Genomic DNA, 60,948 nt, shown 5'->3' on the forward strand with positions numbered 1-60,948 from the left:
CCACAAATTGTATGATATATGATGAGCTCGGGAAGGTTTGACTTGCTTTGCTTTACTTGTTGAAAACAGAATGCCGCAATTTTGGAGTAGTATATCATATTAAACTTCATAGAATGTATAACTTAATAAAAGCTTGTATGACAAAGGTATATACATATTATCTTGGATGATTAAAATCTAGGATATATTAACAAGTCTGGCATATCGAACCTTTGTTTAAACCCAACTGTGTTACTTCATTGAGTATTTCTCAGTTATTTGTTATAAATCTTATGTACGGTTCACTACCTGAACATTGCACAATTATTGTAGTTTTTGATTACTAAGCGTTTGTCCAAATAAAACTCATGCATAGTTATGAGATATGAATGACATAATTTAAATCAACGCTGTTGTAACCCCATTGTATTGTAAAATACGAATGCTGTAATATTCCACATATACATAGAGTAGATAATATAACCTACTCAACTGACGATGTGCAATGTCCGATGACGTCACCACATAGTAAAATTGCACAGACCAACCAACCAATCTACCTACCTACCAACTAACCAACCAGATGTTTTAAATGGGATATCAACACAAACACGTAGTGTCTGTGATGATTTAATGTTGCACGAAAGACACAAGTAGTCATCCAATTAACATTTCACAGCGAATAGAATTCAGTATTTCAAACCTTTGTAGTAACAAATATTCTTTGTAGTAACAAATATTCTCGATATCCATACTTATTCTTTTTATTAAAACTACTAAATATTTAGACTTACGGATTATACTTCGCGCACATGCGTTGCATTGCTTATCAACAAAATAACATTAACATAATTGTTATTTGCTGCCACGTGATATGAAATCACTGTTCCTGTCAATCTCACATACGGGTGTTATATTGGCAAAATTACATTGTTTAAAAGAAAATTAGTACTAAAACCACCACATGTTTTAATTCGTCTTGCACAATTAGTTATAACTAGTTACTGTCTTACTGTTACAACTATTGACAATTTTACAGAAACGTGACGAGGAATTGGGAACATCAAGCAGATATATTATTTACATTTGCAGATTTAATCATGTAATTACTGTTACTATTCCATTGTCACAGTTACAAGTTTATAAGTAGATACACAGACCCACACTACGCGGAATCATTAGATCTCGGGATACATTTCGTGAAACGTGGTTATATAATATTATTACTATCTACTTTATTTTTACAAACCATTCTTAGTTGCGTTATTGGGCGTGTATACGACAATCTAAAGGTTCAACCACAGCTTTGCACAAATGTTTCTATAACCTGCGGAACAATATCGAACTTATTCGGATTACCATCACTGCTCCACTAATTATATATTATACTGCCTTCACTTTTTGTTTTTTTTATTTATTTTGATTGGTGCTATTTCAATGAATAACCAAGTTAGTATTACATTGGCAGATATGCTTTCTCATGCTACATTGATATACGCTGATGTAGGGTCATCAAAACTACAGTATGATGCAGATGTCATCAAAGTGACGACTTGCATGTCTAGAGTATAAAACAGCCTGATGACATCTTGGGAAATGCTGGCGAGCTGAGAAATTGAGGTTTGAATTTGGTAATGTAGAACCCGCAAAACAGATGCTAGCGGTACTATGAAATGGGGGTAGGGGAAACATAAATCCTAATATAATTCCCTCTAATTACTCTATCTTAAAACCCTGTATACCATTGTAAAGCTATATTAATAGCTTTTCAGACTCTGTAAGTTATATGTTCATAGGTCTGAAGCAAAGGTCACTAGAGGTCAAATGATCACGTGACCAATGGTATCACACATATTGTCACCGTTTAGCATATTCATGGTTCACTTAATTGATATTAATCAAACTATGCTTAGGAAAATACCATTTTATTTAGATAATTACAGTTTCTGTTTGACCATAGGAGTCATGTTGACAAATCAACATGTGGATAGAAACATTCTTATTCTTCTTGAAAAGTGTTTGTACTTTCTATACATGTGCAATAGCTTTGCACACAATTTTGCTTTTTTCTCCCTAACACACACACACACGTTGGAAATGCCACTTTCTAATGGTTTTGTTGTTTCTTTCAGAACAGGAAGATTACAAATCAAGACAGCCTAAAGTAATTAATCGAGATTTCAGCAGATTTCAGTCTTGCGAACACCTCGAAGAAACGAAAATGTGAAATATTTGACAGTGGTACATGCATATTCTGTTCACAAGGCTTCTCTCCCAAAAATGCTGCACGAAACCCAGAACTGTCCAAAATTGCTTCCTTATTTGCAGCATGTCATGAACGTCAAGATGACATTGGCTGTAAACTACTTGCATTTGAGAAAGAAATTTCCCCTGGGGAAATAAGTATCCAGTATCACAGGAACTGTAGAGCAACATACTGCAGTCGTGTACACATCAAACGAGTGGTAAGTAAGCGTAGTTGTAGCAGTACTAGTAGTGTAGATGCTGGTGGTGGGAATGCTTTGCTTGATGTTAGTGCAACATTAACCCGGTCTAGAATATCAACATCTGCATTTGACTGGAAAAACAACTGCTTTATCTGTGGGGGAAATTGCAATCCAAAACACAGATACGGCTGGTCCATGGTAGAGGCTTCTATCGAAAATGTGCCTGACACAGAGAATATGTACACAAAAATGTTAGCTGCTGCTAAACGAAGAAGTGATCAGACCATGTTGACACGACTTTATGGTGTTGCAAACGGGGATCTCGTAGCTGTTGAAGCATGGTACCATAGACAAAAGGGGTGCTACCCGAGCTACATAAGTGATAGACACATTGCAGCACATCGAAAGGAAGCAGCCACTGAAAATGCATATCAAACTGCACTGAAGGCCCTTATTAATGAATTTTGACCCGCCATCATAAACGAAAAACAAATCTTCACCCTTTCAACACTACGATCTCGCTTTCAAGAGCTTGCAACTGAAGCTGGTGTTGAGAACCCTGAGAAGTACAGGTCTTTTCGTTTGAAACGGCAGCTGATGCAAGAATGCCCTGACATTGCATTTGTTCCTCAACCTGGCATGTCAGACCTTGTATGCTCAAGTGAAATCTCAGTGGGTGATGCTCTGTGTAAATTAAGTGACTTGGTGAAAACACTAAAGGGCACATCTGAAGAGATGGAGCAGCTAGATGATACAGAGTCACCTGAGGATGAAACTGATGAAGCTGTCATTGTACATAAAGCTGTCGGTATCCTACGCCAACGCTTAAGAAAATCAACAGCTCTGCCACAGAATTACTTCTCTCCTGATGACATGACAATGGCCTCATTGAAAGACTTTGTGGACCCTCTTCTCTACAAGGCTATAGGGTGGCTAACAAACAAAGACCTGTTTTCCCAGGCAGCGGATATTGCTGATAATGACCAGATCCAGTGTTTGAACATTGCATGTGATATAACCACTTTGGCCACTTCACAAATGTCACCAAAGCATCTGGGGCTGGCCATCCACCTTCATCATGAATTTGGGAGCAGGAAGCTTGTGGAACACATGTTTTCATTGGGCTATTCAGTATCCTATTCAGAACTACGTCGCTTCCTTACATCAGCAGCGCTTCAGGTTAGCGCAACACAGACAGCACAGCATGGCTCATTCGTTCCACCCCAAGTATTGTCCAAGGAAAGTGGTGGCAAAATGGTCATCGGTGTGGGAGACAACTGGGATCACAACGAGCGTACAGTGGATGGCAAGCGAACTACTCACGCCATGACAAGCATCCTAGTGACCCAGACAGTGCAGGGTGACATTCATTTCCCTCCCATTCCACGTGCTCCTGATAGATGTCTAGATGTATCTCTTGTGCAAGGTAGTGTATAAATCCTATTAGTGCTTGATTTAATTAATGCTGGCTCACTAAACATTGCTTATAGAAGTATGCATGTGTATCATTAGATCCACTTGCCTAAATGACTTACTAGTTTAGGTTTGGAGATGTATTGAAGTGTTCACTTATTTGCATGTGTGATGAGTTTAAAATTTGTAAACCATAGATTATCACAATGCCATGCAGCATTGGAAAGAAGCATATTCATACCTATTTATAGGCTGTTTAATATATATTTACACGTATATGATTTCAGGTGGTGACCTCTCCTGGATTCTTCCATATAGAAAACCAATGAAACGACCAGAACCTGTCCTTCAGCCAGCTCCAACCTCAGAAGAGCTTAAAGAACTTTCAAGTATCAGAGATGTTGCAGATGCCCGTACAACTGAACTGATATACAATATGGCCAGATCTGGCATATTCCACAATACACAAGAGACAGTTATTCCTCCCTGGAGACAATATCATGTGAAACTGTCCAGTGATCAAGCACAGAGTGTGTCTATTGTTGCATTCAACCCTATCCTTATGGCTCCGCCAAATGATCCTGCAACTATCTACACTACTCTGGTGCGACTACAGGAGGCATCTTCGACACTTGGCCACTCACACATCCCAGTATGTTTTGACATGGGTATACTAACCAAAGCGCTGGAGATTGTTTGGTCACATCACAATGAGCTGCCCGGTGTCATTCCTGTTGATGGTGGGATGCACTTGCTAATGTCCATGTTCTCAGGGATCGGATTTCTCTATGGTGATGCTGGCCTCAAGCAACTTCTACATGACTCTGGGGTGTTTGCTGCAGGGTCATCACAACAAATTCTCTCAGGCAAAGACTTTGACAGAGGAGTGTATGCCATGAAACTTGTTGACGAAGTACTGCATTATAGGTTTCTGCTACAGTTCCATCAGTGGTGTGAGGAAAAGGAGCTACACTTACCTGAGCAATTCAACAACTTACTTGGCGATCTGTGTGCCTCTATCAATGAACCAGGTCCCTCCGACACAGCGACAGATATTCTTACACGACTTCAAGAGTGTACTGATGCACAACTTCTTCCATTGATGCAACAGTATAGGGATGAAGGGCGTGAACTCTCACCCACATTCAGATTCTGGGACGACTTTCTCTGTAATGTCATGGTGCCCTTCAAAATCTTCCTTGCTGCGACAAGAGAGGCAAAGTGGTCTGTGTATCAAGCAGCCAAAGTGCAGCTTCTCCCTCTTCTCTTTGCCAGCAACCGCACAAATTATGCAAGATATTTGCCAGTAATGCTGCTGATGATGTTGCGAATTCCTGATGATGTGAAAGCTGAATTTAATGAGGGAACCTTTGTTCCAAAGTTGACTGATGGAAGGTTCAACCGAGTTTGGCTGGATTACACCCTAGAAGCGACAGAAAACAAAGCCCTAAAAGGCACAGGGGGAATCATCGGCCTGACACTGAAAGGCTCAGCACTAGCCCGGTGGTTTCTTGCCAGACCCACAACTGGAATATATTCCTGTCATTTCACCCAGATGATCAGTCATAATCGAGAGTCTGCACAAGGAGGCCATACAACCAATGCAGAGATCCAACGCTGGAATACAGATGTCACAAAGATGAAGAGTATGTTTGATGGAACCTTTGCAGACCCATTCAATCTGAGAGAGCCACCTCCTAACCTCATAAACTTTGCAACTGGCTGTGTTGCTTCTGCACAGGTTGAACAATGTTTGACAACAGCACTTCAAAAAGGAGCGGCCCTTGCATCCCGATTCATAAGCGAGAGATTGGTACCTGCAAAAGGCCAGGATGCACCTCAAAAAAGCTTATACGATGCATTACCCAGATCAAACATTAAGACTATGTCTGACATGAACAAGTCTATCAGAGTTCGTGCAAAGAATGTGTCAATTTTGGGAGAAGTGATGTACCTAAGGCTACTGGCAGTGAATGCTGTAAAACGAGTACCTCTCAAGAGAGTGATGGCTTTCGAAAACGCCTCAGTTCCATTGAGTTTATTCTCAGATGATGGTACACCTTTGTCTTGTGCAAAGTCTGATTTCTTGCACAAACTTGAAGACCTCCTGCCCGGTGATGAGAGCACTGTGGGTCATTGTGATGCCATTATCTTCGATGGACATGCCATCATTCAGATGCTTCCTCCGTCTTCTACTTCGCCAAATGTCACCTTCAGGGATATGGCAGCTGACTTCATGCAATACATTATCCAGAAAAGCAACAAACATGGCAGCACTTCCATTCACATTGCATTTGACAGATACGATAAGGACAGCATCAAAAACCAGACTAGAGAGAAAAGTACGGCATCAACCCAAGGGCATGAATATCATGTAAGTTTGGACATGCAGATACCAAAAGTATGGCGTGCATTTCTCAGCAGAGGACAAAACAAAGCTCAGCTTGCCAGGTGTTATAGTGACTACATGACTGATCATGGGGGTCATATTCTTGGGGAGAACCAGGTACTGTATATCAGTAGGGGTCAGATCGATGGGGCTCTACAAATAGATAGTCAGCAATCCCTGCCCTGTCCATCACTGGCATCACCACAGGAAGAAGCTGACACACGGATTGTGCTTCATGTTTTACTCGCAGCCAATGAAGGTGCAGAGCAGATTGTTGTCCACAGCCCAGACACAGATGTCCTTGTTTTGCTTGTGCATCATCGGCCAGCTATTCATGCCAGAACAATATTCTTCCTCACTGGTCGTGAAGGTAAACACGTCACACTTACTAGATATATCCCTGTGCATACCATATTTGAACAGCTCAACCAAGAGCAGCGCAATATTCTCCTTGCTGTATACTGCCTTACTGGGTGTGACACTGTGCATTCCATGGACACGGAAAACGCACAGCCTTCAGAATTATGATGCAGAAAGCGAATCTGTTCCAGCCACTTACCAATCTTGGGGAAGAATTGCAGATATCCAGACAGCAGAGAGCTGCTTGTACTGCATTTGTAGGTGCTTTGTATGGCCAGGCCGGATGTGTCTCGCTCGATACTTTGCGATGTGAAAAAGCAGCAAAGCGGATTGCACCTAAGAAACTTCCCCCAACTGAAAACAGCTTCCAACAGCATATTCTACGCACTACATATCAATTGATGATATGAAGGCAAGCAGATGTCACCATCCCTGATATCCCAGAACCAACAGAGTATGGATACTTTAGGGAAGCTGACAATTCCTTACAGCCATGCATGATGGATCATGAATGATTTGTTGTGTACATGCAAAGACAATTCTTGCCACACAAACTGTACATGTCTCGACAACAACCAGCCATGTACAGCGGCATGCTTCTGCGAAGCACAACTTCGTTTAGAGGGCAACGAAGGTGAATGCACCAACCCTCTAACAATAGCAGCACTATATATCGATGACAGTGACACAGATACTGATGGAGATAACTAATTACACACAGAGCAGATTTTGATGATTGCCATTATTCCTCTAACGTTTATTTTGAATGGGCCGGGATACACATGTCTGTATCCAAAAACACTCCTCTCACACAAATGATTTAATACCTGGTATTATACAATCACGAGATAAGTTACTCTAACAGTCAATACCATATTGTAAAATATTAGTAGTTTCTCAGTCTATTAGATTACTTTCTGCTGCAGGGTGTCATCAACCAAACAGTTGCAATACTGATGTAATCATGATAAGAAAACATGTTTAGATTGATATCAAAATACATTCTTTCATGTAGCACATATCTTACACATGCATTGATATCTGCAATAAATTCTTCAGGTAAATTTCTGCTGAAGCTAAACTTTTGGATTAATTTATGTATGTATGTATGTATGTATGCATGAATGGGAATCATATAAAAATCATATCATTGAAGAGTGTGTGCATATACACATGACCGATTCATAAATGTATACTATAATATATAGCAAATTATGACCTTTTCAAATGATATTAATTATTTATAAACATATTTCTGGCGATTATCACTACAACTGCCATCATCTAAGCATAAAGTATAACCATATTTCTGAACCATGATATGCCTAGAGACAATAAAAGCCAATTATCAGTGCACAAACAACAGTATGTTCCTGAAAATGCATTTAATACATTTGTCATGTGACCTTTTGACCTCAAGTGACCTTTGTCTCTGGCCTCTGACCAAATATCTTACATGGCTTAAAAGACCATTGCACTAGCTTTAAAACGGGGTATAGGTTTTTAAAATAGGGTAATTAGCAGAAAATATATGTGGGTTTACGTTTCCCCTACCCCATTTTATAATACCGCTAGCGTCTGTTTTGGCGGTTCTACATTACCAAATTCAAACCTCAATTTCTCAGCTCGCCAGCATTTCCTAAAATGTCCTCAGACTGTTTCATACTCTAGACATATTAACCTTCCAATTTATGCATGAGTACAAATGTGGCACTTTGGGTGCCACCAACTCCCAAAATAATGGCCTTTTTAGGCCCTTGCTGCAGCACTATTAAGGTAAAAATGGTAAGTATCGTTAAACTAATATTGATATTTTACGTTATGCGTCTATTATGCTGTTTTGAATTATAATTATATGTTTTATAATGTTTTATTTTAGTGCTGCCATAGATCCTTCAAAAGATGAGAAACAATAAAATAACCAGATACTGTCCACTACACCACATCACCATACTGTGTCAATGTGGTGGGTCTGTACAGTATTCTTGCATATCGTGAAATGAAATGTTGTTTGCCATTACGTTAGTGATGTGCTGGGGTTAAAATAATGTAATACAATCTAGATATCATCAGCGGGCACATGTTCGAGTAGTGTAGAGACAATTCTGTTCAAACACCATCAACAGTTTGTGAAATCTGTCACAATCTATTTACACGTAACCTGACTACTTCAATTAATTACTTGTTAAGCAATATGGATGTAAACAAGTCATATTATTTGACTTTTAACATATTCACATCTGTTTTCTTGGTCCATTTAAATCGCTCTAAAAACAACTGTGAAAACAGAACATGCTATTCAAGCATCATGTGGCATACAAATTGCGATTGTTAAATCGATTTACGCTATCGTATTTTTTTTTACTGAGAAAAGGTATCGTTTTGATAATAAATAAATTAGGCTATAGTTCACACAACTTACTTGATATTATTTTTTTGAGTTCGATGACAAATTCTATTAGGGGTACATTTCTAATAAAATTGTACAGTATACTGGATCATTAAAATCTAACCATAGAAACACTATTGTCACATACATTAAGCGCTACTGATAGAGCCTCCTGTCTTGTGAATGAATTGCTATAGTAGAATTATACAGAGAACCAAACTAATAAATCATTCTTTGTAATTATTTAATTCCACTAATATCTCATCATTTATTTCAACTTTGAAAATTACATAGGGAACATATGACTGAAACTGGAAAGGATACTAGCCAAGAATAAAATCGATTATGTAAACAACGTAAAAATAAAGGGTAATCTGGAATTTGAATAATAAGTTATAGCTAAGCAGTTTCTATTCTGATTATTCACCGATCGTTTTCATTCAATTCAAGACTTTCTCCACCCTTTTATGAATATATTTATTGACAGTTGAAATAATTTGTTGTACGAATGTTTTTATCTATTTTTTTTCATTTATAGTATTCAAGGTTTCAGTTACACTGGCTTAGTCTAAGTCTGTTTTTTTCTGTTATTTAATAAAGTTCATAGTTTTTCCTCGTTGTAGCAATGTGTTGCCAAGCTAAAACTTCAAAAAACTTCTCCATGGGGATGGCGGCGGCAAGACTCTGAAATTGTGGTGCCCAAGCGAGTCCTAGATGCCATGCATCCTCATTACTATAAATAATAAGCTAATTGACATAATAAATATAAGAGTTTAGAACTTGATTGCCTCAAAATCTTGTATAGTTATGAGTACTATCTATTGGGATTTGCCATGGGGCTCTGAACGGCGACGTGGGACTCACTCGGATAAGTAATTCCCCTCTCATTGTAGGGTTTTGCTAGCTTTCCAAATGCTCGTGCATTGCTTGCTAGTGTACATCAAATCAGTGTTCTTATTATTTCTAGTATGATTAGAATAAATAGGTGTATGATGACCAATTAAGGCATTTTAAGGAAGGCATTACTGTTGCGGGCTTCTGGATCTTGGCAACTCATAGTGATGTGACTTTGATGAAGATCGATCAGGGCTGTACATACAAAATTTACTAGCAATGTGTCAAGAAACTCTGAAAGATTACATATTGCGACAGAATCACCGGATACTGCTTGCTCCAAATGTAAGGGCATACAAGGTCACTTGCAAACAACATGCGTTCAAAGACAAAGATAATAAAATAAAGTACAGTGTAGAATCTGAGGTGGGTGGATGGTATACAAATTAATCGGCCAAAGCATGTGATAGAATATGACACTGTTTAGGTGCCCATGGTGTCATCTGGTCAAAGAAATGATTCACAATAAATGACTGAATCGTCAATCCACCATCCTCAGGAAAGACTTGCTGAAACACGTGCACCTAGTGAAACAGCACATGGTACCACATTATTACTCTCAAGGGCTTCACTTGCTGTGATCACACTGATGTCCGTGGATGTGTAGGGTGATGTCACTGTTGGTTGTGATGAAGGAAGACATAAGATTCTTTCTTCTGCCATAGAAATGTGTGCATTGTGCATACACTTATTTTTCTTGAAATTACCTGAGAGGTCAAACCAGACTCATTTGAACTTGATTTCAAGAAAAGCTTGTAGAAATACACCTATTTGAACAATTCTGTCTACTTCAGGCAGTGAAATAATGAAAACCTTTCGAAATGTAGTCAAGCAATGGTTATAGATGACAAGATTATGGGTTGGCATTGTTATTTTGGTGGAAAAGCCGTATAACAAGCCAGTTTAAAACAATGTAAATCTTTAACAGAAGGCATGAATTGCTGACTCAAACTTGATGACATACTCGGGATCAGTTGGTATTTGGATGACGCTAGGGTACATACATAGATACAAAGTAATCCTGGCATTAGTATTTGGCATTAGGCTAACTAGTTTTGAAGTCACTTCCCAAAGGCAGATACAAGCTTAGTACTCCCTGAGCGTCAGGATTACAAAGCTCTATTAACCAACATTTGCAGACACCACATGCCACACAATTATCAGTATTGACATAGCCCCTACAACAAGTCATATGGAATGGACATAGGCCTGAATGCTAGAATCACAATAATGTTGGGTAGGAACTGTCATAGAAGCCAGGATGCCTCGTCGATCGTTTGATGAAGTTTCCTGAATCCAAATGTTGTTATAGTCACAATTTGCATCAAGCAGATTTTTCAATGTTTAAATCATTAAATCTGATGTCCCTTTTGAATAAACTAAGGCCTAACATTCATCCTTATTTCTGTGTAAGTAAATGAATATTTTTAGAAGACAGAATGCAGATTTTGAGAGCCAGAGACATGCAAAGTAAAGTAAATAGTGTAAATTTACCGTTTTTATTTGCAACTCTACATCATTGTCATCACCATGTTCTTCATCATCACCATGTTCGTCACCATCACTGTGGACATCACCAAGGTCTTCAATATCACCGTGGTAATCACCATGTTTATCACCATCACCGTGGTAATCATCATGTTCGTCACCATCACTGTAGTCATCACCATGTTCGTCACCATCACTGTAGTCATCACCATTTTCTTCACTATCACCATGGTCAGCACCATGTTCGTCACCGTCACTGTGAACATCAACTGTACCTCGCCCATCAGCATCTGACTTTCTCTTGACCTTTTGTTGTTAGAAAACAGAAAATTCAAATCGTAGTTATTGCATCTATATTTTCTATTGCGCAGTGCATATTTTATTGTGCAGATGTACGGTTGAAACATGGTCAAAGAAGATTCTAGTGTTATTTGGTGTCTCTGACCATGGTCATGTTAAACGGAATCAACCGTGGTCACCATTTCGCCTGGGTTGCTCGTCAATTTTGCCCATCTGTCCGTTGATGAATTTGTCTTCCTATCATAAGTGTTTTTCATTTAACTTTACACCTGCCAAGTGACAACCCTCACTAATTTGATAATTTATATTAATATATAATTGAATCCAGGTCAAGTTTGCGTAACATAGTTTTCGTTAAGGGTGAAGGTATGTTACACAAATTCAATATAACTGTACCATGCCTACCGCTTTACTAACCCAAAGCATAGCAAACATCTCTACATTAAGTCATAGGATGTAGGATGTTATTTCTATTTTATTGTAATTTAATTCAATTAAAAAGCAATTCTATGTTGAAATGCAATTTGAGTTTAAATAATGTCCAATTAAATCGCAATCTTATATACAGTCTCGTTTTAATCTGAATATAAAGCAACTATATTAAAAGTTAGTCCAAAATGAGTCGCTACAACGCAAGCAAAACCACAGTCAACTGGCACACGAGTCATAATAAAATAAATGCGATATTTACTTTCTCAGGGTATTTGAAACCAAAATTGTCATCGAACTGTAAGGCCGTCTCTGATTAGCTGCTGACTTGGAATGGCAATTTTTTGTTTCACCTACTCGAAGAAAGCGTTCTTTGCATAATAAGGTATTTGTATGCAGAGGATTTTTCTACACAAAAACGACAAATTCGGTCAAATTATGTTAGCGGTTGGCTTAGTATTACAGCCAACGGATCGTTTGGCAATGAAAGATTGGTATTTTTTCTGATTTGTAGGAATTTGAAAAACCAGGTGATTGTGGGAAAGACATGTATGTTTGTTACATCATTATGTCAAGAACCAATAATCACATTTTAATAAAACTTGGAAAATAAATAATAACTGCCTAACAATTTGCAAAAACACACTGTTTTTTTCCAATTCAAAATGGCGTCAAAAAGCACCTAACCGCTGAAGATATTTTTTTTCATTTAGAAATGCATAAATTATTGAATTATTGTTTTTTTTTTCATTTAGAAATGCATAAATTATTAAATTATTGTTCCCCTGACGCAAATAGGTAAACGCTTCAAACTCCCATCCGAACATCATTTTTGGCTAAGCTTTTTACAATGGATTTTCGCAAGATTCTCCATGATAGAGTTTTATCTATTATCACTCCAAGCGACTTTTCGAAATTATTTAACAATTATTAACTAGAAAGTCTTCCCAACATTATATAACCTTGATGGGATCCAACATGCATAGATTTTTATTCAGATGTGTTGATTGACATATAATTGCAATTAATCCAACGTAACATTGCCCAAACATCACCATTAATACATTGTGCCACTACAATGATACTTGGTCCAAACGATAACAGAATTTGATCATCAGCTTACATATCATAGAAATGTGAGAATATATTTTCTGTTAAATTAGCTACATCTCGAATTAGCAAAATTACATAATAGCTAAATTAGCTAAAATAACATGCAAACTAAAAGACAGGTTTTACAATATGTCACCAGTCTACAATTTGAGACATGGCATAATATGTCTGCCATAAGAACTTATAGTATACTGGAAAAATTGCCACTGTCCACTAGAATACAACCATTATTTACTCTTTTATACCAATTATAGCTTCCACCTTAAGTATTACAAACAAAATTTGATAAAAACAGATAATTATAAAAATTAGCTAATTAAATATAACTGACTATTATTAAAATATATTCGGTCATTCAACTGCACAACTACTATGAATGTACCACATTTCAACCCATTGGGACAAACCTTTGTGATTCAAAATAAACAAGTTGTTAATTAGAAGCTGTCAATGTATATTTATCTACAGAAACAACAACCGTGTTTCAAGTTTAAATGCATTTGTACAAAGAGTAAACACAGTAAACATGCTAAAATTAATTATTATGCTCATGATTTTTGCTATTTGTATTTCAATCTAGCCATTAGATCTTGAGATGGAGTATGATTTACCAGACACATAACCGTAGAGATGGATGGATGGACATACATACATTGGTAGGACATTACCTCCTGTTTGTGCTTTAAGGTAGCAGGATAGTTTTTTTGCATGAAAAATGTAAACACCTATAATCGGAATAAATTTTACAAGAAACCATACAATCTATATATGTTTGGAAAGCTCTTGACTTGTATTTTCCTATTATTAATATTTTGTGAACATTGTGTTTGTTTTAGCGTCACGTGACTCTGAAAATCAGGGGGGCTGATAATTTAACTAACGTGAATAAAATTTCAATTATCATCTCTACAGTCATTCATGCCATCAAAAACTTTACACTGTTTTGAAGCAAAGGTCATGAAGTTTAAATCCGTATTTCTATTTTTTGCATTAATTTTTTTTTCTTTCCGAAAATCACAAATTTCAAGCACGTTTTTTGGTGTTAAAGTTAGAGTATACCGGTGGTTTGCGCGAGGTTTGTGAAAAAACGTAATAGAATTTTGCAAATATGTAAATACGGATATGAAGCCAACATATCCAAGAGTAAGAAAAGCTAAACGGCAACATCGTAGCTGAAACTGAAACGCCATTTAAAATTAGGTCAACGATAATTGCCAGAAACCGAACACCGAGAAATCGGCACTTTTATGATTTCAAACTTCAATCAACGTTAACCCCCGTTTTAGCAGCAAAATTTACATGGGCTAATTGTAAATGAAATGCTTTGAAAGTTGTTTTCGAGAAAAATCATGAACCGACATTTATATCTGTGAAAAACTTTGTTTTTTGGCCGTTTTCTTTCACGCTATGGAGTTTTTTGACGGTCTGTGCTGATAACGAACGGTGACGTCATTCATTAAAGCTTGGATTATGCAAAGTGGGCGGTTCTGTTTGCGAGTAACAAACAATACAGACACTACACTTGGCAGTTGAAGTGTTTGCAAATACAGTGTATTTATTTTTGGGCCGTTGTGTTTGTAAACTTATTAGTTCAAGCATGCCACGAGTTTCGGAGTCTCATAGAGGCAGCTCGTACATACTGGCGAAAGGGCGGACCCGTTACTGGTTGAGGTAACCCCTAATAGCTTGACAGTTTCACCAGAGCGCGCCGTCCCTTTCCAATCGCTCGCATTCCAATGGCAGCTTTTCTATTTATTTCGAAAACTGCTCCCTTTTTTCGGGATGATGGAAGCTAGGCTGGCTCAGTTTCGATCGAATACAATCATCTTTGCGTGCAAAGAAATTCAAACTGACTGCCTAGACCGTGACGCCTGCACTCCACTATTGAGATATTGCCTACTTTGCAAAATTGACAAATCTCTTTTTCTAGGGCGCCATTCAACAGTGACATGTCAACGAGTCGATACTCTCCGTCTTCAAACGATCGGCCGTGACATTCACTCTCACTTTCTTCTTCTACGTCGGAAGTAAGAATATTTTCCTGCGAGATACAAACATCTCTCGAACTTTTTGAACAGGAATATCACCCGCTATATCGAAGTCTGATTCATCGGACTCTCAGTGTCACGGTAAAACTGTCTTCGTCCACTTCATGGCTGACACTGGTTTCGACGGGGAAATCCGTTCTGTACGACCCAGCATCGTCTCTTTCAACATCTTTTTGACAGGAGTGATCATTTTGTTGACGTTTTTCTTCTTTCTTCCTCGCTTTCTTTTTCTTGGAAATTTTCGCGTGCTTACTATCTCGTCCATAATTAGTGAATGACAACTAAACTAAAGAATTACTGATAACCCTCTCCTTCTTTGCATATTTTGCACATTAATGAAGGAAGCTGCCCTGTTTTTTAATTGGTGTGAATAGAATAATTGTAAAATGTGACCCAGTGATGTATGCCGGCATGTAGCGTTTCCTGTGCTATTAAAAATCAAATCCCGCAAAACAGAGTTTTACCGTCGCATTAACCTCGGGTCTTATACTTGTAGATGAATCTCTTCAAAATTTAATTGTAACCGGACTCACTGTTATCATCTATAAAAACTACCTAGATTTTAGATGATACTTTTATTTTTTACCCAAGTCGTACGAAAAAGTCAACCCTTACCTTGCGTGAAACACTGCCCAATTCCGATGTCAAGACGTCGGCCCGGGGGGGGGGGGGATCTCGTCAATTTAACTAGCTACTATTTCGTTGCCGTGCATTTTGTTCGCATGAGTACATTAGATAAAACAACCAAGTATTTATCAGACAGATTTATTACATGTAACATAATTTCCGAATTTAGAAAAACCTAAGCATGCAAGTATGCCTACTTGGTGAAAACTCCTCTGAAAAATTGATTATATAAACCAGGTCCCAGCATATTCTTATCATTGATCAACCTTTACATGTAGTTTGTGGCCTGTTATCAGAATTTTCATGCAATGCATAGCCACCACAGATGGCTGTATTTTATTGTTTGCAACCATATTTTGTAAAAGGGAGCCCCCTCCCAATGTAACTGCATTAACCCCGTGGACACCTTTCAATGACAAAGCCAAGAACAAATATTACAGAAATCTATTGCAAGTTTGTATTCTGTTAATATATAATTACATTGAAGTTGTATATTCATGTACTTTGTTGTTTATTCAAAATTTGTTGTTTCAAAAGCGATTGTTTTGTCTTTGCTGTACTTCCTGTCTAGAAAGGCAGCAGTGCACACATATTATCAGCTGTGTGTAAACTACAAACAGATATCTTATCAGTTGTTTGTAAATAGCAAATAAAGAAAGTGGCCCAACTTAAAACTATTTACCCTCAGTTCAGTTATGTTTGTAAACCATGCATATTAATGAGATGCACTAGTTGGGTGTACACTGGATAAACAAAAACTTAGCCATTTGTTTGCACACAAGAAAAAAATCAGTTTACTTGTACAAGATATTTTTTTTTCAATAAAATAAATACACCAATGTATGTAGCATGCCTTAGGGAGGTATTAGTGTGATTTTCAAAAAAATTGAAAAGTGCCCAAAAAACTATTCTGCTACCTTAAGCTAATACAAAACTATAGACAAACCATATTATTTATTTACCTTTTTGTGTTTCGTCAGCTTCTCTCCATCATCATGGTCAACGGCAGCACCTTCATCAAAATCAGATTTGGCCTTCTCTGACTTTTTCTCGTCACTGATTTTTTTCTCCATGCTTTGAACTCTGTGTTTTTGTTCATCAAGGTTTGGCAGCCTGGATTGCAATTGTTCGATTTGATTTTCTTTCTTCTGTACTGTGACATCCAACTCTTTTACCTTGGAAGTAAGTGACGAATTTTCGATCTTTAGACTATCTACTAGCTTGGACATCTTTTCCTCGTACTTCATCCGTTCTGTTAGACGCTCCTTCATCTGTAGCACCGCTTCAGTTCCCTCGCTTAACTGGTTTTGTAGTTGGGCACATTTCTCGTTTGTTGACTTCAGTAGCACTCTGCCTACCTCCATGATGTACTCAGCTACGTCCATGTATGATTCAGGTATATCATACAATTCTTGTGGAGATATCTTCCTGAGCGACTTACGTTTCGTATTTCTGCATGCTAGTCGTCCTGCCACAATCTGTTTGATATCCAGAATAGGTGGTACAACAATCTATAAAGACCTGAGTAGAAACATGACATTGAGTGTACATCTACAAATGAGAGTGTAGGCATTCAGTTTATTGGAATCACATAGCACTATATACCATTGCCACTGGCGAAGACGTTATGTTTATATAAATTTGTCGATTTCCATGCATTGTGTAGAAGGCGTAAAGTGCAAATCAATTTGATTCCGGCAGAGATCTAAACCCAGTTTCCATGAAAACGGATATATTACGGTTTTGAATGTAAAGAAATTAGCAAATGATAGAAATACTTATCAATGTATAAACGAATAAACCTCACTTTAGAATCTAATATAATTGGTTTGTTATTGCTGTTGTTGTTCAAAGATTGTCGTACATTAAATGATTGAACATACTTTCCACGTGTAAAATAAAATAACAGTGCAGTATTGCAAAATGGTCAATATTAAATAGGTCAAAAGCAATTCAAATTCAACAAAATCTAGTCATGCTGTGTTGAAGTTTGGTAACTACGTGGTGGAGATGATATTAAATACTTCCGCAAAATCGCGTGAAGCCCAGTTTTAAATGGATATGTGTTGATATATCGAAAAGGCGTGTGCATTTATCTCATGTAGAAAAGTTCACTAATAACACATTAAAATAAAATCATAGACATTGTTTAGGTTATGCCAAATATTTGCGTCGATGGTTCCGTCACCGTTTGATTTACTAATAATAAAAGTATTCAAATTATTACTGCGAATAAAGCACATTTTATTTTACCAATTGATGTAATTAAATTCTACAAGACTCAATTCCTTAATATAAGTTAGTTTAGTTGAAAGCACAAATTGAAAGTTGAACCTAGTTTCATGATTGTGTGCTGCGTCTTCTGTGTTTTGTAGGCAGTAAACAATCTTCATTGTTATATATAGGAAATAGCGGTTTGATTTTCTGATTTTTTCCGTTGTAAGGTAATATATTTGGAGAATGGAAGGAAGTCATTATACTTTACAAACAAAAAAGTTAATTGAATCAACATAACATATTAGTAATTGGTGCAAAAATTCCCATCATTTGCATTATTATTTAACATGTGGTGTGCTCACGTCCACAATAAATATTGTGTATCTCTTTAGATGACACCATATCTCAGTAAACTTGTACATGATTCACACAGTTAAAGGGGAGCGCTCAATTCCATGGATTGCACTGCTTGCTTATGTGCTACAATGTGAGCGGCTTGGTTCGAATTAGCATACTAATTGCGGTGGCCAACTTGCCTCTATTTATAATATCGGTTACCCTTTAAACTTTAATATTCAGGATCTGTTGCGAAAGATGTTGGGTGGTATAGAGGTTCAAATCACTATCTTGCATATATTTGTGTTTTTATATGTTGTAAACCAACATTATCCTTACCATTGTCGTCACATGGAAACACTCTGCCTTGATCTTCTCTGATATGGGATTGGTATGTGCTTTCAATATGGAAAATCTTTTTGACACCAAGTAGGTCAAACATCTCCGCTTTCTCTGGGATAGCTGATGACATCATGTCAGCATCACAGTTATCCATGGCAACCAGACCGACCGTCCCGTTGATCTCCGTCTGTTTCCAGTATTCAGATGTAACATCGCCGAATTGTTGAAACATGGAAAGAAGCTGATCAGTCGTTGTATATGTTATGTCAAGTTGTATAGCCAGTACGTTCCGTTGCTTGTCTGTACAAAGGCAAATAAATTGTTATGGCTGTTACAATGATTGTTACAAATACGAGCGATTTTCTCTACAAGCAATTGTCTCTCTAACAACAAGAAACGTGAGCTGCCATATATGACAAGCCGATTTTCTGATCAATTGGTGAAACAGTTAAATCACAGTGTCATATCGATGACAAAAGTCATTCTAAACAATGTTAGTAGTATATTCTGTTTTGATTGAATAAAAATGAACATCGCACTATGTGCTTCTGGAATGTACTAGACCCTTAGATATACCAATTTTCGGATCTGAGATCGAATAATGCGATCAAACCATTGACGCAACACATTGTGCTTGTAAAATTGAAAAGCCAAATTCAATAACAATAAAGCCATTGCATTCGTACTAAAACATTTTAAATCGTTTTAGTTTATTCAATATGACAGTAACAGACACGTGACCACACCACTACCCTATATGCCGTTAATCGTACAACGAAAACGCACATACCCCAACAATTAAAGGTTGCCGCCATATTACTAAAATAGTAGATTAAGGTTAGTGGTTCTACAGAAAATGTTTTAAGTGTTTTTCCCCTTGGATCCACCATGGAGCCAAACATCATGACTGTTACAGTCTCTATTCCTGAACAATCGTATATATATCATTCAGAATGCCAAGATTCCAGTATGAGAATGGCGTACTTCTGTACTTTTTAGATTACCAAGACCATCAGTATGAAAAATATTTGGTTTGGTTAAATCATATTTTGATTCTCATATTTCATTTACGAGTATTGCTGAATATCATGCACCCAATCACTTCCACAATTCACATTCAAAGTATAAATTCAAGGATTTGGCGTGAACAGTGTAAACTGCTATCATTTATAAATAATTTTAATTATTACGGAATTGTACAAAACTGTTATTAAATCTACAATTTTTCAAAAATGACACCCCTCTGCGTATAATGGCACTAATAACGCCAAAGAGATGCAATACAAATAACGCCGAAAGAGTTAGTCCTTTCATCTACGGCATTTATAATCTTAAATAAATGTTGTAATTGTAAGAACAGTCGTCATCGTCAAATCGCGTTCGGAAATAGCACTGTGTACTTCACGCCAATTTGTAACTGTCATAACGTATGGTCGTATATATAAACGATCTTTTACGCTTTTACTTATTACTCATGTTCCACTCGTATTATACAATCAAGATTATTAAACAGGCGAACCAAATCACACTGAAATACATGAAAAGATCATTTGAGCGATCGCTGCCATCGTTGTAGATGCAAACTTGTAGTGACTAGTTATTCGATACATATTACTGTGCTTACTTTCTAAATCACCCAAGGCTTTATTGAAATGTGTAGGCTGAAAAGAAACACATATAGTAATTAGATAAATTTAAATAAAACCTCTAAATTAGCATAAGACACATGTATAAATGATTAACAAAACAGTTTTACCTCAACCGTTTGATATGATGCAATCTTCACTTCATTCCCACTGACTGGCTCAGATAGATACGTCAATTCAGGAATTAATTCGACTACGGGGCTTTGTGGATGTGTCATCGATATGAGATTTAAATAGCCCAGTGATTTCATCATAGGATCCAATGGTTGAATATTACGGGTCATCTTAGCATCGGCAAAGATCGTTGTTTCGTTGTCGACTTCTGAAGAGTTAACAACAACACAAAAGTTATGATTTATTATCTTTTCCCACAATGGTTTTGATATATTGTTAATAATTTGAGCAATAATTATATACGATTACAGGTATATACAGTTGCATACCTCTGAAATATTTCTCAGCCTTCTCCATAACAGACGGATCAACCTTAGCTACTATTCATAAGGTGATTCCAGAATCTGCTACCAAGGCCTTCATCTCATCTGCTTAGCAAGTTTCTTTTCATTGGCAATTTTCAGAATTTTGGCTAAATACATGGTATTGGTCTTCGAAATCGTATTTGTTTTCATCAGTTCAGTGATTAAATCTGTGGGATCCTCGAAGGATTGTAGTTTGCTCTCTGGTATTTTATCGCGTGAAAGACGTTTCAGAGCTCGGAAGACACCTGTACAGATTGAAAAATGATGTAGAAATAAAATAATTATAGTGATGAAATGTCTCTCAAAATTAAGCATTTTGACCTGATTCATGATAATTAAGGAACAAAACAGATTATAATACAAATCTGCTTGAATTTAATGCTGCAATGTTTGGAATTATCAGTACAGTGTTGAAAATATCGTAACCACGATTACATCGATACGTAAAGTATAAAGTGTACTAAGACGTATTTATTAAGCGTAACTTAACAAATCATGGAGAAAGTTGGGAAGACAACATTAAATTTTATATAATAAGTCGTCCGACTTTGGTCGGCTCTAAAATGAAGAGATATGCACACTCTTAAAAACTACTAAAATAACATATGTAGCGAGGAGCGTTGCACCACGCCTCCTGTTTTGATATTTAAGTGCAAAAATGTAAACACTACTCAACTTACGGTCGTTTATTTGTTCTCCTATCTCTTCAATGAATTCATAAAATGGATTTACGTCATCTTCATCCGATGTTGACGCCATCTTTAATGTCTATATCGTAATGACTATGAGATAATGGAATTGTAAACCTGAAAATTACCAATAGGACATAACTGGCATTTGAGAACGTAATGTATATATAAATATTAATTTTCAGCAAAAATTATTTAGTTAATTTGTGTAGCATGTGAGTACATAATGCCACAAAAAATCATAACATTTTATACAAACACACTGACGAAAACTGAAAAAAAGTTCTCAACAATAGTTTTAGAATGTTTGATAAGAATTGAGGCTGTTGTCCTTGAAATAACTGGTCTAGGGAAGTCGGTGAACGACACCTCTGTATGCCAACAATATCGATAAAGTTCAAAGGTTATTTTTCGTATGTTTGTTATGATCGGAGGATACCCGACGCTGCATGTCTGTTTTATTTTCTACACTAAAATGTTTAAAATACTGAAAGAACTTTTACAGATGAGATAAATTTATGTTCGAGTGGAACTCGGTGGTAACCCCTGTGACCCCCCCCCCCTGACTACATGTGCGAGTGTCATACTGTGAACACAATCGATACTTCATTATGTCAACTGGTGTACAATTTATTTCCGTATTCGTCGTTATAATGGCGGTACATTAGAACGATATAATTTAGCACAACAGGATCGAGTAAAAAATAACATGGCATTACTACATGTTTGACTGCTTGTTAAATACTCACCGTATGATCAACAAAATGACTGACTTCACTCGTAAATATAATATTCAGTACCGGACAGAAAACTACACTCTTCTACTGCCGAGACACAAACAGACCTTCTACTGCCGAGGCAATAGAGTCAACTGTAATGGGTTCAGGGTTCGCACTCTGTGTATAGTAACCTATTAAGCACTAACTACAAACTTTCACGCTTGCATTGCACGTCATAAAACAGCATTTTTCACCCCAAATGACAATATTTTTAGTCACTAAACCATAAAGTAACAAAACAGCTTGCAGGAAAAAGGTTAAAGTTCAAGCATGTCGAAATCCAAAAAGTTTAGAGCACAATCAGCGAACTTATATGTGTTGAGTCCGGTCAAACCCTAGTGGCAGCCATGTTTGTTATTTCCCGTTCGGGAACTTATGTTTTGACCTTTGTGCGTCCGTGCGAGCGTCCTGTACCTGTATATTAGACATGCCTGGACTAATCACAATCAAACTTCACACAAACATCATACATAATATTATACATATGCACATCAATTTGTTTCACGATCTGATTCAAGATGGCCGAATGGCGGCCATTTTTGTACTGAAAAATCATCAAAATTAAGCATTTCTCGGTTGGTTATAGATTTCGCTCAAACTTGGTACATACGTTGGACATTATGGGATCCTGATGCATGTTATTTATTTTTTTCAGAAAAGATTCAAAATGACCGACTGGCAGCCATTTTGCTTTAATGAATACAGTTCTAGTGTCATATCTCTGCCATGCTTCGACTGATTATGTTGAAAATTTATATATATTCATATATAAATATATAAATGTATGTATACATCATGACATAGATATATTGGTTTGACTATCTGATTCAAAATGGCAACCGTGCTAAAAAATAATCAAAAATCAAGCATTTCAGATATTCCAGAACTGGATCTTGGCGTTTATGGGTGGATTTTGTTCACACTTGGTACATATACTTTAGACATACTTTATACTTTTATAGTTTGAAAATCTTTTAAACGTTTATGTTTCTGTTGTAGGCACTTATGAATTCTGTGGTGCATAGGAGATATTTTGACTGACTTATGATAGTGCCACTTTAGACCGGTTAGATATTGCTCCATTAACCGAGCGTGACTGATTGGTGCACGAAGATGTCACCTACCGGGCCTATGCGGTTAGGGGTAGACAAATAGCAAATATGTATTTCCTTCACTTAGTTTTGTGCTATTTATTTCTATGATTTTTTTTTAATTTACAACGTGTGTGATATTTCCCTCAAGAGGCGTACACATTGTTTTCTGTAATTATTCCTTGCAGGAGTTTTTACTGATACTGATAACAGTAACTAATATTGCTTATTGCCGTCAAATTCTAGAGTTTTGTCGCAAAAACGGAGTTGTGTCGTGGAATGAAAGTTTTGCCGTCAAATTATGGGACTTTACCATCAAGTTGCAGAGTTTTGCCATGAAACAACAGTTCTGCCGTCTAATTGTGGAGCCTAATTGCGCAGCTTTGCCGTCAAATTGTGGAGCTTTACCGCGAGGTAAGTGAGTTTAGCTCACACCTATATCATACAAATACACATACCTTATCGGTTTAACCGTGGTATATTTCACAAATATATCAGCATGTGTTAGTACGCAGTCACAATGTCGGAGCTATTCAGTAGTGAATTTGGTTTGCCTGAGTTAAAAATATTTTCATTTAAAAGTGGTAGTTATGGTAACACAATCCCATAGTGCCATTGGTATTAACTGTAGTTCATAGTGTAATCAATTTTATCAACGCTTTCGGTCGGCCATATTTCGAAACTCTACAAGTATGGTTTGATAATGGAACATCTTCACCATTTTGACTGTCTCTCTTTACACGTAAGGAAACAAAACCTTTAGTTATATGACTAGAGTAGTGGCCACTATATCATCAGGCTTTTTAATTGAGAAAAACAAGTGCAGGGGTACATTTATAGTTACGACGTCCCTGACAATTGAAATTACAACGTTGGTATAACTTAGATGTACATACTGTGTAATCAAGTAACTCCAGCTATAATATATCACGTTGTAAATGACAACACTGACGTGTACATGTTTGCTTTGTAAACAGCACAGGGTTATCAATTATGTCAATGTATTGCAATGTCAGTCAATGTGAATACAGTTTGTTTCATTCTATTCTGATCATGAAAATTAAGATTAACTGAATGAAAGATCATCGTCTTCAAATTTGTTGTTATCACATGCAAATTATTCCCAGGTTATTGTTTGATTTGGTGTCAGTAAAATATTTTCCACTCAGGCGAATCAAATTCACACGTTACCAGCTCTGATATTGTGATTGCGTACTAACACATGCTGATATAATGGTGAAATTTACCACGGTTAAACTGATAGTGTATGTATTTGTATGATATAGGTGTGAGCATACGGACGCAGGATGATGTATTTATTGACCTTGCAGCATTGAACGAAGTAGTAGGCACGAAGGCAGTATGGTGATCGTATCGACCGACACGTAGTATATATAACATGATTATACAGAAAGATCGAACTAAAATGTAAAGTGAGAAAAACAAATTAAAAAATTTTTCTACAATACCCCTCCCAGTTTTTTTCTGATGACAAACCTCTAAATATGGAGTATGAAAGTCTTCGGGAGTTTCTCAAAACCAACTCATTTAAAAGTGGTAGTTATGGTAACACAATCCCATAGTGCCATTGGGCCATAGATATGAGTAGTATAGATTTCATATTGTAATCAATTTCACCAACGCTTTGTTGGACGTATTTGAAACCCAACGATAAGTATGGTCTAATAATGGAACATCGCCGCCATTTTGAATGCTCCTTTTTACATGTACGGATACAAAACCTTTAGTTATATGACCAGAGTAGTGGCCACTATATCAGCAGGCTCTTAACTTAAATTAAAAAAACAGTACTGATTACATTTATATTTACGACGTCTCTGGCCATTGACATTACAACCTTGATATAATTTAATGTACCTGCAATCAAGTAACTGATATATCTCGTTGTAAATGACACTGTCACGTGGTTATCAACCAGGACAAATGCGTTGAAATTCTAACTTCAGTCACTGAATCAAGTTTGTTCACTGTTCTGAACATGAAAATTAAAGTTATCTCGATGAAATATCCTCATATCCAGATTTGTTCTTTTTACGCGCAGAATATTCCTGTCAATAAAATATTTCCACTTCGAGAGAATCAAATTCACAGCTGAATAGATCTCATATTGCGTTGCTCTACACACTAAAACATAATGATATAGTAGTAAAATATACTGTGGTTAAACTGATTTTGTGTGTATATGTATGGTATCGGTGTAAGCATACAAACGCAGGAGAAGTTTATGGAGCTTGCAACAGAGCACATGTTGACAACCATTTCGCTTTTCTGAAAAGTATCATTGAATTTTCATGACTCATTCTGGCGTTAATAGCAATTTGTGATTAAGACTTTTGTAATAATAAAAATGCCAGCTTTAGGGGGAATCACAACCCTTCATATATTTCGCCCCTTTGACCATGAATCATTATGGACACACATCTGCCACTGCCCAACCATCAAATGTATGAAGTAGAATGTTTAAGTTTGTATTGACCACTAACACAGTGAAACAAATTGTGAGTCATTATTGAAGTTAGTTAAATATATTTCAATTTTAGTTGATTATATTTAAATTGAATTCTTAATGTTTTATTAAAGAAAGTTGGTTATCACATTATAGAATCATTATATTCTTATAAATAATTCATTGGAAAAAAGGTGTATATTGCTTAAATGAACATGCAACAATTTGCATTTAATTTAATATTTAATCATTTCGGTGAATGGTCAAATGTTTGAAATCTCCTCATTTTGAGAACTATTTAACAGATCTGGCTACTTGACCCTTTACAAAGCGTTTGTTGATTGGTCGGTGACATGTTATAACAATTGAAGATTGGGGTTTATGTAGACCATACGTGTCAACCACAAATCTGGTAAAATTCCTGTGAATCTCGAATCCTCACTACCAGGCCCTTTTCCATATTACATACGTGTCTGTCGTTAGCTCACGCATCTATTGACAGACGAACCACAAGGAGTGAACAGGCCTGTTGAAGTGCCCGGGTGTAACGACGAATTCATACTTGCAGTGTTGATTCAAATGATTTAGACCATACTTTTTTTTCCGAAGATCATACCACAATACCGTATAGCAATATAACATCTATTCACCATGGTTGTATTTTGTATTATTGACATATTGTATCCATCTTACTATAATCATTCATTTTTTCACGGTTAAAATCAATTTGGCGTATTAGGTATTTTGTTAGTAGTATGTCTGTAGCCTTAAAATAAAACAAAAGAGATATCATCTGTACTTTTGATCCATTACGTAGTTGACATCACAACAGTGGTAAAATTTAGATGTATATTCCACAAAATCAATTAATGTCTCATCTCTCAACTCATCTCTGCATTTGACCACATCTTCAATGGTTCGGCATGGTCTACACTTTGACAATGCTACATAATATACACCGATATACGACGCCTGTATGTACCAATACCTTGTCTTGTTTGTATTCTCTCAGCTATAGTCTTTTTGACCAGCATTTGGAAATTACTCAATTCCGAATTTGAAAGATCTGAACACGACCTCGTATAAAGTACCTGTCCTGTATTTCACTGTATAAAAGTCGGTCGTTGAAAACAAGTCCTATGATTTAAATTTTAATCTACGAACGGCATTACCAATAAGTCCATTACCGGAAATAAAGCACCGTTTTCTGAGGTCGTAATTCATATTTCATTCTCAATTAATTAGAGATCTTCTGAGCTTCCAAGGCAACTTTAAATCCATTCCAAAATGACACAAATAACGCCAACACGTTGTCATGTACGTTTACGTCTGGTAATGTTCTTAATAATACAGAGACTAGAGGGATCAAATACAACGTCCAAACTGATTTTATCTGTCCGATATTGTGTGGCAGAAATACAGTGTTGGCATATTGAGGAAGTGTCATGATGATGATTATTACATATGTACTGCAGTTTATTTTGATTCGTCCCTGAAATCAAAATCGGTATTTCAACAACCCATATGCAAATGAGGTCTGAGAGCAAATAAAGTAGTCCCTTCAGAAGTACCGTTTTTCGAAATAAACAATATTTAGAAGTACGATATTTTCCCCTCAGGGTACATGAATATACTTGCCGAGCGAAATGATATTTGAACAACAGTAATGGTAATTTTAGGCAGTCACTTATTTGAGTAAAACTAATTTGCATATCACCCATGCAATAATGTTTTCGGTATTTTCACGGTCGATGTGCAAATGTTCGTCTGCTATTTTTATCCGGTTCAAACCGTTCAGCAACATTTTTGGCATGTCAAGTGTACATCACATAAAATACTACGATTGAGAGAACTTAATGTATGTTGATCACCTGGAAATTGAGTTATATAAACTTTGAAGGGCTCTCAAAAGACCCACCCGAAGTAAAATCAGCGATTACTATAGAGCCGCAACCGTCGAACATCGAGATACCAGGAGGTTCCTGCTGGCGACGTTGCGGCGTTGCTCAGTTCCAAATAAAGATTACCCATCCCAAATGAGCAACATTTTAACCGGTAACCAAGACTCATCAATCCACGACCAGCAAGCAATGTCACAAAAGAAGTTGTAGCTTGCAGCTCAGCGACGACCGCTGTCGACGAAAGTCACCCCGTCTGTGGAGTACCACAGTTGCACGGCTTGTTTGCCAATGCACAATTCTGTGGAGGAACATATTAATGGGCAATGGGGTTCCCCGACCTAAATTACATTCCGATTTGTTGCACGTTCTTTCTTTAATATGAAATAATCAAATATGGAACATATGTAACAATAACAGAACCCCACACCCTCCCCGTGGCTTTCGTTGCGTATGGAAGTTATTTTCACTCGAGATGCGGTGTATTCTGCTGTACTTTCACTCGCTTCGCTCGTGAAAGTACGGCCGAAGAATACACCGCATCACTCGAATATATTAGTAAATTAGCTACCCTTTCACATCCTTTTCTAGTATACATATTTCATTATACCCCGTAAACAAAAGGCCGGGCAAAAATATTAACCATATTCATGGGAGAGGGTAGTTTCATTTCTGCTATTGTTAAGCCTAAACAAGTGGTATTTTAAAACTTTTTTTCAAATGAAGTTTTCCCGTGACCACGCTGAATATTTAAAGATGGCAATTCATACCCATAAAAACATAACGTACCTGGTCAAAATATTTACACCTATTTACACGTTTTTACTTTCAAGTTTGTGTCTCCTACTTACATTCAAGTTGCCGTCAGGCTCAGTCAGTGACATCGTGCGTGATTACACCTTGGGACAAACTTGGAGTAGGTTTAGTGATTCTGAAGATAACAAGGTTTAAAGTAGATATAAGGTAGATTATCTCACTATGCTATTGATAATTTGGCATGGGATGTGATTATTGTTTTTAAGGTTCCGAGCATTTTCCAATGCCCCCCGTCCCCAGGGGCGGTTGTTTTGAGTTATATTATTTTATACGATGTCGTGTTTATTTATTTGAATTATTAGAATTGTTACTTTCCTGACCGGTTTAAATTCCTTCTTGTCACAGGCTCGTTATCGACCTTGCTATGGTGTCTGCATTGCGTAATTTCATATTGGGTGTTTTGGGTTAAAAATTGACCAGACTTCGTGACCTCGTGACACATAGCAACACATAGCTAGTCCGTATTATCTACGATCAAAACACATAGGTAACAGGGTTTCAGGGGCGGATCTAGGATTTTGAAATAGGGGGGCCGATAAGTTGGCCTAAGGCCAAGTTCGCGAGCGCCGATGGCGCGAAGCCCTGTTGGTTGTTAAAAATAGGGGGGCAACGGCCCCTTCGGCCCCCATCTAAATCCGCCAATGGCTTTCATAGCATATCCTATTTGCGATAATGCGGACATATAACCTTTTCTCAACAACGAAATTCTTACAGAAATGTTGACGAGACTCGCTGAAAAGTACGTGCACATGTCTTGAGTCTCTTAAAACATATATTTATAGATAGTTTGGCAGATTTTAAGTAAACTCCCCATACGCAAACTCTTGAATATAAGGACATTTTGGTATTAGCCTCATAACTTTATTGCATATCGTACTCCATATCTAGAGAGAGCTCGCGTACTCAAGCTCTCGTAATTGGTTAATGTGAAGCACGATTATACAGTGAAGGATTGATTATTAGAATCTATAGACAGGGGCAACGGCATCCTTAAACCGACCGATCTAAAATGGAAGTCAGGAAAACAAAGTAATAATTTTTCTACAATACACCCTCCCAGTTTCTGTGATGACCAACCCTTAAACATGGAGTACTTAGTGGTAGTTATGGTAACATATCATATATAGAGAGTTCATAGTGTAATTGACACCAGATTTCATCAACGCCTATATGACCAAAGCAGTGGCCACTATATCAGCAGGCTCTTACATTGTGAAAAAAATAAACAGTACAGGTTACATTTATATTTACGACGATGGCAATTGACATTACAACGTTGGTATAATTTAAATTTACATATTGTGTAATCAGGTAACTCCAACTTATATGTATCACGTTGTAAATGACAACACTGCCGTGTACATGTTTGCTTTGTAAACAGCACAGGGTTATCAATTATGTCAATGTATTGCAATGTCAGTCAATGTGAGTAAAGTTTGTTTCACTCTGTTCTGATCGTGCAAATTAAGATTAACTAAATGAAATGTGTCTCCAAATTTGTTTTTATCACAAGCAGAATTTTCCCTAGTTTATTATTTGAGGTGTCGATAACACGTTTTCGATTCAGGCGAATCAAATTCCTACTTGAAGTATATCAGTGATATATACCGAGGTTATTGTTTGCTTTGGTGTCAATAAAACAAATTCAACTCAGACGAATCGATTTAACGGCTGACTCCAATATTGATATTGTGTCCAAAAACATGCTGATATATAAACATACGGAAGCAAGATGATGTATTTATTTACCTTGCAGCAGAGAACAAAAAATTAGACTCATAGGCAGTACGGTGGTCGTATCTATCATTGTACAGGATAATTGGTTAATTTGTAGCATGATCATAAAGTACGGGGTTGATCATTAGAATATATGGGTAAAGAGATGGTTGGTTTGGATAAATGCCAACGCAGAGAAAAATAGCATAACAAATATGAAAAACGCACACACATTAGGCAAAAAGAACACTGCAACGTCATTACTGCAACAGATCATTCTAAAATGTAAGTGAGTAAAGGAAATGTACATTTTTTCCACAATACCTCTCCCCGTTTTTTCTGTTAATCAGCTCCTAAATATAGAGTATGAAAGTCTTTGGTAGTGTCTCCAAACCAACTCTTTTAAAAGTGGTGGTTATGGTAACACAATCCTATAGTGCCATTGGGTCATAGAAAATGTGTTATATAGGGGTTATTGTGTATTCAAATTCATCAACGCTTTTGGTCGGACGTATTTAAAACCCAGCGACAAATATGGCTTAATAATGCAACGTTGCAACCACTTTTATATTTACGACGTCCCTGGTCATTGACATACCAATCTTGGTATAATTTGGAATTACCTGCCATCAAGTAATTTCAATTCATACATATCGCGTAATATTTGCCAAATGACAACACTGCCGTGTACTTGTTTGCTTTGTGAACAGCACAGGGTTATCGATTAGGTCAATGCATCACAACTCTGTTTTTCCATGAAAATTAAAATTGACTGAATGAAAGATCCTTGTCTCATAATTTCTTTTTATCACAAGCAAAATATTCCCAGGTATCTGTTTGGCTAGGTGTCAATAATTTTGTATCAATTCAGGCAAATCACAAATGACTAGTTTGTTGTAATTGATCAACATTCAAACACATACTGATTTATCCGTAAAATATACTGAGGTTAGACTGATTGGGTATTTGTATGGTATACGTGTGAGTATACGGATGCAGGATGATGGACATATTGATATTGTAAGAGATTATTTGATTAACAAAGCGGGGGAGTCGTCACCTGCGCATGCGTCAGATGGCCATAGCGTGTCATTGTTTACAAACACGATCAATACAGTCTGTGTCAGAGCGTTGAAAACATGTACACATGTGTAAATATAATAATTTTATAATATTCTAGCATAACTGCAGATTTTGTTTTACCAGGATTTTGTCCTCCGGATTTTTTCCAGCTTCAGATGCTATATTTCTGATTTGAAATTCAAGACAGACACCAAGTGAAAAAATGTTACATGCTTAGTGTACAGACACTGCAACATTAATCACACTCATCCAGTCATTCCACATGATTTCAAATTGGTCCTCTAAGCACCTGTATATATTCTTCAGGTGGACACGGTGATAAACAAAGCTCCCGCAGGGTCACGCGCCATCCTGCGGTAACCGATGGTAGAGAATGCGAAAGTATCTCTGCCACCACAAACCGCCAATTTGTGGTGAAACACCGCAAGACTTTTACTACACCAATTATTTGCGTATTTTTGTTATGAGAGGGATCTCGTGTTGATTTATTTATACTGATAAACAAGTTTTAAAATATTTTTTTCGTAAAACGCACTCTAAAGGGTGTAATAGTTATAATTTACAAAAGAAAATAATTTCATCGCGGAATAACCGTTACTAAGGTGTTACTCGGTTCATCAAACTGACCATCCTTTCGATTACCAGGCGAAGAATTATAAACTAACGAAAGCACTTCGTTATTGACGACTAAATCGTTCTAATGCTACACCGTTTGTGCTACAGAAAGAAAACAAGAAGCTTCTAACTTTGAAAAACGGCCAGAATCTGCAAACAACGCGTACACATTCGCGTAGCATGGCAATGTTTTGTTGAGTGTCTTTGAAAGTAGTGCCACTATGACGCATCAACCAATCAACGACAAGCATACGATCGCGTGGTGGAGATATATTCATAGAAATAGAACTCTACCAAAGTTCGCCCGCATTTCATCGCGTGTGGTGTTTGAAATATCCGACCGTCTATGAACACAGGCACCATCCAAAGATCGATTTGAGACTGTTGTAACACCCGCTACGAATGGCAGCGACTTATTCTAAAATATTCATTGCATTTCGTAATGCCTGGCTAGCTTACGCGATGTCCATAGCCGTCCCGACCCCACTACCACCTGCCGCCATTTTAAAAATCTACTGGCCGATATTTTTTTCACATCATGTTGAGACAGAGCATCCTTTGACGACACAACACAGCGTCTCCTTCAAAATTACCTCATTCTCGCTTGCTGCCATTTTCAAAAGGACTAGAAGACCCCCTAACATAGTCATGTTGCGCTTTGTGAAAAATTGCTTGTCAATCAATCAGTGTTCGAAAATGTTTCAATTTCACTACTTTAACAGTTTTCAATTTTCAAATAAATATGAATATAAAACCGGGTGTGTACTGTAATAATTCTTATGGTCATGTGGAGTCAATAAGACATGTTACAATAATTATATAACAATATTGAAAAATAGTAAAATACACGAATAAAGACATTACATACTGTAAATAATGTAAGCGTGGTCAAATAACACAATAAAAATTATATAATGTTGAAACCGTGAACATATAAAAAAAATGTTAAAATGTAAAAGTGACCTAATAATGATAAAATGATGACGTTCGACATGAAAATGAAGTAATATACAAATAGAGAAAAAGTGATACAGCAATAATCTAAAATGTATACAATAAGGGGGAAATGATAATACAATAATGACGTAACAATTGATAAATAAAGTAACTTGACCCAATAATGATAGAATATTGTTGAAACAATCTGAAAAAACAAAGAATGAAATAATAACGTACATATAATGAAAGAACAATATAAAAATGACAAATAATTACGATGTGAAGATAAAAGTACAATCCATGCATGGCACAGTCCCCGTTAGTTATCAAACTTAAGATGTATAGTTTTGTTTATAGTTATATGGTTCAAACATAAACATGTCAGAGATATGATTCCAGAAGTTGAAGCTCCCCATATAACTCCTCGTCAAATTTCACCATCCTGATATTATGTCTGCACAGTTTAAGCGGGAGGGTGACCACCTGCGCATGCGCGGGAATTGAGTTCCAAGCGACGATAACAACACACTAAATCCAGGTCGCGATAGGGCTGCCTACCACAAAGCATTAAAAACGCTTATTCATGTTTTCCCGGACACCTTGGCAGAAAGACTCATTTTCTCAAACAACCTTTTTCTGCAATTTTTAATTTTCTTTTTCTTTCTTTCATTGCAAACAAATGTGTTGCCTTGAACGAACAGCATTTTTGAACTCCCGAAATTAGATTGATACGCTCACCGTCAACTACTAGAGCGAATAACATTTGTCCAATTCCAAATTACATAAGTAGCTTCCATGCTTACTAATCTTGTTTTCCCAACAATTAAAAGTCATTTTCTCTTCCCAAAGGACGCTCTATTTCACACTATTTACATTCCCCCCTTCACAGAAAACTGTTCAGGAATTCAAAGGACTTTCGTTTCTATACTACAGGTCTTTGACAACTTTTCCTTCTTCACTAAGAACTGTCTAGCCTCACAAAGGACTTTCCGTTTTCGCACTACTTATTCATAACATGTGGAAAACGGCCAAACCTACGAATGCAATTTCTATGTTTTAATACTTTTGCATGACATAACTGAGACAACTTTCCCCCTCCACGGAAAACAGTCCAGCCTCCCATAGGACTTTCATTTTCACACTACTTACTTGAGTGAGACCACTTTTCTTCCTCACAGAGAGCTCTCCGGCCTTCCAACGCAATTTATGTTACACTCCTTTTTTATGACATAAGTGAGACACCCCCCTCTCTTCAGGGAAAACTTTACAAACTCCCAAAGAACTTTTCTTGGAAGGACAGCGTATTTGCCGTGTCATAAGTTTGAATTTCGCTTGTGTCCGCAATGTATTTGTAACTATTATTTCACAGTAATTATTGATAACAAAAGTGAGGACAACTGTCAGGTCTCCCAAAACACGTTCCTTTTCTCACTACTTAAGGCATAAATGAGGCAAAGTTCCCTTCTCGATAGAGAATTATCCATCGTTCCTAAACTACGTTATCAAGTGTTTTTCTTTAACATACTTTTCTGACATCCAGAACAATGACATTTTCCTAAATAACTCCTGTCTCCTTTAAAATAATGAAGGTACTCAATAAAGGATCATATAACTAGCAATAAATATACCGGTACAACGATTAATAATTACCTTTATTTACATTCAACGCCATCACAGATGTACAGTAAGTTATCATTAAATAAACACCGTTCTTCAGCAAGTATCACTTCTTTATTACAAGTAAAATGCTGTCAATGTTAACATCATCAACGTGAAAACGATTTTTTGATTTATGAGACCGAGGCGAGTGTTATTGAATCAATAACTGGATGTTTTTTTTTTTTTTTTTTTTTTTTGCTTTTGCAATTTTAACGTTAACCAGTAAAGTACGATCGCCATTAAGGTCAATAATCACAACTGACCCTCAGCTGTGTTAGCAGAGGGAAATATATAAGTCCAACCCTTCAAATTAAGCCTAAACATCCATGTCTCATCAGCCTTCATAATGGGAAATACGTCAGAAAATGACAGAGTTCATGTAATTTTGAAATTAGCAAAAACAAACTAAAAAAAACAACGTATATATATTCACGTTTGGAGAGTATTTGTCGCTTAATATTACGACTCTAGGGGGCAGTGTTTTCGGGGAACGATGCATTTTGGTGACAAACTCTAAGTCTGTTCATCATTAACAATACGCCCTCTATCAATCGCGAAATTGAATTCACGTATTGTGCAGATATGGTGCAGCGCCACCTATAGTCACTTAATCACATCGTTTGGAGAATATTCAAGTCTTATATAGTGGGCAATATAACTGTTACGCTGTCAGTGTTTGTTTCTGTATTCTCTCTCGCTTCTTTTCCGATTTTCGATTCCTTCTTCTCCATCGCCTCCTTTCCTTCTTTCGTCGCCTTCTTCGCCTTACAATTGAGTTGTTCTTTTTCTTCCTCGTCTCCTGCGGCCTTTTGTTCGTTTTCTTCGTTTCGATTGCGTTTTCTTCGACTGCTGGTTTCGGTTCTGAACTGTTGATGTGGTCTGAATTAAAAGCAGCGTAAATGCATGAAAGTTAAAAGCAAGAAAAAATATAACAAAATAAAATTTAAAAACAAAATGAAAATAATATAGAAGAAAATAAAAACAAAATAATAATTTAAAATGGCGGAAAAGGGAAATATTTAAGCGATAGAGAGAAAAATAGGAAATAACGTTAGCATTTAATGAACAAGTATCAGATGTATTGACAATTTGAAGCTTCATTCAGAATTTTGCATCCTGGGACATGGTTTTATGGCATCATGGGACATGGTTTTATGGCATCATGGGACATGGTTTTGTGGCGTCGTGGGACATGGTTTTAATGTATCATGGAACATGATGTTATGGCATCATTGAACATGGTTTTATGGCATCATGGGACATGCTTTTATGGCATCATGGGTTATGGTTTTAATGTATCATGGAACATGGTTTTGTGGCATCATGGAACATGGTTTTGTGGCATCATGGGACATGGTTTTATGGCATCATTGTACATGGTTTTATGGCATCATGGGACATGGTTTTATCGCATCATGGGACATGGTTTTATCGCATCATGGGACATGCTTTTATGGCATCATGGGTTATGGTTTTAATGTATCATGGAACATGGTTTTGTGGCATCTTGGAACATGGTTTTATGGCATTATGGGACATGGTTTTATGGCATCATTGTACATGGTTTTATGGCATCATGGGACATGGTTTTATGGCATCATGGGACATCGTTTTATGGCATCATGGGACATGGTTTTGTGGCATCATGGGACATGGTTTTAATGTATCATGGGGCATGATTTTATGGCATCATAGGACATGGTTTTATGGCATCATGGGACATGGTTTTATGGCATTATGGGACATGGTTTTATGGCATCATGGGACATGGTTTTGTAGCATCATGGAACATGGTTTTATGGCATCATGGGACATGATTTTGTGGCATCATGGGACATGATTTTGTGGCATCATGGGACATGGTTTTATGGCATCATGGGACATGGTATTATGACATCATGGGTTATGGTTTTAATGTATCATGGAACATGGTTTTGTGGCATCATGGAACATGGTTTTGTGGCATCATGGGACATGGTTTTATGGCATCATGGGACATGGTTTTAATGTATCACGGGACATGGTTTTATGTCATCATTGAACATGGTTTATGGCATCATGGGACATGCTTTTATGGCATCATGGGTTATGGTTTTAATGTATCATGGAACATGGTTTTGTGGCATCATAGAACATGGTTTTGTGGCATCATGGGACATGGTTTTATGGCATCATGGGACATGGTTTTACGGCATCATGGGACATGGTTTTAATGTATCATGGGACATGGTTTTATGTCATCATTGAACATGGTTTTATGGCATCATGGGGCATGCTTTTATGGCATCATGGGTTATGGTTTTAATGTATCATGGAACATGGTTTTGTGGCATCATGGAACATGGTTTTGTGGCATCATGGGACATGGTTTTATGGCATCATGGGACATGATTTTATGGCATCATGGCACAAGGTTTTATGGCATCATGGGACATGCTTTTATGGCATTATGGGTTATGGTTTTAATGTATCATGGAACATGGTTTTGTGGCATCATGGAACATGGTTTTGTGGCAACATGGGACATAGTTTTATAGCATCATTGTACATGGTCTTATGGCATCATGGGACATGGTTTTATGGCATCATGGGACATGGTTTTATGGCATCATGGGACATCGTTTTATGGCATCATGGGACATGGTTTTGTGGCAACATGGGACATGGTTTTAATGTATCACGGGACATGGTTTTATGGCATCATAGGACATGGTTTTATGGCATCATGGGATATGCTTTTATGGCATCACGGGACATGGTTTTATGGTATCATGGGACATGCTTTTATGGCATCATGGGTTATGGTTTTAATGTATCATGGGACATGGTTTTGTGGCATCACGGAACATGGTTTTATGGCATCATGGAACATAGTTTTATGGCATCATGGGATATGGTTTTATGGAATCATGGGTTATGGTTTTGTGGCATCATGGAACATGGTTTTGTGGCATCATGGGACATGGTTTTATGGTATCACGGGACATGGTTTTATGGCATCATGGGACATGCTTTTATGGCTTCTTGGGTTATGGTTTTATTGTATCATGGGACATGGTTTTGTGGCATCATGGAACATGGTTTTGTGGCATCGTGGGACATGGTTTTATGGCATCATGGGACATGGTTTTATGGTATCATGGGATATGCTTTTATGGCATCACGGGACATGGTTTTATGGTATCATGGGACATGCTTTTATGGCATCATGGGTTATGGTTTTAATGTATCATGGGACATGGTTTTGTGGCATCATGGAACATGGTTTTATGGCATCATGGAACATAGTTTTATGGCATCATGGGACATGGTTTTATGGAATCATGGGTTATGGTTTTGTGGCATCATGGAACATGGTTTTGTGGCATCATGGAACATGGTTTTGTGGCATCATGGGACATGGTTTTATGGCATCATGGGACATGGTTTTATGGCTTCTTGGGTTATGGTTTTATTGTATCATGGGACATGGTTTTGTGGCATCATGGAACATGGTTTTGTGGCATCGTGGGACATGGTTTTATGGCATCATGGGACATGGTTTTATGGTATCATGGGATATGCTTTTATGGCATCACGGGACATGGTTTTATGGTATCATGGGACATGCTTTTATGGCTTCTTGGGTTATGGTTTTATTGTATCATGGGACATGGTTTTGTGGCATCATGGAACATGGTTTTGTGGCATCGTGGGACATGGTTTTATGGCATCATGGGACATGGTTTTATGGTATCATGGGATATGCTTTTATGGCATCACGGGACATGGTTTTATGGTATCATGGGACATGCTTTTATGGCATCATGGGTTATGGTTTTAATGTATCATGGGACATGGTTTTGTGGCATCATGGAACATGGTTTTATGGCATCATGGAACATAGTTTTATGGCATCATGGGACATGGTTTTATGGAATCATGGGTTATGGTTTTGTGACATCATGGAACATGGTTTTGTGGCATCATGGAACATGGTTTTGTGGCATCATGGGACATGGTTTTATGGCATCATGGGACATGGTTTTATGGTATCACGGGACATGGTTTTATGGCATCATGGGACATGCTTTTATGGCTTCTTGGGTTATGGTTTTATTGTATCATGGGACATGGTTTTGTGGCATCATGGAACATGGTTTTGTGGCATCGTGGGACATGGTTTTATGGCATCATGGGACATGGTTTTATGGTATCATAGGATATGGTTTTATGGCATCATTGAATATTGTAAAATCGATTGCTCCACTAGATGTATATTGTGTCACTGTTTCAAGTATCATATAAAACTCGTAATCCAGTTCATTTGTGAATTATAATTACATACTGTATTGTCACTGAGGAGTATTTACATACCATTGTGTAAGTCAGTGTATTCTGGTGCATACTAAGTAATATTGCAACCTGCGAATCCTACATGGAAAGTAGTATGCTTGTATATGTATTGCAATCACATGAATGAACACCTAATGCGATCTGAACATTCACCCAACTGTAAATACTTCCTGGGGCATAATTGAGATTTCTAGTGGTTAACTTTAACTCACCTGGACAATGTCTTGGTTTCATTCGGCATTGTCTTGACTCTGTTATTGTCGGACAGTATCTTCCGTTGAAAGTTGGCTGAATTAACACTTCTCTCGTTCGTGTCTCAAGTCCCCATTTAAAGCCACAAGTTTTAGCCATTTTTAAACACATTCCCCAACCACTCCATGTGGCGACTTCGCAGTCAACTACAAATAAACAAAGACAGAGAAATAATTAAAACGATGTGCTTATTACTATCATTATACTGGCATTGTATGTATTGTGGTCAATCTAGACACTTTCGCAGTTTGTCGAATGTCCCATATGATTACAGCTGCTAATGTATATGTGTGGTGGCGACACCCGTATTAGACTGTGTTAGAAGAGTTTAAGCAATTGTCTTTATGGAACTCATTTAACCGTATGAGCTTTGCAATCAAGCAAGATAATTTAAACCACATTTATTTTCCATACTCTAAATTACTGATTTTAGAAATGTGATTGGTGACTGGCTTGTGTGGCTGATGCAATGCTATAGTGTGATAGGTGCGCGGTAAATTAGTGAAATTTACATGACATTGTAAATGAAATCAACATCAAAACCTATTGAAACATAAGCGTGTTTTAATAAAGCTTGGTGCGACTCAGCCTGTTAAGAGAGGTGTAATTTGTAATTTGAAAATGATAACACCATTAATGAAAATGTTATATTTTAAAAGCTAATTATAAACTACAAAGCATATTAGCGGCATTTGCGCGTGATCGTTTACCTGTCCGTCTACACTCGCCTGTTTTCTCATCCGGGTACGTTCCATCCGGGCAACTTTCCACACATTCTCCATTACACAAAAAATATGGCGACTTGCAACGTGTACAGAAATTTCGACTGAAACACTCCTCGCAATTGTCAACACGGCATCCTGTAAAACAAATAGAGAAACACAAAATGTAACATTACTATTGGTATAAGGCGAAAAGAATAATTGAATATATTCCCCGCTATGGGCGCTGTCTGGTACCGAATGCAACTAGTTTATCAATATTTATTATATTGGCGGCCATCTTGAATTCCCGTCGGAATTTGTAGGAATCTGAATGTTGTGTTTCATAACTTGTCTTTGTTTATGTTCGGCGAGAATCCAAACTATCATTGTCATTGGTGATACAGTGACATCAACTTACTGTAACATCTGCTCATATCCACCCCTCGTTGCCCATAGAAACCAATAGGACACGCATGCGTACATATACCAATGTGTTTCATATCACTTCGATGCAAAAGTAGGAATAGCCTTGGACGACACGTGATACAACCATTGAATGTGGAACAAGTCTTACAACCTCTTGGGCATACTAGAAAAATAATGTCCATATTGTTAGTATAATGCGCGTTAAATGATAGTTGTCATCACACAACACACGATCGTTAGGGAGGGACTGGGACAAAAAAAAAGAACGACGGTAGACTTTCCCGTCAATAGGCCCGCTCAAAAACCGGGGATGGGCAATAGTGCTACATTGTCTGTCATAACAAATCCCACGCAGATAAACTACTAGTATTTATGATTGTTTATTCCCGACCTCAATAACACTAATATTCAAAAACGACTAAAAAATCACTAGCATCTCCTAAACAAAACTGAACATCTAGACATTGTTTTTATACATAAATATCTACACTACGGTTATTTGTAACTGACTTTGCCACCAATAATTACTCTGAGTAGTCATTCTGAATGTTGGCTATTACAGTTTGGAACAATTAGTGCTGAAGCCCGACGGCCTTAGACCGGGCGGCCATTCTGTGGGATTTTTCCTGAACGCACAGAGAATCAGTCCGCCCTTGCCTGTGAACAAGTAAATGACATAGTCCCTGGCAATAGTAGAATATGAAGTCACTATTGTGTTGATCAAGTGAAAAAAGTAGCATATTGACAAATAATTGCCGTCAGTCGGTCTTCGAATTGGATCCCGAAAAATGACAATGTGCATCTATATCTACAACCTTATATATATTGTCACCAAGTTCGATAAAAATAGGGTGAGTCATTTCATGCAGTTGGTTGCAGACAGGCCCAAGTTTTGGTGTTTAATGCTTTGATTATCAAAATGGCCGCTAGACAGCCACATTAGATCAGATTATGTAACAAGCTTAGGTTGATATCGTATCACTACCACCAATCAGCAATCATGTATCGGATCTTGATAAAATACCAAAACATAATGAAATCGACTCGATCATCTCTCAGAACCGGTTGTAGTCTCGTTAAAGTAAAAATGGCCGCTGGACGGTCATATTTATCAAAACGAAAACAAAATTGACACACACGAAAGGATGTAGCTCGAATTAATAATCGTCATTTTCGAACTTCGTCTCAACAGATAACTAATAGACAATGTATATTACAGGTGCCATTGCACCAAAATGTCCTGCAATGAGCGCCCTCTATGTCGCAACATGCGTGTAAGTGGTGTCATTTAGCAGCCAGTTCTTGAAGTACAACGTCTGACAACTTGAATGATGCTAACAAATTAACGTGCATGACACAGTGGTTCAACATTGGGTTTTGTGACAGGCATTTTATCAGTGCAATCATCGAGGAACAGAAGAATAGAGGCTGAGAATGGACTAAGTGAAGTGTGAACGTCCCTAAGAATTTGGACTATTTTGAAACGTATTGTTAACTGAGATGATCCTGTTATTTCGATCAGTATTACTCGGTAAAAGGTCATGACATCACTTATCGGTCTCTCAAATTGAAGAAAAAGGAGAGAAAGGAATTATAAGAAAGCAGCCAAGTGTTGTGACAAAGCATTACAGTCGCAGACAGGCATTTTAGAGTCAACTTTGAACAAAGCTACACGAACCATTATGCTGACCTTGTTGTGTTTTTATTGTAAAATCCTGTGTTTACATTTTCAAAGAAAGGTGTGTTTTTTTCAAACGGGAGGGGGGAATTCAATTGTTTTTAAAAGTGCGAGCTATCCAATGTAAATGGGAAAGGCGGATTTAGCATATATATAGAACTTGAGATAGGTTTTTTGTGATCGTCTATGATTTAGTGAATATTCAGACATGACAATGATTCCATTTTCTATCACTTTATAACGTAGGGGCCGTGGATTGGGAGTCTAATCGGTACTCGGGCGTAGATGAAGAGACGAGTATGGCTCCCTCATCTCAAGCTGTAATGTACACTAGAACTTACTTTGACGGTGTTAGCAGCTGAACTGAAACGACGTTGACAGCTGTCTGTCTCGTGGTAACATTCCGAATGGTGAAGGTATTGAGACGACTACCTCCGCTCACAAAGTGTGACATTGAAGGCACCATTTTGTGTATGGGTGGTCGTCTCGCGAGACGATGGTATCACCCCTTGGGCTAGGTAAGGCTTATCGGGATGAGTACATTGCTTATTCGTGAATTCGTCAAGGATTGGGTTACCCGGAAAATGAAATATTCGTGCAACCATCATCTCGACGTACAATATATTGTCCAACTAGTCATTGTAAGAGCGCGTTCACTGAAGCTGTCATTTCTTGGCGCAGTGCGACGTGGCGTGACAGGGAGCGCGTCATCTTACAGTGGCGTTGCGCATTTGTCGGGTTTTGAGTTTTAATCTAGTTTTTTTTTGGTCAAACTGAAAAAAAGAGTTCCACTATAGTGACTAGTTCAAATCCCTTGACGGAAAGGGACGATAATTATTCACAAGAATAGTTCAAATAACACGAGTAATATGTATTCCTTGGGGATCGAACCCGGGGATCGATCCCAGTATCTCTACACGGTGTTATCTTTCAAGCGACTCCAAGAAACCACCTTGCGTTTCTTTCATGCGTATTGCAAAAATAAAAACTACTGTATAATATGTCTGCCGATGCAGCTATCCAAGTTAACATTATATGAGACAGAAACATTACTTCAGATCACGTGACTACTGAAATTTGACTGGGTATTATTACTTGACATACATCTATCGTCTCGAGTGGTCAGCCTGGACGTAATGAAAAACCCAACACACATACGCATATCATAAAATGCTGACATACGTGATTTTTACATTCAAGATGTTGATGGGTAAACACCTTGTTACTGAGAGAAAAAGTTGTACTTGCTGCGTCCTTGTATCGTCCAATAGCGATACGGCGTGCACAAATATTTGATTTAACTATTTCACGACATTCAGGAATTGGACCAAATGTGGACAGGCACAGAATATACAATTTTCAAATTGCGTGTGAAACGTTTGGTATATTAACCTGAAATGACTTTATATTGTACTTTCTGAGACTTGGTACAAAGTAGTTCAGAAACTATCGTCAGATGTTTTAATAACTGTGATGCTAGTACAATCTATTTCAAGGTTTTAATTTAAAAACTTTATTTTAACAACTTTCAGTCGGAAATTGTAGTCTGCTTTTTCGATCTGAATGATACCATTGTGGGTAAAGTATATGATAACGCTGTTGGGCAGGTTTAAGTAGCACTCATCGCTCTATCCATCATCTGGCACAGTAAAATGAGGACGACAACAACTTTGTTACGGTTCGAAGCAACTGAAATGTTAGCTTTTAGCAAACAAAATAATGGAGCGAGTTGGGGTATAGAATTACGATTCGTCCATTCAATTCATCCAATGCCCCTTGTGTGCCCTTGAGAAAAGAATTAACAAACACGGATTTGACTGCTTGTTGCGATACTTCAGTTCGGTCAGTGGTCGACCTCGATTGTGTTCCAGCCATAGACTCTTAGGATTTCGTTTGTAACGGGCAAATATCGGTTTCTTGCCCCTGGAAGCAATTTATTTCATAAATAGAATGCTATAGTTTGCTGTAAAGTGCTGTTTCTTGTTAGCGGTGTATTTCCCTGTGGTTCCTTTGTTTTTGTTTAGTAACAAGCCCCATAAACAGTTCTCAGAGTGTAAGTAAACTACGGACGATATGCCCAGGTTTGATGGGAAACGTATTCTCGTATTTTGCAAAGTCACACGACGTTCAAATAAAAACTACAAATTGCGAACTCACATTTCCCTACTCAAACACATAGCGAAGTGCCTATTACGTATTGCGTTAGTTTAGTGTTTATTATTCTCCTTAAAAACCTGTTCATGACATCGATGTGCAATCTACAATCAGGAACTTTCAAAGAATGTGCCAAGTTCTTAAACTACGGGCGATGTGAGGGTAATCCCTAATTGCGTTGGCGATAACAAATTACTGCGCCAAGTCAAGGCCAAAAAATGAACCGCATTGTAGTGTCACGAACACATACAATATCGTGTGGACATTTTGTATTAGAAACACGGCACCAGCAGAAGAGTCGATTTGGCAGTGGAGAGATTGGTTAATCGTCATACGGTGTGCAGATTTGACGTCGTACAAGGCCGAATAACAGTTAAAATGTTAATGGAATCATATTTAAATTTGTGAAATACGAATGATGTGACATTAATATTATTCAGTCGGCAACCACCTGTCAGAGCTATCCCGACATTCATAGGAAAGTGGCAGATAAAACATGTCTTAGTATTTTACTTTAACTATTTTCAAATTATATAAGATTATGACGTGACATTAAATTTACCTCATATCGAGATACTAGACAAGGAACATGTGATCGTACATACATACAATAAAAAGATGTTACAATCTTCGAAGACAGCGATGCTGATAAAGTGGATCCCGCACTGAGTCAAACCCAACAACTAAACAGTTTCCTGAAACCAATACGTAATGAAATGTGGATTCTGTGGCACGATTGTACGGCAAGAAATCAATACCGGAAAGTTTCTCTCTCACAAAAATGTTTTTATTTTTTTTATTTTTTTTTTACAAGTACAAGCTGAGTCGGGGAGTGGAAGCAGACGAATGTCGCAAATTGTTTCCGCTGGGTGAGTCGATGTGTTCACATGCTTTGTGACACTGTAAGTAGGTATGGGTATAGTATGGCACTATACGGTATTCTGCGCCAGATATTTTTAGCACAACACGTTTTGCTCACTTGACAATGCATACACGGCATGTGGCGAGTGTGAGCCATCACAGTGAAACTACAGTTACGTGCGAGTTTGTACGAAACCGACCCTTCTTATGTGTTCGTGGTCCAGTTTCAGCAATTTACCACCGTAATTCAGTAATCCGTAACTCACCCTCTTTCCCTCAGCTACTATTGGATACCGTCTGTACAGCAATTGATTTCACAGAATTGTATTTCTACAAAAATTTTCACATTGTCATTTTAGTCAACTGCCGTTCCGTTTAAATTGCATCCATATTTACGTTATGGTAAACACATATCATACCATGTGTGGCGCCCTATGGGATATGTGCCTGTACAGGTTATGTACATGTATTCAATGTCAACCATTTTTTTTATTGGACATCAGTGACGTTTGTCGGTAATTAAACCTTCTCGACAATAAGTCATGTGACGTCTTTTCCCGTTGATATACGATACAGACTAGATTAAACAGTGACGAATGAATTGTATGACTTGTAAGAACACGATAACCCTTGCACCCACAGATTACAGAATTGACAGAGTTGTACGACGATTTTTATGACGCCATGTTTGTTCACACACATGAATTATTATTGCGAATGATTTTTTGAACAGTGGTCGTTTCGCTGAGAATTAACCACGCAAACTCTGACTTTTTTTGATTTATTAGTACGTATCAGAAATCTAAAATGCATGCGCAAATACACATTTAATTATTACATCACGTGTCATGCACTGTAACAGTCTCACCATATAAACCTATTCCAACACCTGCGTTGTTTCCCACAGTGGTAACTGACTTCCTGGCGGGTGGGTGGAACGTTGCCAAAAAAAAAAAAAAACAGATCGATAAAAATCGCCTTGTTCTTGTGGCCATAAATATCATATAATACGCTCGTCAAATTTCGGGTTCATCAGCCCTTTCAATTCAAATTATCGGTACAAAAATGTGTGTTTTTTTTTTCTAAAACATTCCTTTTCGACTTTCATGTTTCCACTGTGGTAGCTTTTACCCGACTCTCTGAATAAGTATCACCTGTCCACCTTTGGGAAATAAATGGTACGCTCTACTTGGTTGGAGAGTGGGACGAATTCCAATTCTTTTGAAAACTGTTAACCGCTGTCAGATAACACTGCGTTTTTAGTAGCGATAAACCCCCTAATTACTGACGTGATTTGCTACTATTTGCCTTGAATAGGAACGTCAACACATCTATCACGTTGATATGATATTATGCGCATTGTTTATTTTGGAGACGAAGGAATCTTGGTATTGCCGTGTTAGTTCTAACAGCAGCGTGACAGCCTTCAATCGTAACGTTAATGTCAAACACCCCACCTCAATACGAAGGACATTATATATTAGAGACAGACCACACATAGTTCAACGCGACATGGGTAACACAAATCGTTTCACAAAGATGAACAGTTCATTGTGACCCCATCGTCACCACCTCCCTCACCATCGATCCTGGCACAATCAGTATGAGAGTCGGAGGCGAAAGATATCCCCCTTCCCGAGATACGACTCCCCTCCCAGCCCATATTCATTTGCCATGAAGCTGTAGTTTTTTTTTAATGCAAGCCCACAAATATTCATGACTAACTAATGTGTACCCGTTGACTAGTTCATAATGTGAGGTAGTATGTGTGATATGTCGGTAGAAAGCATAGGCGATTTAAGTTTGATTAAAGAATGCAGGGACGAGCAACTGCGGTATTTTGCTTGTTCGTAGTGTACTTTTCCAGGATATAATGTTTGCATTAAATAATTGTACTATAATATAATAATAATATATATATATATATTGTGAGTGTGTATATAGTTGTTGTTATTGTTATTATTATTAGTTGTGTGTTTGTTTGTCTGGTTTTGAAAATTATGTACATAGTGTTTGCACAGCGTGACGATGTATTATTTCATCGTATCTCCACTGATGATCGCGTCTATTCTTCATCACCTACAGGGATGTCAAAGGTCATGTAAGTACCGTACATTAATTTAGCATTTCTTGACTGAATAATGTTACAAACGACTTAAAGGGCGCGAGGTTATAGGATACTGATGTATGAGTGCCACTGGCGGTTATTCTTGATTTAAGAAAAGTGGTGTCCTGTTTTCGAATACCGTGTTCGCCACGACCGCGTGCGTTCAGTATCTTCTAATTATGTGTAAATAAACTACACATTTTACAGTCAGAAATATCCATTGCTGTATGTAGCATGGGACCCGATCATCGTAGCCACCACCCTTTAATATTCCGAAAAAAACGCACCACAAAAATAACATCCCCGTGCGTCTGTGTCACATGATATATGTGTCAGATTACGTCATCATATCCACCATTTTGTTCACTAGTAGTTCGTATCCAATGATAGCTTGGTGTCAGTGTTAGGTGTACTACTGTAATATTGTGACCATCTGCGCCACAAATACATTTCGATGATACTACATTACATTAGAGATTGTCGGCAAACGAAACAAGCATATCTTAGAAATTAGCTGTATCGAATGATATCATATATTTCCGACCAGATAGATCATCTCCTATTGAACGAGAAATTCCTACCACAGTTTTCACTTTCAATCACAACGACCGATCGAGTTTTTTTTCGCTCTGGAATAGCGATCATGATATTCAATTTCAATAGCATAGTACGGGATGTGTGCCGTGGCCTCAGAACATATGGCATTGTATCAACCACTGTGTTACCGGCACAGCTGTCGGCATTAATTCACATTAACGTCAGCTATGCACACAGCAAAGCATGAATCCCACAAGTATCGTTTTCCTTCGAAACGTCTCCGCATATGTAATCACGAAACGTATACTCGCAGCAGACTTATCCAATGCGGGCCAGCAATTTCTCGATGATTGCTTGTACATCACTCCGCATTACGATTCAGTGCTGGTGTAACGTATCGCAAATTCGAGTATCAGGGAAAAGTGTTAACAAGTGTTGTCTATGACCAAATTGCATTATGATTTATAACAAAAAAAACTAAACATGTTGCTTTTGCGTTTGTTTTCGTTTGGTGGAACACGAAAGTCACTAATGCGCATGCGCTGTGACTATCACAGCAGTTATTGTACATATGTAATAGAACTTAAAATGTCACGGTTTCTTGGAACGAATACTCAACTGTGAGCTAAAACTTGGGCTTTTAGTTGATGAGAAATTATAATCGAATATATTCATCTACACACGTTCATATTGCATTTTGATTTGTTGAACGCGAACACGTGCTCAGTTGCTAATTGGTTAGTTATTTCAGCGAACCATTTCGGTGACTAGTGACAATACCGCTACTATCAAGGCAGAATACAAGCACATTGCCATGACTTTGTAAAAAATGATTAAGCATTAGAAACTGAAGAGATGATTTTGAAGAAAACAAAGACTTACACACAGATGAAAAAATACAGAAACAAAATTACAGAGAAAAACAAACAAACAAACAAACAAACAAAACAATATCTTCACGAAGTAAATCTGGCACAAAAACAATGAAGGAGAGCAATAATGTGAACAGTTCTTCCACATTCCGAAATATTTACACCCCTATTTGAAACAGAATCCCAACTAAAGTTGATATGCCCAATTTAACGGAGATCGATCCCCAAAATCAGGTAAATCGTAAACATTTTAGAAGGACAAAATAATCACAAATATATAGCCACCGGGAAAATACTTCATTCACATTTATAACGGAATTGCGTTCATGTTTTCTCCAATCTTTTTTACATCGTATGTTTTTTTCTTCATTTTCTCTGCATCTGCAATAATGAAAGCTATAAATCGATTGTGCTGTGTTCTTCAACTTATGTTCAGTCGTATCTATCAGCAGTGTCTAATTAACTATGTGTTGGCGAACCATGTGTGGATATACCATGTTTACCCACGATATAAAACCTTAGCTGTGAATTACCGAAATAAGGCATCGTAAAAACGACTGAAGTAGGTTTATATTTTCGCTTTATTGACTCCCGCTTTGTGTTCGGTTCTGTTGACAATATTCAATATTGATCTGTGGTTTTACTCTTCTTGGGCCCGGGGGGAAACCAGCGGTGTACTACCGTGAGGTTGACCTCCCTCCGCTATTTGAGACCCTGTTCGCAGCTCGTCCCAACCTGGTTGTAAGACGCGGTGGGGTCAATAAACTAACTCGAAGTTTAGAATAGTTCAGCGTTCAACGAGTGAATCACTTTGTGTGGGTAATTTGTAAGCTGGCTAGACTCGTGAATCATTGGTCACATTTGACGAGACAGATTGTGTCCCAAGTGGGTCACCACAAGGGATACACCACTTTAAATTTACGACGTGACTGCTGTACTTAGACACTCACTTTTATCCCAAATAAGTCCAATGCGTGAAGGTCGTCAGTTTATAATAGTAATAGGGATTTTTTTTAATTTCCTGTCCCTGTCACACACCTTGTTTCTCGGCTTAGCAATAGAACGGTATACATAACACCAACAAAATCGGACAGCGTCGAGGGGTTAAAGTTCGATGCGTTGATCCTACGTAAATGTTGTACAAATATCATTCACTCAATCCCCGTAAACAATTCTAGATATAAGGGGATAATTAACCAATAGAAATTCTTTGAAGAGATCGGTAGATTAGAAAAGTTTCCCCACTTTAGATTTTTCGATTTACAAAAACAATGAGACTGCATTTGAAAAAAAAAGGTCATTCAGAACTATTGCGACTCGTGTTGACAAAGGTTTTAGTGCTCTTCACACATTCAACAGAGCTGCCATAAAACAGTAAAATACTGCCGTGCCCCATTGACATGAGCTGAGGGTACACTCATTCTAGTATCTTACACATGAGATTTTCCCAGTGACAAGAACAAAAGTCAAACATAGCGATACCTTGCTAACTACGTAATGAAATCATCGAGTGTGTTTATATTGTTATCCTGGTTGTATGTTACATACACAAACGATCCATATCTGTTTATTAGCATCCTGAATTTCCGTTGCCTTTGTTCTCCCATCTTCTGTGTGCACATGGTAGAACTTTGTTAAGACAACGTGGCAATTGACCAGCATCAGATGTCAATTTGCAACAGTTGGTCAATATTGATCTCTGAACATGTTACATTTTCGATTCAAGTTCAAAGCCCATGCCCATTGAAATACAACATCATTCGATGTTGATATTATTATTGTTGTTATTTTCTGTAGTATGTCTTGATCATAGACGTGCACCAGCTTTATATAAAGTACACACACTAAAAACACCCCTCACAACAATGCACACAAGTAAATGAACAAGAATACTTGCCCCCAAGTAGGAGGAACGTGGTAATCAATGCAGTCTAAACAACTTTTGAAACGAGCAGATCAATTTTGAAAGGATGGTCATTGAAAAGGGAGTGATTCAATTAACTGCAGGGCAAAGGTAATTATGGTGCAGAAAGTATTTGACCGAGGGATGACAAAATATTTCAAAGTCGTTAAAAGTACACGCCTGACATATGACACATAGGTTAAATGCTTAATATTGGCAACTGAAGAGGTGATCTGTATAAAGATAGGCTCATGTTTAAATCGATATACAGTCACACATGGCATGTATTGCAGAAGACGAAAGACAACATTTGTAGAGCAAGCACTCCGGACCCAATAGATGCACAATAGCGAGGATACACATTATTCGTTCCGTGCTTCATCACATGTTGATTGGAGTCACGTGCTGCATTTCATTTCATTTCACATCCGGGCTTTTCGAGTCCAGAAAAGTTAAGCATTACGTCGATGGCATTAAGTGCATAAAATTATTGTTAAAATAAGTTTTAATCGCTCGTCACATATTTAAAATTTGTTTGTGAGCTCTATTTAAACAGAAATGCTGATTGGCAAAATTAAAGTATTGAACTGGGTCGATATACGGGTACATATATAGAGAGATTAGGTTATATATACTCTATGATTCCTATTTAGTGGGGAGTGAAAATCAGTATATTTTACATTGTAAGCATACTAACGAAGGATACAGAGTGTTACAATGCATTGCGCTTTATACAAGTAATAGAGACCCAACAAATTTCCATGGAAGATCTTTGTAGCAATAATGTCTTTAGTTATAATAAATCAATTATAGCATCTTAGAGAGTTTTATTTTGTAAATTCTATATTTATTCCAGTTTGTTATTGTTATGTTACTGTATTTATCAAGTTTTTCGGTGGAGAGATTTACCAATTACGTCCTTCTATCGATAACTATACGACGTCGTAAATCGCTATGTATAATAATATATAATAATTTATAATATCGTGGCATGATATCACGTCAGTAGAGTGTAATCTTATGATCTATATATTGGTATGTGTATAGTACTGGTACCATAGCGTGGACTGGTGTGATCTTATGATCTATATATTGGTATGTGTATAGTACTGGTACCATGGCGTGGACTGGTGCGATCGTATGATCTATATATTGGTATGTGTATAGTACTGGTACCATGGCGTGGACTGGTGTGATCTTATGATCTATATATTGGTATGTGTATAGTACTGGTACTATGGCGTGGACTGGTGTGATCTTATGATCTATATATTGGTATGTGTATAGTACTGGTACCATGGCGTGGACTGGTGTGATCTTATGATCTATATATTGGTATGTGTATAGTACTGGTACCATGGCGTGGACTGGTGTGATCTTATGATCTATATTGGTATGTGTATACTACTGGTACTATGGCGTGGACTGGTGCGATCTTATGATCTACATGTATAGTACTGGTACCATGGCGTGGACTGGTATGATTTTATGATCTATATATTGGTATGTGTATAGTACTGGTACCATGGCGTGGACTGGTGCGATCTAATGATCTATATATTGGTATGTGTATAGTACTGGTACCATGGCTTGGACTGGTGTGATCTTATGATCTATATATTGGTATGTGTATAGTACTGGTACCATGGCGTGGACTAGTGTGATCTTATGATCTATATGTTGTTATGTGTATAGTACTGGTACTATGGCGTGGACTGGTGTGATCTTATGATCTATATATTGGTATGTGTATAGTACTGGTACCATGGCGTGGACTAGTGTGATCTTATGATCTATATGTTGTTATGTGTATAGTACTGGAACTATGGCGTGGACTGGTGTGATCTTATGATCTATATATTGGTATGTGTATAGTACTGGTACCATGGCGTGGACTGGTGTGATCTTATGATCTATATATTGGTATGTGTATAGTACTGGTACCATGGCGTGGACTAGTGTGATCTTATGATCTATATGTTGTTATGTGTATAGTACTGGTACTATGGCGTGGACTGGTGTGATCTTATGATCTATATATTGGTATGTGTATAGTACTGGTACTATGGCGTGGACGAGTGTGATCTTATGATCCATATATTGGTATGTGTATAGTACTGGTACCATGGCGTGGAATGGTGTGATCTTATGATCTATATATTGGTATGTGTATAGTACTGGTACCATGGCGTGGACTAGTGTGATCTTATGATCTATATGTTGGTATGTGTATAGTACTGGTACCATGGCGTGGACTGGTGTGATCTTATGATCTATATATTGGTATGTGTATAGTACTGGTACCATGGCGTGGACTAGTGTGATCTTATGATCTATATGTTGTTATGTGTATAGTACTGGTACTATGGCGTGGACTGGTGTGATCTTATGATCTATATATTGGTATGTGTATAGTACTGGTACCATGGCGTGGACTAGTGTGATCTTATGATCTATATGTTGTTATGTGTATAGTACTGGAACTATGGCGTGGACTGGTGTGATCTTATGATCTATATATTGGTATGTGTATAGTACTGGTACCATGGCGTGGACTGGTGTGATCTTATGATCTATATATTGGTATGTGTATAGTACTGGTACCATGGCGTGGACTAGTGTGATCTTATGATCTATATGTTGTTATGTGTATAGTACTGGTACTATGGCGTGGACTGGTGTGATCTTATGATCTATATATTGGTATGTTTATAGTACTGGTACCATGGCGTGGACTGGTGTGATCTTATGATCTATATATTGGTATGTGTATAGTACTGGTACCATGGCGTGGACTAGTGTGATCTTATGATCTATATGTTGTTATGTGTATAGTACTGGTACTATGGCGTGGACTGGTGTGATCTTATGATCTATATATTGGTATGTGTATAGTACTGGTACCATGGCGTGGACTGGTGTGATCTTATGATCTATATATTGGTATGTGTATAGTACTGGTACTGGTACTATGGCGTGGACTGGTGTGATCTTATGATCTATATATTGATATGTGTATAGTACTGGTACAATAGAGAAGACTGGTCTGATCTTATGATCTATATTAAGTACGAAGTTAGAACACGGAGTCACGGGGAAGCAGTGAAGTCATGCGACGCGTGATTGTTACATTTAACTAGTATTCACTGACTATCACTCACAGCATTGAGAGTATTCCAAGTGGAACTGAAGCAGTCCCGGTTCCACAAAGTACGACAAAGAACGAGTTAATAGTGAAATAGTTTAGTTCGGCACTCTGTGAGGAACCTGCGCACTAGCAACCGCGCAGTACGCGACCATATACCCCTCGCCCGTTTATCTGATGCCAACATGGAAAGTGCGCTGCAATGATCGATTTACAACGGCTTCGCACTAATCGGCGACCTCACATCGCCTTATCAAAAGCGCCGATCGTTGTAAAAAGGCGGTGATAAGAATCGGATTTTTACACGAACCACCAAAGCAATTTAATAATTTACAGCCAGATTTGGGGCACGTACTTAATGTTGTGTGGATAATAAATATGAATAGACAACACTACTCGTTGCAGACATGGGTGCGTGAGCAAATTACATTAAGAAAAAAGACTCCGGTAAATAGACAAATCGCGCTGAACAAATAGAGATTTTGTCTCACGAAGGCATACCCACACGTAGCGTCAACTAATGAGAAAAACAGGTATATATTCTACAAGGTAGCCGGTACGTAATGCTGAAGCGTGGAACCAAGCAATGTTTGTTTTTTCTCGGATGTGCCATCATTTTTTTTTCTCCGGTGGAAAAATGTTATGAACTTCTTTTTTTACATTTCACTTACCTTTAGTAATTGCACTGCTAACGTGGTTCTTTCCAATCAACGAAAGTATCTGACAGAGACACATGAACAGGGACAGCCAGTCTGATTTTAACAAAACCATGACGACTCCCACGAAGTGGAACTAACCGACGTACACGTAGGAATCAATCGTACCTTCTCGGATCAAGACAGCCGGGCGCTCAAATTCATGACACATGGACTGGGCGACATGAAAAACGCGGCGCAAGTCGGATCGCACTCACTTGTTCATTCGTACTCTTGCTCTACCCCGATTCCACAATATAACGCTTTCAGAGTTCCTGTCAAAAGTTCTTAAGCCCAACAATTGTTGTTTTCAGAGCAACTGATTATATACACTACACAATGATATAGCAGATGGCTGTGCCGTTAAATGTGTACCTCCCCGCCCCAGGTGATGCGCCTGGAAGAGATCCACTTAACGGCTTTTCCGGTTAGTACGTCACTAACTGGACTACATGTTCGTACCGTGATATCAGTGTTCGTTGTCATGGTACTTAAAGTTCGGTGTTCGACGAGAAGTACGATGTGATCTCTTATATCACGTATGACACGATTACAAAGTATGTGCCCCCCCCAATATTTGACTCGGGAAAACATTACAATGGAAATATTACGTAGATTTAATCGTCGATTTGTAACATCTAATTCGGCTTCGCGTCGGATTCGCATTCTACTTCAGAAATAAAAGAGATTCAAAAATAAAGACCCTCTCCAACTCATACGCAATCAACACCGTGACACAGGGTGCTATTTTGCACTCTTCTCATGTAAGAACAGTCACTCGGCAGTCTGTTGTCATACAATCTTTCGTAATGGCAAGTTGGCTTCCCAACTACCGAAAGCTGATAACATATTTACGACTTGTGTTCTCAGCTGCGATGGAACACTGTCACTTTAGCATCAGCCTGGTGTCGGATATTCGGGTACTTTCGTTTTGTATCAGAGCCGAGTCATTACGCACTTCTTACATAAGCTTGCAGTACGGGCATAATTCATCGTAATCGAGTATCAGGGTGACGTGTTGACAAGACGTCAGTAATTTCTCTTCAAGTGCTGTTCATTTCCAGTGTACAGGACCATTGCATTATGAGACGTGCTTTGTTTAAAACATAAGGAACTCACTTAGAACACCTGACATTGCCGTATTCACACGATCACACGACAAGACGTGCCCAGTGTCATACGGACGACACTGGAATGATAGGAACGCACCTATGACCAGTCTATAACACGACATATCTTATGTCGATAAAGTAGGCGACATTTATAATTTATATATAGACAGTACTTCAGATAAGCCAGTGTCACAGTGCTGTAATCACCTCTATAGTGGGTTAATTGGATTACAACACTCAACATTTTGCACCACGTGACCAGCGCAGAGATCACTTCAATCATAAATTCTTGTAAATTCTTGCAGCACCGAGCGGCAAATCTAAAGCGAAGCAGGCAAGTATAGGTATACAGTCGAGTGTTTAATCTAATGATGGTCTGTCCGGCTGGGCCAATAAATTTACAACATAGATCGCCCACCTCGGATGAGGGTGTGTTATTCACCAACTCTCTCACCGTGAGTGGCCTCAATTATTCAATATTCAATTAAAATACTGTAAAATGACTAATTTTCACTGGGTTTAAATTTCACTGATTTAGCATTTCAGGCATATTCAGTGGGTTTTAAATTCATGGTTTTATCATTTAGATAATGTGTTCTATGCTAAATTGTACATATTCAATGGGTTTTAATTTAGTGCATTTTCCAGTCAGCGAAATAAGCAAAATTAAAATCCAGTGAATAATTAATCTTTTTACAGTAGTCAGAAACGATGTCTATCCGAGAATATTTGTCAGTGTTTTTAATCCAACACATAAACCATAACAAACAAAATCTGTCAGTGGTTGCGTTTGAACAGATAATTTCTATTCGCTGGTGAAGGTAGGCCTATTGTTTTTAAAATACTAGTACTCGCCAAAATAGAAGCGTACAGAATACACGACACAATAACAATATGTTTATTAAACATTATTATATGATGATTCGTGCCAGACAATGTGATTCGCTGAAACTCCCTGGAGCCTGCGCAGTACAGACTTGAGGGGAGTACGACCTGTTGTTGGCAGCACTCTATCGAACGGTAAAATAAAACACACTATTCTATGTGATGTCCCTAGATGCAACTTGTAATCAGTGTCCCGCCTCGGGGTTGGATTCCCAGTCCTTCTTTTTATTTTCGCGTCATTGTGCGCAGCTATTCGTACAGAGCGGCCACAATGACGGTCAATTTTCGCCAACAAAGCTTGTTCAACACATTTTCTTCAGGAACAATCACGGTAAAGAAAATATGCAGAGAAGCCGAGGGACGATGAGACCCTACGTCTGGCTGACGGACTGGGTGAGTGACTGCAATGATATAAGCTACAACTGACACTGTTCCGCTGAAGAGAATATAATTAGTTTCATGTCTAATCGTTTAGTAGCACGATTCCGTGCGCACACGTCGTCCGTTTTACAATTGTCTGTAATCCCTCGGAAACATCATGGCCATGGTGGCACTGATGTATTTTACTATTTCTAAGTACTTTCCTGCAGACTGAACCTTAAAACTGTGGGAATATAATAGGTAACGACGATATATATTTAATTCGACCTGCCACATCAGTCCAGGCGTCAAAACTAGGGCCAAGAAACATACATAAAAATAAACATAATCGAAAAGTTAAATTCCTTGAATTGCTACTTTAATTTTAATTAAACTTTAGAGCTATCTCATCTTCAAGATTAACACAATGTGGTAACACACATTTTACATACACACAGGAGAGATTTGTAATGTTACAACATATATCACACAACATCTACCACCGTTACTATCGTCGGCTTGTTGTTAGTTTTCTAAGATACGTTTCAACTATTACCCGGAAAATAAACTTTAAATGTTACAGTATTACATAGCAGTTGGCAAATATAATATCAGCGATTTTATATTTTCTTCGCCAGAAAAACGGAATAATAAATAAACAAAATAGGTAAGCTACCACCAGAAGGAATATCTTGTTTTAGGCGTTTTGGAAAATCTCCTAATTTGAAAACGAAGTTATAGTGTCTGTGTCCAATTAATGCTCTGCCTCATGTGTGTCTCATGTGGACTATTACTCAGGGCGTCATTTCTGCAATGAATTATGGGTAACGACACTAACGCATCTAATTTCATTTTTGTTTTCAGAAATTTGTATTTAGTACGACGAACATATTTAAGGTGGCGATGGAATGAAACTGACATTTCACCAAGTTGCAATGGGGCTTAAAAGTATGGAGGCCAATATGCCGTGAAAAGCCCGAAGATTGAAGACATGCGCTCTGTACAATAAAAGTCGCCAGACACGCCGTTAAAGTGAGGTGTAAATTCGTTTACGTCTCACGGGACCCTTATTAATTGAACACGACGCGTCGACGGCCACCGCCCTTTAACACTACAATATGACACTGTGTTCACCTGACTGTTAATGCCGCCACCCTAACGCGTTGAAAGTGCTAGGAAAACAAGGTTGAATAGTTTGCAATGTGGGCTCTTGAAGACATCAGCAACGATTACCGGCGTTGATGGTATGAGATGTTGCCACCAGGCGTTTTTAAAGCGATCTTTTCACCTGTTGATTCGCTTTGAAAAGAGTGTAGCACACACGGAAGAATTGCTTAATCCTATCTCAACAATCACTTTTGAAGAAGTCATCATTTGCTGCTGTTTTCTAATTACGTTTCTGTTCGCCCAATTGCACCGGCACAATGGCGGAGTCTTACGTGTCTTTATACAACAAGTTTTTTCCCAGGCAGGCTTCATGGTCGTTACTACACATGTCGCTTCTCTCTTTCTAGTTTTCTGGTATGCGTACCCGAGAACCGATAAACATTCTAAGCAGGCCATACGAGTAGCAAAAGTATAAAGTACGGTTTCCAGGAGCTACTGTAACATTACATGGCCAATTCTTAATAATTATTATTGGTACGAATTGCGACGGCTGTCACGACACACTGTGGGGGGGGGGGGGTGATTATTGGACGCCTCCTCACTCGCAAACACCTGGCTCTAACTGAACCGTGGAGACTGTGTCGGGTCGTCGGTGGTGATGGGGAATGAGAAGAGGCAGTCATCTGCTCGATGATGGGTGTGTCACGTGACCGGAGGGGCTGGAATTGATCTATGCTGTTCACTGGAGCGTGCAATTGTGCGTTGAATGCGGGGTGAAGCTGAGCTGGGGGTATGATTGTTGAACATGTTTGTTTCTAAATACGGTAAAAGCCAACAAGTGTTTGCTGTTCATCCTACTAACAGCGTAGTTCGATTTGTAAACAGCGGCTCTGTGCAGAATAAACATGATCGTGAAAGGGAACATTACACTCGCACTGTATTCAACAAAGCAACAGCCATGAATGTTTGTATTTGTATGCGGGTGGATACAGAATAGAATTAGGGTCGTAAAATTACGAATGCATAGCAGCGATCTTTGGCCACTCTCAAATTGAATGGTCGATGAACGATCATTGCGGCCATGTGAGATGGGGGCTTATTAGCTCGTTGTCCCGATTGAAAACAACGATCCTTAAATAGTCTTGTCTGATTTCTATTTAACATATATAAGGATTCTACAGGAACGGGATATGCGACCTTTGGAATAAGTGGTTTATTCTAGACGTAGTTCAGATGTAGTGAATAATATATGACTTTATCATGATTGACTGACAAACCTGGTATAATTTATTTTAACTGAATTCCTGCATATTTTCACAAAAAAAACATGCACTAGTGTAATTAATTCCCAAGTATTTTTTAGCACATCGTTGATTCCCGGTGTAGTAACCAGTAGCGCACTTCGGTGAAGATTTAAAAGTATATTCGTTATATATTTGGATTGGTTGTAACGGTAAACTGAGCCGCTTCTTAAAAGAACGTGTAAACACTGTGTTCGGTACAATCACACTGGGCCACAATTGTTAAATTATGCGTTTTACGTCCCATGCTTTCAGACTTCGATGACGAAAACACGGTGTCACGGTGAATATTTTCTCAAAACTAGGTCAAGTACGCTGCAGGTAATATACCGACAAAAGAGTCAACCCCGATCAGGTTTTCAAATCTTTGTAAAATGAGACTGGAAACCACAATGATTCGACAATTGTTCATTTACACGAATCATATAAGGGGGAATATAAAAGCCTCCTCAATGTGTAATGACAAATAGAATTTTAAACTTGGAGTTCAGAACTCAAGTCATAATCATAGATATGTTAGGCTGGGTGAGTAAGAAAACGTACGACTAGTACGCTATTGCGCATGCACCTGTATACTACATACAATGCATCTACATACAATTTATACATACCATAAATTAAATGTCAATATCAAAGCGTCACAACAGCGAGACGACCAATCGGATTACCAGGCTTTGAAATACGCTCTGTTGCAGTCGAATACTGCTCGGTTACCATATCGCATGTATTTTTGCAGTGTCGCATATCAGGGTAATATTACCCCCAATCCTAATCCGTCGTCGGCGCGCTACACGTGGCCAAGTAGAATGGGACCTTGTTCATACGAGTATAGTGCAGTCAAGATAATGCAAGTGTGTCTCAGCATTTTCCGTCCGTCCGTTTTTTCTGAATAAAAACTTAATTTGTACAGTTCTCAGTGTTACCTTGCGAACTAAAGTACTATATACCATTTTGGTTGTATTTTTTAGTATCGTTTTACCGTAAGCTACGTCATATCGGTTGATAGACTGCTCTGAGAGTGGGCCCGTAATACTGAGTGAAAGCGTGGGCATATTGGTTATTGGCGAATCGAGACTGTGTTAATCGGTTGTTGTTTCAGGCAATGCCAACAGATAGAGTTTCATGAACATAGTACATCGATCTCAACTAACTTTGCATTTCAATCAGCGCGGCCACCAAGTTGAATTTAGTCCTGTTAGTGGTTATACGGAAAATTGAACTACACTATTAGTTCGCCCCCTCATCCATACAATGAAGTGACCAACCCCCTCAAAGTTTTCTTTATTGTGTGGGAAGTATCGACAGAAACAGGTCGGTGAAGGTTCCCATATAAAGAAGGACAGCTTGTTCTGTTTTCGCAGTTTTCAGTGTTTGCAGACACACATACTTGAGTTTCGTTCCCCGGTGAAAAAACACAATAGGCCAACCCATACCGTGTGAACACGCTACGGTGACATTTCAAAGAAGGAAACGAAAGCTAACGTCAGTTATTTCGGTGATGTGATATGCTGTAAATTATGTTCCGTTGACAATGGTTGTAGTTAGAGGGGTATGAAAGGAAACACCTGGCAAGGCGCGGCGCAGTATTATGAAGCTTTCCAACAGTGCGCCCTCTAGCAATTTCCCTGAATGACCGACTGAATGACAGAATACGCAGAATTGGAAAAAAATAAGTCGACACTGTAGAAAGATGAATATTTACTGGATGTAATTTTAGTGGAGTTTATGACGCAGATCGGATATTCAAAGGGATTTATATTCATTGATTTGTGAAGGAACACTCGCTGAAGATGAGTTGTGGATTCCGACTATGTTGGAACCATTTTCAGCATACACACAGACCTGGAAGTACACATGTATCATTGC

At 37.9% G+C, this 60,948-nt stretch overlaps 1 protein-coding gene and 1 long non-coding RNA gene across 3 annotated transcripts; both read right to left on the reverse strand.

Moving 5' to 3' along the window:
* Positions 1-17,013: 17,013 nt before the first annotated feature.
* LOC144364574 (uncharacterized) lies at positions 17,014-18,825 on the reverse strand. Its single transcript, XR_013422883.1, has 2 exons — positions 18,769-18,825; positions 17,014-17,397 (listed from the first exon to the last, which is right to left on the reverse strand). It is a non-coding gene; the product is annotated as an uncharacterized LOC144364574 (long non-coding RNA).
* A 15,876-nt stretch (positions 18,826-34,701) lies between these two features.
* LOC100313715 (R-spondin) lies at positions 34,702-54,633 on the reverse strand. Of its 2 annotated transcripts, none has more exon segments than NM_001168170.1 (5): positions 34,702-35,527; positions 39,196-39,381; positions 39,946-40,095; positions 40,358-40,528; positions 54,294-54,623. In NM_001168170.1, coding segments are annotated over 5 exon segments (825 nt in total). In that variant the 5' UTR covers positions 54,394-54,623; the 3' UTR covers positions 34,702-35,309.
* Positions 54,634-60,948: the final 6,315 nt, after the last annotated feature.

The sequence above is a fragment of the Saccoglossus kowalevskii genome, chromosome 18, assembly GCF_978046115.1.
Source record: "Saccoglossus kowalevskii chromosome 18, keSacKowa6.1, whole genome shotgun sequence".
In the NCBI taxonomy this organism is placed as follows: domain Eukaryota; kingdom Metazoa; phylum Hemichordata; class Enteropneusta; family Harrimaniidae; genus Saccoglossus; species Saccoglossus kowalevskii.

Excerpts from the sequence above, each read along its gene's own strand:
- LOC100313715 (XM_085492653.1), bottom strand. The coding sequence starts at position 54,393 with ATGGTTTTGTTAAAATCAGACTGGCTGTCCCTGTTCATGTGTCTCTGT. Across the intron at positions 40,096-40,357 it reads GGATATGAGCAGATGTTACA|GATGCCGTGTTGACAATTGC; the intron begins GTAAGTTGATGT and ends TTTGTTTTACAG. Across the intron at positions 35,528-39,195 it reads GAAACCAAGACATTGTCCAG|ACCACATCAACAGTTCAGAA; the intron begins GTGAGTTAAAGT and ends CTTTTAATTCAG.